This window comes from Carex rostrata, chromosome 32, assembly GCF_964058835.1.
Source record: "Carex rostrata chromosome 32, lpCarRost1.2, whole genome shotgun sequence".
Taxonomy (NCBI): Eukaryota; Viridiplantae; Streptophyta; class Magnoliopsida; order Poales; family Cyperaceae; genus Carex; species Carex rostrata.
This window is the reverse complement of record NC_135949.1, coordinates 2,839,761-2,911,849: the sequence shown is the minus strand read 5'-3', so window position 1 is coordinate 2,911,849 and position 72,089 is coordinate 2,839,761. Positions and strand designations below refer to the sequence as shown.

Below are 72,089 nucleotides of genomic sequence, written 5' to 3'. Positions count from 1 at the left end.
AGAATCGCCAGTCAGTCATCTGTCGCTCCATACGCTGAATACTCAGGGCCTGCTGAGCGACATCGGCCCGAATATCGAAAATAGCGTCCCCCTGAGCGGCCTGCGTCTCCTGGATGGCGAGCTGAGACTCGAGCAAGCCGGACTGAGTCTCCTGGATGGCCCGCTGCGAGGCCTGAATAGAGATCTGGGTGGCCTGCATGGAGGAGATGAGGGCGTACATCTCGCGCATGGTAGGCTCATGAGAGGGACCAGCTGAGGAAATGGATGGGCCAGCCTGATATGTGGAAGTGGATGGGCCAAGCTGGAAAGTGGAAGGTCCAGCACCGAATGAGGAAAGGCCTGCAGCAGGAGAAGGGAAAGGTCCCTGCGGAGAGAAGAGAGGGACCTGACTAGGAGAGGAAGGCATCAGGAGTGGAGAGTGAGGAGTCAGATGCTCATCCTGATCCTGAACGGGAATGTCGAGCATCTCCACATCGTCCGTGGGTGGTGGTGGTGGTGGTGGTGGTGGAGGTGGTGCGGGGCCCTGCTGGATACGAGGGGGACGGGTGAACAGCCAGGTGCTCCGGTCGTCAAAGGAGAGAGTGACCGGGAAAGGCATGACATAGCTGGCCTGGTCGCCGATGCGCCATGCCCAAACACCTCGTCCATCACGTGCTGCTGCTGGCTGGATAAACTTGTAGTTGTGCAGGGCTGTCAGAGTGAAATGGCGGGGGCCCTTGCACTCCTCATCTCCGATGATCTGGACACCCAGTCGCTCAGCAATGAGCGTGACGTAGGCGGAGATAGAGACAATGCCACCAACCTTGGTGGCGCGCTGGAGGCCGAGCCAGTGGTGGATCATCGCGAGCATCAGATCGGGCCGCTCGAGTGCGTCGTCAGGGCGCAGCATATGATCCAGCAACTGCAGATCCTCGACATTAGCATGGGTCATCGTCTCACCACGTGCAAAGAAGGTGCCGCCGAGGATCCGCAGTATACAGCGGAGGACGGGATGTGGGACATTCAGCTGTTTGAACTCCGGATTGAATGCAGAGCCCGCTCTCCTGCCAGAGATCAACTCCCAGAAGTGGTTGCGATCCAGATCGTCAGCGAATGAGAGGGAGTCCGTCGTCGGGTTTGGTGCAAAACCAAACCACTCGCGCAACTGGGAGAGCCAAACACGGTGAACCTCCTGACGAAGGCGGAACTTGATGTATGGAATATCCTTCTTGTTATATCGAAGCTCCAGAGAGGAGAGGAACTCAAGGGTGAGACCCGAGTATCCTCTCTGGGCGATGCTCCAGAAGGAAGAGGATATCCCAATCCGACCAGTGAGACGTAGGAACTCCTGGTCAAGTCCCAGAGTCTGGAGGGCCGAGAAGTCTACGATCCTCGTATTGGCGAACTTTCTCTGACGGAGGGTCTGGTGGAACTGCGCTGCGCGCTGGGTGGAGTCAGAGACACCCTCATCAGTGCCGTAGGAGTCGGAGGCGTGGTCACTGGAGGGTGTACCAGAAGGCTGGTAGGATGGGCTCTCGTGCCCACCTCCAGAACCGGCCTGAGAGGCACTCCTAGACGAGGACTCTCCTCCATCCCGAGACTGCGATGCGCTCCTGGAGCTACTCCGGCCGGAGAGACGAGATGACGTGGGGCCAGAAGCGGAGGGGACGGAGGACTCAGAATCAGACCCGGAAGGAGTGGGGGTGTGCGAGAGGTGCCGATGAATCTCGCGAAGACGCTCTTGGCGTTGCTGTTGAGCGTACTTGCGTTGGCGTTCTGTGTTCGGGTCGGACATGTACGTCTCACACAAGACCTAAGCAGATGAAGGCCGGTCTGGACTGGTACGGGTGGGGTGTACAAGTCTGGTACGGGTAGGTCGCACAAAGTGGTACGGGTAGGCCGTACAGGACGTTGTACAGGCCGTACCGGACTTGGAACTTGTGCTGGTAAGGTTAGAACCTGGTACAGGCCGTACAGGACTTGGTACAGGCCGTACAAACTGGTACCAACACCAAATTGGTAATATCAGTGCTCAGAAAGCTCAAACCAGGTACAGAACACAAAAATTTGGTCAATTCAAATGAAGCAAGTAAGCACTGGTACAAGGTCTGGTACCTGTGCTGGTGCTGGTACGGGCCGTACAGCCTGGTACGGGTAGGCCGTACCAGGGTTAGGGTTTGCAGGAAAATGGCAGAATCGCTAATGGAAGGGAAGAAGAAGACGAAAATGAAAAAGGGAAGGAAGAAAAGGGAAAAGACAAGTGAAAACCACTTACCCGAAGAAAGAGGAGGTGCGGCCTACGCCGGTACGGGGCTGTACTTGGTGCGGGGCCGTACGTGAGAAACGGAGGCGGCAGGGAGGGCGGTGGTGCGCGGTAGAAAGGAGAAGGAGGTGGAGGTACGGTAGGGAGGAAGAAAGAGAGAGAGAGAGAGAGAGATTGAGAGAGAGAGAGAGAGAGAGAGGGAGAGGTACGGCAAGGGAAGGGGTGCGGGGAGGGGAGGGGTTTAAGAAGAGAAGTGTGGCATTGAATGCCCTTCTGCGTCGCCCAGCCCTAGGTACGGCCTGGCCGTACCAACATGGTACGGGCCGTACCGGCCTTTAGTGAGCCGTGCCAACCCTAGATACGGCCTGGCCGTACCAACCTGGTGCGGTCTAGCCGTACCAAGTCAGTGCGGCCTAGCTGTATCAGGGAAGGTTGCTGTTCTTTTGGCTCTTGAAGACTTCTCAATCTCGCTCAGGATGCAGAAAAAGAAAACATGAATGCATGTCTAATTGTTCCTAAGATACACAAATAGGCTTGGGCTGCCTCCCAAGGAGCGCTTGTTTTAGGTCTTAAGCTCGACCATCTCTCTGTTATGCTTCAACTCGGGCGGGATCAGAGAGATCCAAGTTGACGCGCATTTCATGGGGATGATCAGCAATGTAGTGCTTGAGACGCTGACCATTGACTGTGAAAGTCTGCCCTTCCTTGCTCTCAAGTTCCACGGTGCCATATGGGAACACTGTTCTTACCCGAAATGGACCAGACCACCTGGACTTCAGCTTCCCTGGAAAGAGCCTCAGTCGAGAATTAAACAGAAGGACCAGATTTCCAGCACTGAATTCACGAGGTGTGATGCGCTTGTCATGAATCTGTTTGGTCCTTTCCTTGTAAATTCTCGCATTTTCATAAGAATTCAGGCGCATCTCCTCCAACTCGTGCAAGTCAAGGATGCGTTTCTCTCCAGCTGGAAGCAAGTCCATGTTGATGGCCCGCGTGGCCCAGTATGCTTTGTGCTCTATTTCCACGGGCAAGTGGCAGGACTTTCCGTACACCAGTTTGAAAGGGCTCATCCCAATTGGCGTTTTAAAGGCTGTACGGTAGGCCCACAGTGCGTCACTCAGCTTAAGCGACCAATCCTTCCTCGTTTTTGCAACTGTCTTTTCCAAGATAGACTTGATCTCCCTGTTGGAAATCTCAGCCTGACCGTTGGCTTGAGGATGGTAGGAAGTGGTCACCTTGTGAGTTACTCCGTGACGACTGAGAAGATTGTCGAACTGGCGGTTGATGAAGTGTTTGCCACCATCACTGATGACGGCTCTCGGGACTCCAAAGCGAGGGAAGATGATGTCAGTGAACAGTCTTTTCACTGCATTGGAGTCCGCATTCTTGCATGCCACTGCCTCCACCCACTTGGAGACGTAGTCAACTGCCACCAGGATGTATTCGTTCCCACAAGAGGGTGGAAACGGTCCCATGAAGTCAATGCCCCAGACATCGAAGATGTCTACCTCAAGAATAGAGTGGAGAGGCATCTCATTCCTCTTGGTGATGTTTCCGGTGCGCTGACATTTGTCACAAGCTGCAACGAAGGACCTAGCGTCTCTGAAAAGGGTAGGCCAGAAGAAGCCGGATTGTAGGACCTTTGAAGCAGTCTTGGAGAATGAAGCGTGTCCCCCGTATGATGAGGAATGGCAGTGCTCGAGAATGGAGCGCGTCTCGTCGTATGGCACACAACGTCTGTAGATGCCATCAACGCCAGTTTTGAATAGGAAGGGGTCATCCCAGAAGTAAAACTTGGCATCCGATCGAAGCTTCTTCTTTTGCTGGTAGGACATGGTAGGAGGGAGTACTCCTGAAGCTAGATAGTTCGCAATGTCCGCATACCAGGGCACAGATTTGGTGTTTACTTGGTCCGCGGCGTGGAATGTCCGATCTTGCACAGCATGGGTCGTGTGCATCGATGTACCGACCGAGTTTATCTCCTCCATGGCAGAGATCGAATGGAATTGATCATCAGGGAATGAGTCATTGATTGGCAGGTTAGCAGAGTCCTCATCTTTCCAGCGAAGCCGGGATAGATGGTCAGCCACAGTGTTGTCGACTCCCTTTTTGTCCCTGATTTCAATATCAAACTCTTGCAGGAGGAGGATCCACCTGATCAGGCGAGGTTTAGCATCCTGCTTGCTCACCAGATACCTGAGCGCGGCATGGTCTGTGTAGATCACTATCTTGGAACCAACCAAGTAGGATCTGAACTTGTCGAGAGCGAACACAACAGCCAGAAGTTCTTTCTCGGTCGTCGTGTAGTTCATCTGGGCAGGATCTAGCACCTTGCTAGCATAGTAGATAGCACATGGCTTGTTCTCCTTTCTCTGCCCGAGAACTGCTCCCACAGCATAATCGCTCGCGTCACACATCAGCTCGAATGGCAAGGACCAGTCTGGTGGCTGCAAGATGGGTGCTGAGACAAGGGCTCCTTTCAATCGATGAAACGAGTCGACACAATCCTCTGAGAAGACAAAATCAGAGTCCTTGATGAGCAAATTGGTCAACGGTTTTGCGATCTTTGAGAAGTCCTTGATGAATCGGCGGTAGAAGCCAGCGTGTCCCAGAAAGCTTCGGACTGCTTTGACATTTGTTGGGATCTCCAGCTTCTCGATCACCTCCACCTTGGCTTTATCAACCTCAATTCCTTTGGATGTCACCACATGTCCAAGGACAACTCCTTCTTGGACCATGAAGTGACATTTCTCCCAGTTTAGGATCAGGTTGACCTCTTCACACTTCTCCAGGATTTTGCAGAGGTTGGTTAGACATGAGTCAAAGCTGGCTCCATAGACAGAGAAGTCGTCCATGAAGACCTCAACCTCATTCTCGATGAAATCCGAGAAGATAGCCATCATGGCTCTCTGGAAGGTGGCAGGTGCATTGCACAGACCGAATGGCATCCTACGGTACGCGAACGTACCGTAGGGGCATGTGAAAGTGGTCTTGTCTTGGTCGTTCGGGTGAATGGGGATCTGGAAGAATCCTGAGTACCCGTCGAGATAGCAAAAATGAGAATGATTGGCCAGCCTCTCAAGAAGTTGGTCGACAAATGGCAGTGGGAAATGATCTTTGCGCGTGGCAGCATTGAGCTTCCTGTAGTCGATACACATGCGGTACCCAGATACCACACGAGTCTGGACCAGCTCGTTCTTCTCATTTCTCACCACTGTTGTGCCACCCTTCTTGGGCACCACATGGATGGGACTCACCCACTTGCTATCAGAGATGGGGTAGATGATGCCTGCATCTAGGAGCTTGAGGATCTCCTTTTTCACCACCTCCTTTAGATTGGGGTTGAGTCGCCGCTGGTGCTCCACAGACGGCTTGTGATCATCCTCGAGCAGGATCCGGTGTGAGCAGGTTGCTGGGTTGATCCCTTTCAAGTCCTTGATTGAGTACCCGATGGCGCCCTTGTGAAGCTTCAGCTTCTCCAGAAGTCTGGCAGTTTGATCGGGGTTTAAACTCGCGTTGACAATCACAGGACAAGCTTTATCTGGGTCGAGGAACTCGTATCTGAGATTAGCTGGGAGAGGTTTGAGTTCGGGTGTTGGGCGCTTAGGCTGATCGTTGACACAAGCCGTGTCGGGGTGATCTGACTCGTGCAACGTCAAGACGTCAGCCTTGTCAAGCTCTGCTCCGCCACTCGTCTCAGGGTGTGTCGTACGGTCCTCGTGTGATCCATCCAACTTGCATCGGAGATCCTCCAGATCTTCAGGAATCACATCTGCTGCACAGATTGACTCGCTTGCTTCGCTTGGCAGCTGGGATAAGAATTCAGAGTGATGGCGCAGCGAGTTGTTGACTTGGTCAAGAAAGTAGTCCTCAGCTAGATCAGCTAAGAGCTCTTCTATCCCATCAACCCGGAAACATGTCTCAGATTGTGACGGATACTTCATGGCACGTTCAATTTGAAATTTCACCTTCTCCCCGCCAAAGTTCAGAGTCAGGGTTCCTTGTCTCACGTCGATTATCGCGCCAGCTGTTCTTAGGAAAGGTCGTCCCAGAATGATGGGGACTTCCTTGTCTTCTTCCATCTCCATGACTACGAAATCGACGGGTACAAAATACTTCCCGACTTGGACTGGCAGATCCTCCACTATGCCAAGTGGGAGTCGCACTGAAGAGTCCGCCAATTGCAACGTCATCCTTGTGGGCTTGAGCTCCCCCACTCCAATGCGCTCATAGATGGTGCGTGGCATGAGACTCACGCTCGCTCCAAGATCACATAGAGCTTTCTTGATTTTGGCCTTCCCAATGGTGCATGGAATGGAGAACTTTCCAGGGTCGTCCAGTTTGGGGGGTAGCTCGCTCTTCAGAATTGCGCTGCACTGCTCCGTCAGCTTGACCGTCTCGTGCCCCTCTAAGCTTCGCTTGTTGGATAAAATGTCTTTCAAAAACTTGGCGTAGGTGGGCATTTGAGTCAGAGCGTCGGTGAAAGGAATGGTGATGTGCAGCTGCTTGATGACGTTTGCAAAGTTGGCGAATTGTTCGTTCAATCTGGTCTCGGCTAATCTCTGGGGGAAAGGAACGGGTGGCCGGTACGGGGGTGGTTTCTCGTTTCCTTTCTTCTTCTGACTTCCTGACGCTTCAGATGAAGGTTGCACAGGCTCCGCTGAGCTGGTACAATCCGTACTCGCTTGAGGTGGAATGGGATCAGTTCGTCTTGAATTTACCTCGCTTGCCGGAGTATGCACGGGGGTCAGGGTCGCGTCAGGTGCCGGATCAGCCGCGATGTCACTTGGCAGTGGTGGTTCATCGTAGTGGGTTCCACTTCTCAGAGTAATCGCCTTAGCCTCTCCTCTCGGGTTGGGTTCTGGTTGAGCTGGAAGCTTCCCAGGTTGAGGTTGGCTTGAGGTGACCATCTGGCTCAGCTGCTCCAACAACTTGCTTTGGGCAGCCATCTGAGTCGTCATGCTTTGCATCTGCTCCCACATCATTTGATTCATCTTGCCCTGCTCATGGGTGAAATCATTCACTCCGGTAGGCGCATGTGATTTTGGGGGATCAGATGGAGCTGCTCGGTTGCCTTGATTGGAAAAGGAAGCGTTCTGGTAGAAGTTCCTGTTGCCGTTGTTGTTGCTGTTGCTCGAAGATGGGTTGCCCCAGTTATTGTTGTTGGGAGGGGGGTTGTTCCAGTTGTTGTTCGCTCGATTGTTCCATGTGTTGTTGTTGAAGGATGGTCTCTGAAAGTTGTTGAAGGGCGGTCTGGAAGAAGAGTTGTTGAACGGTGCAGGGTTGTTCTGGTTCGACCTCCAATGCTGCTGCTCAACCGGATCTTTGGAATAAGACCGGCTGAAAGGAGGTCTCGGGAAGAAAGAAGGTTCGCTGTTGAGAGAGTTGACCTGCTCGCTTTCCTCGTCTTGTTGCGCCAGCGGGCATTGCTCGTAAGCGTGCCTCTCATCTCCGCACATGACGCAGGCTTGAGGTTGCTGTTCGACTGCCTTGACGCTGAGCTTGTCCATCGCTCTCTGCATGGCGTCCATCTTGGCGGTGAGAGCAGTGATGTGATCCACCTCGTACTTGCCACCTCCTTGGTTACCTCCTTGGCCTCCTCTTCGTCGTGAGTTTTCGCGGCCGGACCACTGCTGGTTCTGCGCCATGCTGTCTATCAAGTTCATAGCCTCTAAAGGCTCCCTTGACATCAGCGCGCCTCCCGCAACAGCGTCGACGTAAGCACGAGTGCTCTCGTTCAAGCCGTCGTAAAACGTTTGGATCAAGAGCCAGTCTGGTATACCGTGGTGTGGACAAGAGTATTGCAATTCTCTAAACCTTTCCCATGCCTCATTCAGGGGTTCATCAAAAATTTGGTTAAAGCTGGTCAGGTCATGTCTTACCTTGGCAGTTCGTTTATGAGGGAAAAATCTGGTCAAAAACAATTTGGACAGTTCCCTCCAAGTCAAAACCGAGTCCCTGGGTAAAGATCCCAACCATTTCTTTGCTTTGTCCCTAAGAGTGAAAGGAAATAGAGCAAGCTTGGTGTAATCAGAATTCTCACCGTTGGTCTTGATGGTCGTGATGCACTCGAGGAAAGTCTGGAGATGGGAGTGCGGGTCCTCGTGATCGAGTCCATGGAAGGTGTTCTGCTGCACCATGTTGACAACCCCTGGATTGAAGTTAGGTTGTTGTCCTGGAATGCGCGGCAGCCGGATTGCACCTCTCACATCTTCAGCCCTTGGCACATTGAACTCTCTCAAGGTTCGGGGCATGAAATCATCCATCTCGTGGTCAGACTGATCGGTCAGCTCTGCTTCTCTGTCTTTGTCCTCCTCTCGCTCACGCCTGTCCTCTCTGCTCGGATGTTCGGACATCTTTTCTTCAATGCGGGTTGCGTCTGATGTGACTCGAGTCGCGTCGAGAGAGGTCTGGGCAGGGACAGTGTCGTCTGGAGGAGTGTCGTCAAAGAGTGGCCCTCTGCTCCTCAGTTGGTATTTCAATCTGAACTTTCCTGCAGGAGGTTGTTCGAGAGCCAGTTTTTTTTTTTTTTAGTAATAAGAAAGAGTAGCGTAAAGGAAAAGATACAAGTTAAAATCTAGATTAGCTAAGATAAGCAAAAAAAATCCAGAGAATGATAGCCGTCCCCGGCAACGGCGCCAAAAACTTGATCGGCGTAAAAGCGCAACGCAAGTTTCGGTACGCTTGGGGGCGTACCTTTTAAAACCGCGGTTACACCTTCCGATTAGGGTTGCAAGTGTACAACCCTATCGAGGAGTATAATCGGGTATCGATCCACAGGGACGGTTCCCTTATCTAGATATTTACTTATCTCGACTAAAGACTAGAAGTGAGAAAAAGGGGTTTTGGTGTTTAATTTTTCCTAAGGAATCAACTCAAGCAATCACACAATGATATAGAATAGTAAATGTGCAAGAAAAGGTATAAACTGTGTTTTGATTTGGGATAAAAGGTGTTTCAAGGGTTTCAGACTTCATCTCTGATTTGCCTCTAGTGGTACGGCCCTTACCAAGTTGGTACGGCCAGGCCGCACCAACCTGGTATGACCAAGCCGTATGGGGCTTGGTACGGGTAGGCCGCACCACTCTTGTAAGGGCCGTACTGGTTTACCAGAACAGAGCTTACAAGTTCGAGTTGATGCATTTCTTGCTGGTACCTCGTATTAAACTCTTGATAAAGGTTCAATTGACCATACCTAAGGTTCCTAAACCTCAACTCTCGTTTGTTGGTTCAAGATCTAAGTTTTTGGATTCAATTCTTCACCTTCTAGGGTTTCTAAACCTCAACTCTCGTGTTTTGGTCCAGATCCTCTAGTTGATTGATTGGAGATCTAAGGTAACCTCTAATCTGTCGATTAGAGGAGAATTCAACCTTTCGGCTTCAATTCGATCAAGTCTACCTAAAGGGATTGGTTTGGTTGAGAGAAGGCAATGGTCACATGACCTTGTTAGGGTTGATCTACCACTATAGGCACACCACATGCAATCACAGAAACACAAAGCAATCAAGACAAGCAAATTCACAATCAATTCAATCACAAGAGTTCATACAAGATCCAAATCAAGAAAAGCAACACAAATCAAGAAAATCCATCTACAAACCCTAGAAACAAAAGTCTACTACTCACAAGTCATAGATCTGTCCAGATATACAAGAAAAGAGATAGAGAAAGTCATGAAAGAACTAGATTGAAGATCGGGAATGGAGAAGGTGTAGATCCGTCGATTCTCGCCTCTTCCTCTTCCTTGATCTTCTCTTCTTGCTCCTTTGCTCTCTTTCTCTCTTTCACTGAGCTCTCAATCTGGAATGAAGTGGAATCCCCGAAAATGGAGAGATCCCCCGCTATATATAGCCTCTGCCAAGATTTGAATTCTGTCAGGCGGCACCTATGTACGGCCCGTACCAATTTGGTACGGCCAGGCCGTACAAGGTGGGAAGAAGGCTGAAACGGCTAAGTTTGGTACAGGCCGTACCAAGTTTGGTAAGGGCCGTACCAAGGTGTCAAAAAACGCCGTTTCTTCGTGTATTTTGCTCCAATCCTGCAGAAAACAAACAAACTCTCAGCAGTACCAAATTCTAAGAATATATCAATGAAATGCACATGGTTTTGACAATTTGGAACATGGATTTGGTATGAAATCAAGTCAAATATAGGCTAAATATGCGAGGTATCAATGGTATTAAAAAAAATTCGGGTATTAAAGTACATATAAAAGGACACGTGGCATTAGATAGTGTAGAATAAAAAATCCAAATAAAAAAAAAAAGTAAAACCCAAGGACCGTTTCCAAGTTCATAACATAACAGAAATTTTGACCTTCGATCCGGACCGTCCAATCTGCTCCGGTATGAATACAAAGGCCCTGGGTATTCCATTTCGGACCGGATTAACCGGATTCTGATCGAACGGTCGTCATCTAAACTCAAATATTGTGTTACCTCAGAGGAATTGATCTCTTTCATAAAACAAAAAACTTTTTTTTTTTTCTGATTCAATTTCCAACTTTCAATTCTTCCTATGATCTTATCATGCAAACCACACCGTTACCCACGTTCTCTTTCTTCGATCGTTTACGAGATACAATCTATCTCACGGTGCGCTAATGGCGAATCATGAAATGCGTAGCTAGGTCAGAAAGCTCGGCTATCCATCAATGGAAGTAAACACAATCTCTCATCTCTCTACTCTCTACTCTCTTTTGGAGCTTTCGCGTTATCACCGCGATCAAGTCTAGCTCGCACCATTGATGTTTGACATAATGCCTGACTGGGGAAATAGGAATCGATCAGGAGGGATAACCTCATAACCACATGTCCTGATACATTTGCACTTACTGGTGCTAAATTTAGCATATCAAAACTACCTCTTTGATTATATTCTGTTGTGCATTATCCATTCTTCAATCTATATTTTTCTGTTGTATTATGATATTATCTCATAGGTTCAATGAACAAACACCTGATTTGTTCATCATCGGTAATTTGATAAAAGAAGATATATATATATTTACCTTACTCATTCAAGCAAACAACATATTAAGGACACAAATTCAAGCTGTCTATAGTAATGGAAGTGTGTTTGATGAAATGCCAGAAACAGGAAAAAGAAGGGAACCGGTGTGTGAGCTTTGACCTGGGAAAGGAATTGGAGTCGCCGCGGTTCAGAGCTATAATTCGTGCAACAAGTGGCCGAAAGAAGGGAGGTGATGTAAAGAGCTTCTCTCATGAGTTAAATTACAAGGGCCACCACCAATTGCCCGTTAGCCGGCTTCGAGGCATCCCCAACCTTGACGTAACCTCTCTCTCTCTCTCTGTTCTTGTTTCCATACAAAATTCATTCATTGCCACTGATAACACTGGTTGCATAACAGCGTAAGTTATGTTTAATTCTTTTCAGGAACTAACAGATGTCATAAGAGTGAAGTTCAGCCGGTTAAAGGAAGAGGTAAACTCAGAGCTGTGCAAATATGGGGGAGATTTAATAAGCACCATCGAGTGTATACCCGGGGAGCACCCTGATCGGATACAGCTCGAAGACCTCCTAGTTACTGCACAAAAATGCGAAGCAATGTCTGCCGATGAGTTATGGGTGAAATGCGAGGGAATTGTGCAGAGCCTGGATGACCGGCGACATGAGCTTCCAATAGGTCCACTCAAGCAAGCCCATACCCGTATCCTCTTCATCCTGACCCGTTGCACCCGTTTGCTCCAGACCCTAAAGGAGGGTGCATTCGGGGAAGACGAGCATGTACTTGCGTTGCACCAAACACATAAAGGAGATGGCATAAAGGAGAGGCTCATAAGGCGAAGAATGATAGAGAACAGGCACCAAAGTGTAGATTCTTTGGGGAGGCCACTGGGCCCGTGCCCGCCAGAGAAAGACGGTCTCTCTCCAGGAAGCAGAGATAGGATCTCTTCATTGAAGAAACCGGCGTCAGCTGCTGAGAGAAAAGACGAGTCGAGCCCCACCAAAAAGGTTTTAGATTTCACAGAAAATCAGATTGCAGAGAGAATTGCAGGAGGAGATGCTTTCGTGGGATACGGAGACGACCAACAAGGGGCGGTCGTTGGAGAGAGGCAAAGGATGGTTTCTAGGAGAATTTCACCTTTTTATCTATTTCTCATTTCTCTTTACGTGTCTTCTTTGGTTCTTTTTGTTTTGAGAAGTATAGCAAATTTCATGCATAGCATTAGCATGTAAACACATTTTTGTCTCCCTCTCCTATTGTTACTGTAAATTGTGTAGGGAGAAATTTATGCAGCTGTGCAGAGATATGGATGATAAGGTGTGCCGACTTTACCCCGAGATATTAATAGGTGAGAAGACATTGATTGATTATTTCTTGTGAGACCTGTGACTTACCTATCTACTTGATTTGTGTTATTGGATTGTTGTTGGTGTTAGCTTGATAAATTTAGCGAAGCTATGAGCTTTGTTCCTCTTTCGGAGGCATCCTTAGTGCTACGGTGCTACCCCCCTTTTTTTTTCTGTTGAGAATGTGTTGTGTGATGAATTGATAGTTGGTTTGCGTACCACATTTGCTGTGAGCTGTAACTGTTATCCGTATAGGTACGGGCATATACGCTTGTATTGGCTCATTTTGCTGTTATTATAAAAGGGAAATATTGCACATCCTTGCTAAGTGATGATGTTATTTTGTACCAGCATTATAGTGATTCTTTGGTTATGTTTTTCTGATCTGATAAATAGGATGTGTATTACCTTGTTTAATGCTGGTATTACTTGTACCAGTCTCTAAATTAGCTTGTATTGTCTCATTCTGTCATTATAAAAGGGAAATGTTGCACATCCTTGCTAAGTGATGATGTTATTTTGTACCAGCATTATAGTGATTCTTTGGTTATGTTTTTCTGATCTGATAAATAGGATGTGTATTACTATTACCTTGTTTGATGCTGGTATTACTTGTACCAGTCTCTAAATTGGTTTTGATGCAATGATCTTGAGTATTCCTCACTGGTACCAGTTGGTATTGCTGCAGTAATAACATCAACTGCTGTGATTCTAGTGACTGATCTGTAGAATTTAATATTAAGATTGAACAAAGACGCAAATAAAAGTAATAATAAAAGAAGCAACAACAAATGACTGCTTTAAATTCAACAACATTTTTTGAATGCCAGTGCATACAATTTTTTAGACTCAGACTGGAATCAATGAAAATGGAAAAAATGGCCTCCCCAATCTTTGCGTTAAAATTAAATTAAATTAAATGTGAAATCTTGCTAGAGAGTAAATAAATAATATGCCTTTTTGTTCTCTTCCAAAAATGAATAAGAGGTAGGTAATTCGGAAATGAGATATGATATCTGTCAAAATCGGAAATTAATTTCTTTATGTGCCAATCAAAGCTGGAGAGAGATATGGTAACTAAAATTTAATGCTAATCAAGGGATGGATGTGGAATCGCAGTCGTTGTTTTTTCTGCACGAATCTCAAAGCAAATGAAGGGATGGATGTGGAATCGCAGCACATTTATTTCTACAAAGACGGGTGCACAAGCGTGAGAACTGCGTGACTTTATGGAAAATCCCAACTGTTTAAATACGTTCTGCACGAATCTCAAAGCACACATAATATCTCAGAGGATACGCACTCAGCTGTCCATAACGATGATTTCGCGGATTATATTTTTTTTTTATTGTTATGACTTATGACTTTTGTTTATTTTAACGATTAATGATATGTTTGTGTGGTGTACTAGACTCGTTCAAACTATGTATTTTATTTCCTTAGCCGTTGTATTATTTTCGTTATATTATTTTATGTTTGAGATATGAATTTATATAGACACTTGTATTATTGATATAAATGTTTGACTTGTATTGTTTATGATATTATAATATAAATATAGCATAATTAATTACAACCTAAATTATAATTCTGGTTCGAGATCTAACGGCTCTAATTACACGTAATTTACGTAACCACGTACCATGCTGTGATAAGATTTTTCGCGTGCCGTGTCAAATTTTCAAAAGATAGTTGCGACAAGAGACACATGAGTCACGGACTCACAGTACATAACTGATAGGTGTATCGTACCATTCCGCGACAGAGTCGATCCCGTCGTGCCATTTTTCCACTCTAAATAAACTTAGGGGTGCAAAAAAAATATATATCCTTCTGTATCCGAATCCATATTTAAAAATTAAATACGGATATCCTTATTCAAATAGTAAATATATATCATATAATTTTAATATATATATTATGAAAATATTTATGCATATACTCTGATATCTGATCGGTATTTATACATATCTATATATCTATCTAATATCTAATATTTAATGTGTATCCGTATTTCAAAAATAAAACGGATATAAATATGATTTTACACACTATCCGATCCGTTTGCACCCATTGTTAAACCGGATAAGGAACTAGTACTCTAGAACTGTCATAAATTTGGTTTGCTGGATTTTATTTTTTTGTCCGAGATGCCATGGTAACAAAATCCATCTACACGGTAAAAAAAAAAAGAAAAGGGGTAAAAGATAAAGTTTGACCGCTAAAAATAGGCTTTTACCACTGTCAAAGAAATCCGCAACTTTGGACCAAACATGCAAAACAACCCTCGCTACAAAATCATCGAGATCCACATTCAACTTTTTCTCTTTCGCCCTTCTATTTAGGTAAAACATAGATAGTGCCAGAATTGTGTAGTGTATAATAAATAACCAAAAATCCGAGGACTGTTTCCAAACTTTCTATTCTTCCTTTGATCTATCATACAAACAAACCACCATTACCCACGTTCTCTCTATCAGAGGTAAAACCCCGATATCTCTTTCTCTTTCTCTTTCTCTTTCTTCGATCGTTTACGAGCTAATGGCGATTGATGCAATGCCTCGCTAGGTTCAGAATTCTCGGGCATCCTTCAATGGAGGTATACACAATCTCTCGTTCTTTCGAGTTTTCGCGCCATCGCTATGATCTTGTTTCGCACCATTGATGTTTGGCAGAATGCCCCACTGGGCGAAATGGGAAACGGGAGGGATAACAATATGGCCTGATCCATTTGCACTTATCGATGCTAAATTTAGCATATAGAAATGATCTTTGAGATTGTATTCTGCTGTGCATAATCCATTCTTCAATCAAGGAATTTTTTTTTTTTGTATTATCTCATAGGTGCAATGAACAAACGCCTGATTAGTGGATCATCGGTAATTTGATAAAAAAAAAAAAAGAGATTTTAAATTAACCGTTATCAGCGTCAATGAACTCTTAAAGTTCCTCATTCAAGCAAACAACATATTAAGGGCACAAATTCAAGCTGTTTATAGTAATGGAAGTGTGTTTGATGAAATGCCAGAAACAGGAAAAAGGAGGGAACCGGCGTGTGAGCTTTAAGGCAGGAAAGGAGTTGGAGTCGCCGCGGTTCAGAGCCATAATTCGTGCAACAAGTGGCCGAAAGAAGAGAGGTGATGTAAAGAGCTTCTCTCATGAGTTAAATCAGAAAGGCCACCACCAATTGCCCATTCGCAGGCTTCGAGGCGTCACCAGCCTTGACGTAACATCATATCTATCTCTCTCTGTTCTTGTTTCCATACAAAATTAATTCATTTCAACTCACAACACTGGTGCATAAGTTATGTTTAATTATTTTCAGGAACTAATAAATGTCGTAAGAATGAAGTTCACTCGCTTAAAGATAGATGTTGACTCAGAGCTGTGTATATACGGAAGTGATTTGATAAGCACCATTGAGCGTATCCCTGAGGAGCACCCTGATAGGATACAGCTTGAAGACCTCCTAGTGATTGCACAAAAATGCGAAGCAATGTCTGCCGATGAGTTCTGGGTGAAATGTGAGGGGATTGTGCAGGGCCTAGATGACCGGCGCCAGGAGCTTCCAATGGGCCCACTCAAACAAGCCCACACCCGTATCCTCTTCATCCTGACCCGTTGCACCCGTTTGCTTCAATTCCGAAAGGAGGGTGCATTTGGGGAGGGTGAGCATATACTTGCATTGCACCAGCTGAGCGATCTAGGGGTATATACATCCACTCAAGGAAATTCAGGCGATCTAGGGAAAAAAATGGTCCTCACAGTCAATGATATAAAGGAGAGGCTCATAAGACAAAGGATAATGGAGAACAGGCATCAGAGTGTCGATTTTGTGGGGAGGCCACTGGGCCCATACCTGCCAGAGAAAGATAATCTCTCTCCAGAAAGCAGAGACCGGATCTCTTCATGGAAGAAACTGCCGTCAGCTGCTGAGAAAAAGCAAAGAATAGACGAGCCGGGCCCCACCAATAAGGTTTTAGATTCCTTTGCAAATCTGAACAGGATTAAAGTGAGCCGGGAAGAGATTGCAGAGAGAATTGCAGTGGGAGAATTCAGAGGTGGAGACGACCAACAAGGGGGTGTCATTGGAAAGAGGCAAAGGATGATTTGTAGGATATGTGAGTATGATATACCGACTGAGCATGCGGCAAATCACAACAAGGTGTGCACCATAGCATACAGGTGTGATGCACAAGGCTTGAGCCTTGACAATCGGTTACACAAGGTGGCTGATATTCTCGAGAAAATACTTGCTGCATTTAGGACCCACAAAAGTTTGGATGCTATTTCTGAAGAAAATGAAGAGGTCTCTTCCCCTGAAACTGTTAGTTACTTCTCTGTTTTTCCAATTTTTCTTTTCTTATCATTGTTTCTTGAGTGTGGCTATGGTACTATGCATAGCGCAGATTGGTCCGTAGTATGGATCAATATCTTTCTTTCTAAAGTTCAAATAGTCAATTTGTAACTGTTCAATATGATCTCCATATGAAAATGTACTTCCGGATTAAATTTTACTTTGTTTTGAATTTTTTTGCTATTTTTTAGATAGGTAGAAAATCACTACTTTTGAATGGTTGACAATTTTTAGTGACAATTTTTAGAGCAAGTGATTTTCTACCCATCTAAAGAAATTGTATAAAATTTATAAAATATGTAAAAATTTGATCTCTAAGTACATTCTCATATTGAGATCATGTTGAACGGTTCAGATTGACCGTTTGGATTTTGAAAACGAAGATATTGTTTTATAGTACGGACCAATCCGTGGTATACATAGTACCATAGCCTCACTCTTGTTTCTTCTGGTAAGTGAGATATCAACGGATGGCATGGATAATTCACAGGGAACTCCAAAGCGTGTATCAGGGAGTGCAACACCTCAGTCTCCAACAATTTCACCAACTACTGCGCAAGCAAACCAGCTACTAGATATGGATAGGGCCTTCACCGAGCTTGAAAATTTCCAACAGGTTCATAAATTTTCATTGTCCATTGGGTTGTTACATTTACTTGGTGCATATCACTCAATTTGGATGACATGGTGTATTGTCAACTCTCTAGATTGATAGTCTATTAAACATAACTCGAGACATAGAGAGAATACAGTCATATGACTTGGACTCCCTAGAGAAGTTGAGCTCCTATCTTGAGGATCTAAATGCAGTGATTGACACAAGAAAGGTTGATGCACTTGTTGTGGATACATTTGGCAAACGGATAGGGAAACTCCTCCAGTAAGCTCCTTTATCTCCTCTTGAGTTTTTGTCTCTTTCTCTTTTCTCTTTATCTGTCTTTTTTGGTTCTTTTTTGTTTGAGAAGCATAGTAGATTTCATGCATAGCACGTAAACCATTTATATCTCCCCCTCCTTTTTTTACTGTAAACTGCAGGGAGAAATTTATACAGCTGTGCGGAGATGCGGATGAGTCACAGAATGATCAGTCCTATTCAAATGGAGATGATGACAGTCTTTCAGACAATAGTGTGGGCAATAGTGCTAGAGCAACAAATATTAATGCAAAATTCAAGGACAGAACTACAATAGAAGATTTTGAGATATTAAAGCCCATTAGTCGAGGTGCTTTTGGTCGTGTTTTTCTGGCAAAGAAAAGAGTTACAGGGGACCTCTTTGCTATCAAGGTGATTCTTTATCATTTTTGTTGTTTGTTTCAAATAACATTTATAAGCAGGAACAAACTAAGATTTTATGTACATTTCATAACTGAAATAGGTTCTGAAGAAGGCAGATATGATTAGGAAGAATGCAGTTGAGAGTATCCTTGCCGAGCGCAATATTTTAATATCAGCACGTAATCCTTTTATGGTCCGTGTTGTTTCTTTTTTCTTAAAAGTTCAATTTATAGCCCAAATATCCATTAACTAAAATATTAGCAACCATTTGTTTGCTCTCTCTTATGTTAATCAAAAGGTTAGGTTCTTCTATTCCTTCACGTGTAGAGAAAATCTGTATTTGGTCATGGAGTACTTGAATGGAGGTGATCTCTACTCCCTTTTGAGAAACTTAGGTTGCTTGGATGAAGATATGGCACGGACCTATATAGCTGAAGTGGTATACAACTGCTACTTTATAGAAATCTGAATTTTATACCTAATTTAGGTAATGATTTAAGACTTATCAGTTCAAGACTTCAAGTAGACAAATGGATAGATGATTTGTTTTTCTTTGTTTTGTGTTCCCTTAAGGTTCTTGCATTGGAATATCTCCATTCATTGAATGTTATCCACCGAGATCTAAAGCCTGATAACCTGTTAATTTCTCGAGACGGCCATATCAAGGTTTTGTTAATAATGGTTTCTTTATTCATTTGATTGTTATAATCTATTACATCATTGCACTTCTCTGCTATATTTTCCAGCCTACATCTGGAGTGGAAAAAGAATCTAACAGTGATCTCTTATTTATGTAGTTGACTGATTTTGGGCTATCAAAAGTTGGTTTGATAAACAGCACAGATGACCTGTCGGGCCCTGATGTCAGCAGTGGATTGATGGGGGAGCATCAGGACGATGCTGGGCCTGAGGTGGCAGCCCAACGGGCTGAGAAGAGAGAACAAAGGAGAAAACAAACTGCTGTTGGTACCCCTGATTATCTTGCTCCTGAAATCCTTTTGGGGATGCCTCATGGTTTGTTCTTTAAATCTTCTTTGTTCCATTCAGTGTTTAGTTCTCTACACATTATTGGTAACTGTGGTAATAATTCTCAATAATTTTTAAATATAGGTCCAACAGCAGATTGGTGGTCAGTGGGGATTATCCTATTTGAATTACTTGTTGGTATCCCCCCTTTTAATGCAGAGCATCCACAGGTTTGTTTTGCACCTACTTTTTATAACTATTATTTATCTTTATAAGTTTGCTTTAACTTTGTTCAAAGCAGGTCTTATAATATTTATTATTTACCTACCTTTCACTATTTGCTTCTGGATAGAACAGTTTTTTTTATTTTAATAATTGGCCTTTCAAAGTGGGAATATGTCCCTTTACTAGAGTCACTGTCAGTGCTATTTTCTGGGTTTGGAAATCTAGGGTTTGGTGTTGTATATGATTGACTTCGGAGATATCTTTTTCGATCTAAAAAACAAAAAATAGTTTTTCACTGCTTTTCGTGCCAACTTGCTAATAATTGGGCTTGGTTATGTCAGGTCATGTTGACCAAAACCCACCTCTGGTCGTCTCTACTTAAAAGCTATTGTTAATTAAATTCCTGGTTTCGTGCAAGTCCTTTTTTTTAAAGGTTAGTGGCTTTAAATACCTACTAACGATTTCATTAATAAAAAAATTAATTACAACACGTCAAATGATGCTCATTCCTAGATCTACTCCTTTATTCTCTTCAATTCCTCTAAACCACCATATTCTTCCTTTCCTACATATCTACACTCCTATTCTCACTATTCTCCTAATCGACCTATTCCCATATACCCCATCTCTCTCCATGACCAGATCTCCACTGCGCTTCGATCGAGATGGGGGTAGAGACTCTGCGCTCACAGCTGCTCTGCTCCATCCTCTCTCCCTCACCCTCCTCTCCGCTAAAGGAGGTAGAGACAGGGGGGGGGGGGGTTGAGATCTAACCCTGAAGTATCTTACCCCCTGTTAAAATTTCTTTATCCGTAATAGGAGAGAGTGGTTTCGTGCAAGTCTTAATTAGTGATAAATAGGACATCATGGAATTTAAGTCAAATCATATTTAACTACTATGTCCTTTTCTATGCCCTCATTTTTTTTCTCTAGTAATTGTGTACCAGCAAGAACAAGAGTTCTAACAAGCTATTCTACTTTTGAAATGCAGAGAATATTTGACAATATTATGAATAGAGATATACCATGGCCACATGTGCCGGAAGAAATGAATTTCGATGCTTATGACTTGATTGACAAGTAAGAAAACAAAAGTTTATCTCTTCCTTAAATTACTAGTCTGGTTTTATGACACAAAGGAATGGTACCAGTCAACACCTATCTTATCCGTGGACTTCTTGAACTTTTCTATGCCCCATGTTTAAATTGAGTTCTTTGATAAAAAAAAAAAAATTCAGTTATCCTCTGAGGGTATATATTCCAAATAGCTCTATGCGAACTTATTGCTATTGAAAAATTATACAACCAAATTCAGATTTGTAAGTATCTTTTAATTGTTCCTTAACATGAAAGCAGATTGCTAATTGAAAACCCTCTTCAACGGCTGGGAGCTACTGGCGCCACAGAGGTAAGCCTAACCTTTGTTTGATCATCATAATTATACTTTAGTGCACCAATATGATTTTGGGAGTAACGCAATAAATTTAACACATAACTATTCATGAATAGAGCAGGTGAAAGCGCATCCCTTTTTCAAAGACATCAACTGGGACATGCTTGCTAGACAAAAGGTTCACCTCTACTTTCAACAAACATCATTTAAACTAATTATCTGATTAATTAATTACTAAATCAGTTTCCTCTTGGTGTTAGGCTACATTTATACCAACAACAGAGGATGAGTACGACACTAGTTATTTTGAGTGTCGGCACCCATGGGGAAACAGTGGTGGGGGCTCCACTGAGCAGGCCAGTGTAACAAGTAATGACTATGATGAAATCAGCGATTCTAGCAGCTGCTGCAGTACCCCCATCAGTGAAAATGATGAAGAGGTTAATTCTTCTTTGTACTTACATTTTTCATTTTATTATCATTTTTCTTTGTTTTTGCAAGTGCGACCTAGTATTTTGTTGTATAATAATTGATGTTAGTATTTTCTAGTGTTTCCCCCATTAACAACTAGCACTTACCGACATGTTTGCCATCGACATTTGCCAGGTTTGTACAACGGAAAGTATAAACCTTAGAAGCTCTGACAAATTTGACCCTAACCCTGATAAACTTCTGTTTTGGAGTTCATAACATCAAGTTTGGTGTCGGGTACCATCTTTAAATTAACATGTTTGGTTCATATCAGTGGATTTACCCCTTGTTCCTCATTTAAATGGAAAATCAACTAGTCTGAGTGATATGAAAAGATTTGAAGGCAATTTGGGGAGTTTTGCATGAAGTTGCTATTGTATACATCAAACATTGAGCATTATATCTATATGCAAATGCCAATGATCCCAGTGTAATTTAATAATACACCGAAATTTTGTGTCCATCATTTACAATGCTTCACGTATGTGCTTATATAATACTTTTATTTTCACCTAACTTGCACTGTTTACAACAGGTGGATGAATGTGGAAGTATGGAGGATTTCACCTCTCGAACCATATCCGTCAAATATTCCTTCAGTAATTTCTCTTTCAAGGTACAACTTTTTTATCTTCATAATTCTGACAAGTTATTTGGTTTGCTCTGTTTTGGGGGGATCCGTATCCTCCCAGGTACCTGACTCAACAAAATTGAAACGGACGGCCCATATTTAATATCAGCCGATGCCTGTTCAGGATGACAGAGGGGGCCGTATTATTTGTGCTTTGAGATTCATGTCAAGTTAAAAATTCCAGTCTTGGGCCGTCCAATTTAATTGTACTCACTCAGGTAACCTGAGGGGATGTGAATTCGTTTTGGGGCGTGTTTGGTACTTTTTTTATCTTTCAAGGTACTGGTTGGCATCACTCAAAGTGAAGAAAATGATAATGACATATTTGTTCTCTTTTGTATGTTTTATTTTGCGAGTAGAATATCTCTCAGCTAGCTTCGATGAACTACGATCTCATGAAGCAAAGTGTAAGCAAGGAAAGTGCTTCCAATTCTTGATTCCTGCAAAAATGTACAATAGCAATCAAGAACCAGGAAACATTTCTGTCACATATAGCTCTCTGAGTCTCGGTGTAAATCTAAGAGACCAGTCATAAATGTACTAAAATAACAAAAAAGAAAGAAAAAAAGAAAGAAAAAAAAAAGAACATCTTATATCATAGATATATACAAAGATATATAGACACAACATGCACAGTACTTTCTTGAGGTTTTCATTTTCGTTGTTTTTGTGTTGTACATATTCAGCGTTCTTTCTTTTTTGGTGGTATTAATTTCTGGTAAATTTTGTGCATAGTTTTTGGGCTTAGTTTATTCCATGGCCCATAGAAACGCCTGAACAAAAGTTTTGTTTTGTTTTTTTTATTCTGGACTGTTTAAAAAACTTTTGCCCCACATTCTTTTTTCTTAAGTTGGCCATTCGAGTTCTAATTACAAGTTTAACAATATATACACATGACCTTGGAATGAAAAAATTGAAACAAACTTTGGTCAATTAATGAGTTCAGCTAGTATGACATCGGTTTCATATGACACTAACTCCAAAATTAATTGGATAAATTTTAAATGACTAACTCAAATCGTTCAAACCGATTTACTTTATGAGTGATGTGTTTACCTGCAATATTTTTATATTTTCTAGTTATTTTAGTATCAAATCAAGCGGTCAAAAATGTTGAAAAATGAATGCATTAAAATTAACTTGAAAACTCATACATTTGACTGTTTGACTTGATACTAAATAAATTCGAAAAATTATAAATTTTGCATGTAAATACACAACTAATGAAATAGATGAATTTGAACGGTTTGGATTTACCGTTTGAAGTCGATTCGATATGTTTTAGAGTTTGTGTTATATATACTGAAATGAGACTGATGTCATACAAACTAGAATCTAACTTTATGTCAATTTGAATAATTTACTGTTAAATTAAGGATTCTATTGTCGTAAAAGAGGAGGATAAGGCTTTGTATGTGGCAATAAAGTAGAACAACAACAAATCCATAGTTGCACGTGGATTCGTGGAAGCGCGTATGAGAAAGGTGAATGGTAAAAAGGATTAGAAAAATGAAAAGAAATAGAGAAAAGAGTCGTGCTTAGACCTCTTTCAAATAACGAATTCATTTGACTCTGATATTTGATTTGCCACTTGTTTGGTCTCTCTCTCTCTCTCTCTCTCTCTCTCCTGTCATACTTTTTTCTATTTTTAATAAATGAGACGTCCTTATCTCTTAACCATAAGTTAATAACATAGAAGTCAAAATTTTAACTTATAACATAAGTCAAATTTTAAATGGCATTTTTGTACTACAAAAATAAACAACATGGTTTAAATTAATTAAGAAACTCGAGTCCATATGAGAAAAAAATATTTGTCAGGGCTGAATGATTGCCAAAAAAAAAAAAAAATCTAAAGAGCTTAAATTTTTTATTTTTACTTTTTTTTGTGGGGTTTGGGAATTCGTATCCTCTGCATTAACTCAAAAAAGAATCTTTTGGGTTAATGAATCTGGACCGTCCGATCCGCTTTAAGATTCGTACTGACTAGATCCACACTAATATTAAAGAGTTCCTGAATTATAAGCTGTGGCCGGATTGACTCCGTTTAAAATCAGACAGCCGAGATAGGTTAACTCAAAAGATGCTCTTTTGAGTTAATGCAGACGATGCGGACTCGGGTTTGGGAGGGAGGACCAGTGTTATTTGTTCTTTGAGATCCGTGCAGAACGTATTTAACGGTTGCAATTTTCCCAAAAAAAAAAAAAAAAACTCAAAGTTTGAGATACCTCAGAGGATGGGAATTCGGAGCAGGTTGGGTATGTCATAATTTCTTTTTTTTTTCCAAGGAATAGAATTTGGTTGATAGCAATATTTTACTAGACTAACAATCTATGATTAGTAGTTGACTGAGACATGTAGAAATTTGAGTTGCAAGTCGCATTAATGCATAGCCTTTAGCCCTTTAGCCCCTACTAAACGGTCAAATGCGGCAGGCAGTCTCCTTTAGCGAATTAGCTGCGTTCACACATGTGGCTAAAAGCTACACCACATGAGTTCACTTCTACTCGTTTTACCTTTTGATTTTTGTGAATCACCAAAATTCGAGAATTCCTGTGCCTAAAAGCTACACCGTGGGTTCACTTCTACTCGGTTTACCTTTTGATTTTTGTGAAGCATCGAAATTATAGAATTCATAAGCATGGACAGGGACGGATTCAAGATTTTAGTAGGAGGGAGATTAGAAAAATATCGAATCGGGTTTAAATAACTTATTGGATTTAAATTCGTTAACTAATTGGGTACTTGATAAAAAAATAATACTTTGACTTATATTTTTCAATGCTCTAACTTGTAATGTTTAATGTTTTAACTTATAATTCTAATTACCAATCATAATTCAAGAAATTTATTTTGATTTTAACACTAAATTTAACCCGAATTACAAATCAAACATTCAGTAAGGGACAACAAAATTCCAGGGGGGCAAAGTCGATCGATATTGATGGATCACCACTAAGATTCGAAATCCAGAGGGGGTGGCTGCCCCCCCCCCCCCCCCGGTCTATGCTGGGTCTGCTCCTGAGCATGGGAATAAATAGTATTATATTCGGATTTTTTTCGTGTATATATATTATAAGAGGAGGGCTCAAATGCTTCCTTTTTTGTGTCTCCATCATGCTTCTATTTTTTAAAATGTTAACAAATCAAAATTTAAATCATAAATGTCAAAATAAACCCGTTAGATGTGATCTATATTTTTTCTCTATGTGTACACAAACAAAATATCACATTTCGATTTTGTTTTGGTTATCATCAAGAGCTTGCAAAAAATATACTAATATGGATGATTTGTAGACGTTGATTTTTCAACTTATTGATTCACATAAAAACAAAGATTGAAAAATGGTATTTTTTTTTTATGAACCTATAGAGAAAATAACATAGATCACACCTGACGGTTTTATTTTGACATTTATGATTTAAATTTTGAGTTATTAAAGTTCTTAAAAATGGAGGTATAATGGAGGCACAAAAAATGGAGGCATTTGAACCCTCTTCATATTATATATATAGAGATAGGTTGGCTAAGATCAAAGTGGTAATTCCTAAGCTTTGGTGCTACTAATTCGTTTTTCAATTTTCAAAGTTCAAAACATCAATCTGAACCATTCAAGTCAATTTTTATATTAAAATATGCTTGGAGACCAAATTTTATATTTTTCTGAATTTTTTTACTATTTATTAAGCCACTTTGAAAATCGCTGATCCAACGATGGTTTCTATTTTACTATTTTGTTAAGCCACCGTTGGATCAGCGATTTTTAAAGTTGCTTAATAAATAGTAAAAAAATTCAGAAAAATATAAAATTTGGTCTCCAAGCATATTTTAATATAGAGATTGACTTGAACGATTCGGATCGACATTTTGAACTTTGAAAATTGAAAAACGAATTGGTAGCACCAAAGCTCAGGAACTATCACTTTGATCTTAGCCAACCTCTCTCTCTCTATATATATATATAGATAGAGAGAGAGAGAGAGAGTTGGGCTAAAATGAGTCATGGCTCATTTTAGCCATTTTGAAAATTCAAACAACCGATTCGAACCGTTCATCTTGTTCTCCATATTGAAATGTGCTTGGAGACCAAATTTTACATTTTTTGGATTTTTTTTTTTTACTTCATGAGTGATGCATGTACATGTAAAATTTTGAAAGTTTCAAGTTTATTTGCTATAAGGTCAGGCGGTTAAAGAAATAAATCTTTCATTAGTTAATTTATAAGTTGTTTAAATATTCAATTTTTATCGTTTATTTGATCACTTGACCTTGTAGCAAATAAACTAGAAACTTTCAAAATTTTATATGTACATGCATCACTCATAAAGTATATGAATTTCAATGATTTGGATTCAGCGTTTGAAGTCGATCCGGTGTACTTTTCGAGTTGTGCCCACTAAATTCTCTTAGGGCCTGTTCGGCAGCCCAGTAGGGAATAGGAATGGGTGTGGGAATCAAAAATTTTGAACTGGATTTTACTGTTTACCGTGGGAATAAAAACTTCAGTCTGAGCAAAAAAAAATTTCCCACGGTGAACAGTAATCTACCGAACGGGCTCTTAGTGAGCACATCACACCCTAGCTTTGCTCATATATACATATATTATAAATTTCAGTAACCAGGGGACATTTTTTTTAAGAGACTGGAAGAAATTTTTCTTTTTTGTTGTATTATTAGTCATCTACTTGATATGAATTATATAGCATAAAAAAACTCAGAAGTTCAATCTTTTCAAAAAAAAAAAAAAAAAAAAAACCGTATATTAGTAATATTCATGAGTTTAAGCTCATTCATTGACTAAATTTCAAGCTAGATGTCGTCATTAAGAGAAATTCTGACTGGAAATTTTATGTTTGAAATTAGGCCATGATAACTTGCACTTCTGACTTTATAGACTGGAAAATTTTATGTACCTTTGTAGTAGGTCAGTGTCAGCAGGGAAAAATTCCATAACATTCATGAATAACAAATCAATTATGTGGTATCAAATCAGAAATATTTCCATTCATAATTCAAACACTAGCAAATAATTCAGTTTCAAAATGAGCCAAAACAAGCATTTTGAATTATGAATGGAAAAAAATGGCGAAACATCGATGAAACTCTATTTAAAAAAAATTATGCTGTCATTGTTAGCGTCTCGTCAGGTCCGAAACGCTAACAATGTTAACAATTCAGCCGTAAATAAATAAAAAATATTTTTAATTTGATGCCATAATTTTTTTTTTAGAAAAAAAATGCTACATATAAAAAACTCGATTGTTTATGTGCAACTTAAGATAGTGTTGTTGGATATAAGTAAATTATTTTTGCTATTTCAAGGGGTAAATTGATAATTGTACCTGCTAGTTGGGTTATGCTGGGGTTGCCAGGTTGATACTCCACATCATTATTTTTAATAAATATTCGATTTAATCTGTATTCATACCGGTCTAATATCTGATTCATATTTGTATTTGAAAAAAAAAGGACACATATATGCTTTTACCACTATACGCTCTAACGGATTTTTTTTTTTAAATAGAACTAATTTGAATTGTTTTAACATAACAAATACTATTGAGTTGATTTTTTTTAAAAAAACAACTCCACCAATTTTTAAGATTGATGGAGTGAGGAATACGTATAAATGACCAGCACAGATTCTTTAGAACAAAATTTAAATTCTTTCTCCACCGATCGATAGAGCTGTTTTTTTTTATAAAAATCAAATAAATGGGTGCTTGTTTTACTAAAATAATTAAAATTGTACAAATATGTTTGTTGGATAAAAGTAATTAAATTTTTACTATTTAAAGGGTTAAATAGATAATTGTACATGCCACTTGGGCACTTGGGTGATGCTGTGGGTGCCAGGTTGATGCTCCCAATCATTATTTTAATTCAAACACATGGATTTTAATTCAAACCCCACTTGGATAATTGTACATGCTGTGGGTGCCCGGTATAAATAACAAGAGTAAAGCTAATATACACTTAAGTGTACTGTACACTTAACTTTATGACTGTCAGATTTCTTTAAAAGTCGTGTAAATTATTTAAAAGTTGTGGTAGCACGACTTTTAAAGAAATATAATGGCCCTAAGGTTAAGTGTACAGTACACTTGATACACTTAAGTGTATATTAGCTTTACTCAAATAACAAATATGTAAATTATTTTTACTAGTTCAAGAGCTAAATTGATAATCATACATGCCAGTTGGGTTATGCTGGGGATGCCAGGTTGATACTCCATATCATTATTTTTAATAAATATTCGATCCAATCTGTATTCATATCGGTCTAATATTTGATTCATATTCGTATTTGAAAAAAAAAACAGACACATATATGGTTTTATCCAGTGTTTTAATATTCGATTTATATGCGGTATGAGGAAAGTCACTAGCCCACCGCATATGCGGATTTTTATGCGGACTTATATATACGGATTTTAAATGAGACTTTATATATATATAAACAAGTATACGATGATACGTGGTATAAATCACTGTTAACATACTCTAAACTGGTAATATGTGGTATAAACCACTGTTAATATACTCTAAACCGGTAATATGTGGTACAAACCAATGTTAATATAATCTAAACCGGTATTTTTATCATTATTAATATACTCTAAATCGGTAATATGCTCTAAATTGTATATTCAGACCGAATATATATTTTCTATTCAAATTACAACCAAATAGACTGAATATTACTACACTAGTTTTACCACTATAATATCTGACGGATACAAATATGTTTGTTGGATAAAAGTAAATAATTTTTACTAGTTCAAGGGCTAAATTGATAATTGTACATGGCAGTTGGGTGATGCTGGGGGTGCCAGGTTGATGCTCCAAATCATTACTTTAATTTAATTCAAACACGTGGATTTCAAGCACAAACCAAACCACATGGTCCTGTTATAGATAGAACAGAAGTGAAGTTTGGTAGGTTCCTTTTCTTTTTCTTTTTGATATCTAATACATAATCTAGGAGGCATTTAATTTATGAAAGATTATAAAGTAGACCAAGGGAGATGGATGTTAGCAGTTAGCTGAGGAGACATCATCACATGCAAGCATTTTTGTTCTTTAGCCCAAATATTATTTTTAATTCTGTATTTTGCACATGCTCTCTTGATTGTCGAAATATTCTGCTAGACCTTTATTTTTTTTTATTTTTTTGTTGAGGATAATGAGCTAACGGCCTGTAGAAGACCATTCAACTTTTGAGATTTTTTTTTATAAATCATAATTACAGAAAAGATTTTTATAAACCAACATGATTATTTTTTTTCATAAAAATTATAAGAACTGAAATGTCATTTCAGTCTTTTTTTTTGAGACCGAGCCATTTTCACAGATTTCGAGAAAAAAATACGTTGAAAAATTGTAAAATATTTGAGACTGAATTGTTATTTCGGACTCCAAAAAAAAAATTTTGGGACCAAAAGAACATTTAGGGTCTTATCATTTTTGTAAAAAAAAAGTAATCATGTTGGTTTCATAAAGATCTCTTTTCTAATTATGGTTTATAAAAAAAAATTCAACTTTTGATGCTTATGTATTTGTAGATAATTTTTTTTAGTATGAGATGAAAATTAAAGTTTTAAAATTATTTTTATTGATATGTACTGAATTTTAACCTATAATTTTTTATGAGTATAATTAAAATGTCTTATTATTTTCGTTTTCTAATTATATCTCAAATCACAATTTTCATGCCTCATTTTTAAAATAGATACAAAATCATTATTTATGGATGGTTCAAAATGTTCCGAAAAATAATGATTTTGTATCTATCTGAAAGTTTAGTAAAAAAATTAAAAGTTTGGTCTCCAAGGCTACAAGCACATTTTAATATGATAACCATGTTAAGCTACTTAGATTGATTGTTTAGACTTTAAAAAAAAATGAGATATAATTAAAGTATGAAAACAATGTTCTATCAACTATGCCAAATTCATACTCATAAATGCATAAATTTATATTTTTGCAGCTCTTACATCATCAATTTATCTTATCTACATTCAGTTAACCGTTATAAATAAATAAATAAATTGATTCCCTAATTGACACGCATCATAGGCTGTTAATTAAGCTATTTAAAAAAAAAATCAAAATTGCCACGTAATCATACCATGTGATCTTGTTCTTTGCTACAGGGAAATACGGACAAACAAAAATTATTTTTTTAGAAACAATAAATAAAATATAAATTTTACCAAACTTGCTTTGTTCTTTACAAAAATTAATCATAGAAACCGAATGCCATTTTGGTCTCCACCGTTTTCATAGATTTCAAGAAGAAAAATATGTTGAAAAATTGTGAAAATACCAATTCGGTACTAAAAAAAAAAATTCTAGATTGAAATGACATTTCAGTTCTTATGATTTTTATAAAGAAAAAAGTAATCATGCTGGTTTCATAAAAATATTTTTTCTAATTATGGTTTATAAAAAAATTCAACAAAAATGCCAAGACAATTAGTTAACCCTTCTCCAATTTAATTTTGTAACTATATGTGTTTTCTATCTGAAATCCAAAAATTATATTTTATAATTTAGTCCTTCAAACTCATTCCAATGCCCCCCCCCCCCCCCCCCCCCCCCCCCCCCCCCCCCCCCCCCAATTTTTTTAATAAAAAAGAAGTCGTCCATTTTTTTAGTAATTTAAAGTTTTAAACTGTTGCCGCCTGCCGAGTCTCAAATATATAATTTTTTTTACGAAAAAATATTGTTCAATTAAATTATATGCAAATTTCAAAATTTCAAATTATTTTTCATAAACAAATTTAATTGATGAATTCATTACATGTCACAAAATGTTACCTATGTTGTATTTAGAATATTGATGGATGCTAAAATGATATTTTGATTTAGTGACAAAAGACGTGAGAGATCACATGTTCGAATTTCGAACAAATAAATTTTAAATAGGTTGATTCAACCTCTTCTGAGAGATAAGAAATAGTAATTTCAAACAAATACACATGATTTCTATGCGGGAAGTCATGAATTTGAAATTTAAATGAAGAAAATATTTTTATAATAACAAAATGACATAAAAGAATAACAAAAAAAATCTTGAATTCATGTCTACTTTTTTTTTATAGAAAAAAGGAATATATAGAACTATTAACTATTTTAAAACGTATAAGCCGACCCAGTTTTTGAATTTACTCGAAATATCAACGAATTTCTAAGATTCTAGATGGAATAGGAATTGTAATTCTATCTACTTCTCGAGGTATAATAACAGATCGAGAAGATTGACTTCAAAGAATTGGAGGAGAAATTTTATATTATATATAACAATTCTTAATAACCTTCCCTTTAGTCAATTTATTTTCTTCCAAAAGATAAGGTAAAAATTTAACAAAATAGTTTCGACTTCATACAACACACATATTATATGCAACACTGTTTTAATTCTATAATATGTGCGCTGTATGTAGTTAAAACTAATGTGTTAAAAGCTTTACCTACAAGATAGTCATGCTAATTGCAACAAGACAAATAAGCATATATTCGTAATTGTTCCTTCTGGGGATGCTTTGATAAAACATAAGAAGAAAAAATTGAGAGAAGAATGAATTCCACACTGACATTTCTCCTTTTTGTTACCCTCTGGATTTCAGAGCTATCTTCCTATCTTTCTATTCATCCCATAATTGAAATCCTCTGTTACAGATTCTGTGCAATAAATCCTGTAAAGAGTCACTCCCATAGCGTTCTGTTCTATAATTGCAAAGAGCTAGTGGGACCCGCTGGTTGATAACTCGTTACATACAATATTACAGAAGATTGGTAAGGAAATCATGGTCTCTCTATTTTTCCATTAAAAGAGAATCTTTCGCTTTATAATTATTTTGGAGGCATCTGTCTGCGTGTTGTCCCCACTATTCTCTCTTTCTCCGGTTTCTCTCTCTAGATAGTGATAGCACCATGAGTTCATATCATCTAAGGTAACATAATACTTCTCTTTAAATCCAGACTGTCCGATTTAGAATCCATTAGCCCGGATGCTGATCGGACGGTTTGGATATAAACAGAAATATTATGTTACTTCAGAGAATATGAACTGAATTCATAACACAACGGCGACTGGGGCGAATTCACATCCTCTCACTTACCGGACTAAGTACAATTGAATCGGACGGCTCAAAATTGATTTTTTTAACTTGGCACGAATCTCAAAGCACAAATAATACTGCCCCCTAGAGTGGGAAAAAAATGTGCTGTGTCGTGACTAACACGCTGTGACTTTGGTCTCGTGCTGTGCCGTGACAAAAAATATTGAGGGGCGGTCATGGCACGCGAATTCGTGTGCCGTGTTCAAACATAACTGGTTACATTTCTCACGTTTAACTTTTTTTTTAATAATTTAAGTTAGTTTATTCAAGATTCATCATTTGATTAAGACCTAACGGTCATAATTACACGTGACTTGCGTGATTACGTGACATGCTGTGACCGGATCTTTCGCGTGACATGTCGTGCTAAATTTTTCAAAAGCTGATCGCAACATGCGAATGGTCACGGCACATGACACATAAATTACGATATATAATAGTCACACGTGCCATGCTGTTCCGTGATGGAGCCGGCTCTGCCGTGCCATTTTTCCCACTCTACTGTTCCCTCTGTCATCCCGATCAAGGACCGGTTGGGAGTAAATCTGAACCGTCTGTTTCAATTGTGTTAACTCAGGTACCTGAGAGGATTGAACTGAATTCATAAAACAATGGGATTGGAGGCCGCCTTCATCTCTATCCTACAAGCCAAAGAAAAGGTACACAGTACTCCACTTGCACTAGACAATTATTTCTCTAGAGAGAGAGAGAGAGAGGGGAGATCAATAAAATAACCAATTATAAGTAGTGGGGTTAGTGGTAGTGCAACTGTTTCTCTTAATTGTGCTCTGATCAATAGGTAAAGGTTGATGTGAGAGGGGTGACAGGGCAGAAATTGAACAAAATATCACAAATTTGAAGGGAATTGTAATAAATATCGAGCTTGTGTTAGTGTCAGATTCGTCTTCGCAGCTTCGCAGGTATCTTTCATACGTCAATTTTTCTTTGATTTTTGTTGGATTTTTCAATCTGAACATGGAGAAACTTTCCAATCTTGTTTTTAGTAAATATAAAGATCTAGTTTCAATCAAGTTGCATTCTTTTTCTCTCTGGGTATGCTTTCTGTATCGATTTAGTTAGTCTCTGTTGATTAAAGTAAGAACCTGATTCCTCTAGCAAGCTTCCTTTTTTTATTTTTTTATTGGTTAGAAATCATTTCTTTTGAGAAAACTAGATCTCTTATCAGTGCTAGTGAAGAAGATCTTTCATTTGCTTTCTAGCTAATAAGGAAAGCTTAATTCTTATTTCTCCTCCAATTTTTTTTGTGCAGTGTGGAATTATTGATTCGAATTCGTCTTAAATCATCTCTGAGATTTTTGGGAATATTTGAAGAGGAACTGCCACAAAAAGAGAAAAAGTACAGTAAATGAAGATGCTCTCTCCAATGGTATTTGTCTAAATCAATAAAATCTAAAGGTGAAGAGAATAGAATATCCCCCATCAATTCAGAAAAGAAGGGAATAGGAATAAATTGTAGGGATGGAGAAGCAACCAAGCAGCCGTCTCGGTCCCTTGGAGAAATTGCGCAGTTTCAAAATGGAGAAGCAAAAGAGCTTCAGATTGCCCGGCTCGACAAGTTTCAAGGAGAAAAAGTACAAGGAGAGCCCTGGTAAGAGAGGTGATATGATGTTACACCTAGCTGCCCGGGCTGGAAATCTCCCACACGTGCAAATGCTCCTGGCCGAAGCCGGTGAGGAGGGTGCCAAGGATTTGGTCTCGAAACAAAATTTGGATGGTGAGACAGCTCTCTATATTGCGGCTGAGAAAGGTCATGTTGAGGTCGTCAGAGAGATACTGATGGTGTCAGATTTGCAATCAGCCAGCACAAAGGCGAATAGTACTTTTGATGCATTTCATATCGCCGCTAAACAAGGCCACTTGAGTGAGTTCTTTGTCTGTTCCTTGTATTTTTTTTAGAAGTAAAAAACACTATCATTGAATTCATGATTCATGATTAGACCTTTTAATCCTTCTCTTTTCGTATTATATAACAGATGTATTGAAGGAACTGTTGAATTTGTTCCCTGCCCTGGCCATAACCACAAATTCCGTAAATGCCACTGCACTTGATACAGCAGCCACTCAAGGACATGTTGACATAGTAAACCTGCTTCTAGAAACTGACGCCAGTCTGGCACGAATTGCCAGAAACAATGGCAAAACCACGTTACACTCAGCTGCCAGAATGGGGCACGTGGAGGTAGTGAAGGCACTTTTGAACAAGGATCCAAGTATCGGGTTGAGAACTGATAAGAAGGGTCAGACTGCACTTCACATGGCCGTAAAGGGTCAAAACACCGGCATGGTGCTGGAATTACTGAGGCCTGATGTATCGGTTATTAATATAGGAGATAACAAGGGGAATAGGCCTCTTCATGTTGCCACTAGAAAGGCGAATATCAATGTGAGTCCCAGCAATTTTTCCCAATTTATTTTATCACCTTTCTACTATTTTTGACTTAATTTTTTTTTATGTTTAATAAGAGCAAAGAGAGCAAATTGCTAAAAGAAAAAAGAAAAAAGAAAAAAGAAAAAAAAAACAGTGTTCATTGACAAGGGTGGTTTTGTCATTTTTTTTATTACTACATGCAAATTAAGCCTTTGCTTATGCTTTGTATTCTAATCCTCTTATTCAATTCACAAACAGATGGTACGAACTCTGTTGTCAGTTGAGGGAATTGAAGTGAATGCGGTGAACAAGGCAGGAGAAACAGCTCTAGCCATCTCGGAGAAATCAGGAAGTGAAGAAATCTCAGCTGTGCTACGTGTTGCCGGTGCAGTTATAGAACAACAGCAACCGTCCCCACACCCGCCCAACCCTGCAAAGCATCTTAAACAAACTGTTAGTGATATAAAACACGACGTGCAATCCCAACTCAAGCATACACGTCAGACCGAGATGCGGGTCCAGAAAATAAAGAAACGGCTCGAGAAGCTTCACATCGGGGGCCTCAACAATGCCATAAATTCAAACACAGTTGTGGCAGTTCTCATTGCCACAGTTGCATTTGCTGCGATCTTCACCGTACCGGGTCAGTTTGTAGAACAGCCTACACCGGGGTACACGTTAGGTCAGGCTTTCGTCGCTCAGAACGCTGCGTTCATTGTTTTTCTCTTGTTTGATTCCCTGGCGCTTTTTATCTCTCTAGCAGTTGTGGTGGTACAGACATCTCTGATAGTGGTTGAGCAGAGAGCAAAGAAGCGCATGGTTTTTGTAATGAACAAGATGATGTGGCTTGCGTGTTTGTTTATTTCCGTGTCATTTATTTCTCTGACATATGTAGTCGTGGGAAAAGATGACTGGTGGTTGGCATGGTGCACAATGGCAATTGGTGCAGTTATTATGCTGACGACACTTGGGTCGATGTGTTATTGCATTATCATGCATCGGATTGAGGAGAAGAGCTTGAGGAACGTGAGGCGTTCATCTACGAGCCAGTCCCGATCGACGATGTCTATTTCTATGCCATCAGATTCGGAGCTGTTGAATAGTGAATACAAGAAAATATACGCGCTTTGAGATTCATGAGGGAGAACTAACTCTACGTTGGCCTGTATTTATACCGGGGTGCCACGTGGAGGAATTGTATTTTGTTTCAGGGGTGGGGTGGGGTGGGGGGTGGGGGGTGGGGGGTGGGGGGCGGTATATAGGAATAAGCTAGGTTTTATAGCTTTTGCATGGGATGCAAACGGGGTTGGCGTCAGGGATGCCCGAAATTTTTAAAAAGAATTTCTGTAGAATTATGGTCACTGTAACAACTGAGTGAGATTGAAGCTAAAATCATTTCTCAGTACGTCTTTTTTTGTGACCCAATAGAAAATTATGGAGATCCCCTTTGTGGTTTTATTTGACTGAATCAGTCTGTCTGATTTTGTTGCCAGATAAGAAGATAAGAGCATTGTAGTGTATATATATATCTTTATTTCCTTTTAATTGTTTACATCATTACATGGCTTGGAGTGAATTTGCTTTTTCATATAATTGTAAAACCCAATTTTACAATTACAAGTGAAATGGTACAGAGTGTCTGAAAACTTTGCAACACTGATACCAGTCGGTACAACCGCTATCATTGCGTACTGGTACGGTTTGTTGCATTCAGAGCATAGTGAAATCTGATAATACGGGTAGAACTGGGTATTCTTTAAGCTCTCAGCAAGCTTAATTTCAAAATCTATTGGATTAATTTTAAATGATGATTTCAAACAGTTGAAACCAATCTACTTTACATATTTACATATCAAATTTATAAATTTATAAACCAATCTATTTCACCACTTGACTTTAAACTAAATTAATTTTTTTTTTTTATAAATTTGACTTGAAATGATATTTTAATAGATTTTGAAATTAAGCTTGTTAAAGAGCTTAGTGAACTTAAAAAATACCCAAATTCTACCCTGATAATATCCTTTGTCAAGGGGTTTAAATATGCAAATGAACAAATCCTTGTACAAAAAGGGAGGGTCTGTTGAATCCGATTTGGAACCTTTTACTTGTTGGGCTCGGAAGTCGGAAGTTTGAATGTAAATAAAGAAATGTAACGGGCCTCTAATTTCTGTTGGGCTTTGGGCTCTATGTTAATAAAGGAAATTAAAATTAAAAGTTATGGGCCGAAATTTAAAAGCTTGTACGAAATTTTTATTGGGCTTGACATGTTTCTACATTTATCATCCATTAATATAAATTTTATTCTATCAAACACAAAATTAAATATGAATTTTATTTATATTTTATTTTAAATTTCGGTTATATATAAATTTAAATTTTAAAAATATGGACGTGATACAACCCTGTTATTGATAACAACACTCAATTATAATGGAAATTGGCAGCCCAAAATGGCAAATGAACCACACTTTTATTATATTTATAATTTCAAGTGTCATGCATTCAAAAAATGGAACAATAATTAGCAAGGTCGATTTGAAGTTCGTCTAAAGTTTAATAAGGCCTGAATAAATTATACACAAATATGAAAAAAAAAAACAAGAACAAGAAAAATCAAATAGTAAAAGAGCATATAATAGATTTACTTTTTTTGTTATGTATAATTTAAAACATTTGTAAGCTACCAATTCATTAGTCTTAAGAGAGAGAAAAAAATAAAACCATATTATTAAAGATATCTAAAAAATGGCCCTTCTATTGAGATGCAATAATACAAAAATGCCTAGGAATTACGAATATTACAATATTATTGATAATTAAATGCTTTTGAATAACTTCAAGCCTCCGTTTTATATATACTGCCATTTTTTTTTTTTTTTTTGCTTTTGTTTTTGCAATTATGTTGCAAGTTTGTTCCGAGTTCCGACTAGGGGCAGTAATGGGTCCGGATCCTCTAAAGTAATCTAATCTTTGGATTTTAAATCGGGACTGTCCAATTCGTATCTGTCGATCGAGATTGCTTCGCAATTCAAATTCATGTCTCGGGATATCTGCGCTTCACTTCGGATAAATTATCTCGAATTCGAATCGGACGGTCCTGATTTAAAATCCAAAAATTAAGTCACTTCATTGGATCTGAACTCTAGTAACGGGACCCAAAATAATTCTTGAATACCATGAGGAAAAAATATTGAAAACAATTAATATCAATGGAAAAGATTCCAAGTATATTTATGACAATAAATTACTGTTTCTTAAAAGGAAAAATTGATTATTTGCCACTCCAAAATTTTAAAATTAAAATAATGTCATTCCGAAATTAGAAATCATCCTAATGCCAATCTAAACTTAGTTAATTTTTAATTTTACCACTCCAAATAATTAATGACTAAAATACCCTTCTCCCCCCACCCCTTTCTTCTTTTCCTCTCTCTCGTCTCTACTCATCCACTGCCATAGATGAACTTGAACAGGCGATAATACTTGGCTGTTCCCTCCAATACAGCTTCCAGCTAGAATCTTCCCTCCTGTACAGCAAAGTTTTATTTGCACCTGAATTGGGTTGAGTTCTAATAGAAAACTTGAAAAATAATTACATTGAAATTGCTAAGAAGAAATAAATTGCTGCTTCCTAAAATCAATGAAATGAGTACAGCGGAAATTAATTAGCGATCGATTAAAAATGTAAATACTAATAGAACCACGCACCCATAATCAAAGAGAAAGCAGGGACCTTCTCTGGTAAACCAACCATTATCATCTTTCCATTTGGTTTGAGCAGTGCTAGAAGAGGGACAACAGAATGTGAAGCAGAGACAGTGTTAATTATTCCATCCATACTGAAGATTGCGCCTACAACAGACGAAGGGAAGCGTATCCTCTGCAGAGTCATAAGCTGCGGAGTTGTGCAGATCTTTTAATCTGGTTCGTTCGTTTTAAATCGAGTGGACAGGAAGCGTATCCTCTGAGGGCAGGGCAAATTTTGAGAATTTTTTTTCCAATTAGGGCAAGATTTGATTTGGTCCGCTCGATTCAAAACGAACGGACCAGATTAAAAGCTCCGCAGAGGACACGATTCCTAGACCAAGAGGGGTGAAGAAAATGAAATCAACCTCAGGTTAATGACATATTTCTTTTTTAAGCAAGAATTGACATCACTGGATTATATATTGATGTATGGAATTTTAAAATTGAAAAAAAAAATTACATACCTTCATTTTTTCGACATTGCTACTAACCAAGAATGAATCAGCACCCAACCTCTCCATCGCCTCCTTCTCTTTGCTCGGGCTGGAACTGATAACCGTCACCTTCATTCCAAATGCCTTCCCAAATTTGACAGCCACATGGCCCAAACCACCTAGACAGAGAGAGAAAAAGAAAAAAAAAAGATATTTTAGTCATTAATTATTTGGAATGGCAAACTTAAAAATTAACTAAGTTTAGAGTAGCATTATGATGATTTCTAATTTCAGGATGACATTTTTCAAATTTTAACTTGATACCCTAGTTTTTATATGTACGCTTCATTTCGGATAAATTATCTCGAATTAGAATCGGACGGTCCCGATTTAAAACCCAAAGGTTGGATTACTTCACTGGATCTGAACTCCAGTAACGGGACCCAAAATAATTCTTGAATACCTAGAGGAAAAAAATATTGAAAGCAATTAATATCAATGGAAAAGATTTAAAGTATATTTATGACAATAAATAAATGTTTCTTAAAAATACAGATCGTGCATGTACTCACCGTGTATATTCAGAAGTAGGATCACATTGCCAGAAGCCACAAGCCCAGAAAATTGGAATAGCAGCGATAATAGAATTTAATCAGGACCGACCAAGTTGACATTGTTTGTCAAATTAAACAGCATACTCCACAAAGGTTGAAGCCCATTTTTTTCTTTTCTCTGTTTCTTTGGTTTGAAATCAGGTTACGAGAACTTGAACAAATCATGGAACCACAAGTGCCTCTTTTATAGGTGAGGCAGCTGCAAAGAGCAGAGAATAGATTTACTATTTTTTTATTATGTATATTAATGATATATTAATTGTGTTGCCTTCCATCTATCAGATTCACAATCTCATAGGTCCTAATTCAAATCATATATACTAGCTAGGATTCAGATTTTACGATTTAAGCTGGAGGGTCTACAATCTACAGTCTAAGAGTCTACAAATTTTTACTCTATAAAAGATTTGCAAGTAGGGGTGTTCAAACAGTCGGTTTGGTTTAAACCGAACTAAATTTGTGAAACCGAACTAAAACCGAACCGATCAAAATCTAACTGAACTGACCGAATTAAAACCGAACTGATTAAACCGAACTAAATTTCGATTTGTTTGGTTGAACCGAATAGAGGAATTCAATCTCAAAAAATCAAAACTCAATACATAAGCCAATACATTCATAATTTCATAGAAATAAAAATTAAGATACCATTGCGCACTTGGTTCAATTTTATACAAATATATTGATATTCTAAAATATCCAAAATTCTAGATCAATATCTATTCTTGCTTTTTAAGTCCAAAATAAATAAAAGAACCAAAATAATACTTGAATTATTATATAACCGGTCTGTTCAGTTTATTCGGTTTTGAGAAATTAAAACCGAACCAAACCATTTAAACCGAATTACTTCATAAAATCTACCGAACCGAACCATTTAAACCGAAATTCTCCGGTTCAATTCAAAACCAAATAAACCGAACCATTTGAACACCCCCATTTGCAAGATATTTCAAAGGGATGGGGGAGGGGGACCAGAATTGTTAAAGATTTTAAATTTGTAGGTGGTGCATTAATTTATGAATGACAGACGAAAACATTTCAAAATGCAAGCTACACAACAAACAGGCTTAATTAACCAATTAATGGATGACAAATGCATATATAGATGAGGAGGCTTTAAATGTCTTCATTTTTTGTGTCTCTATTTTTAAAAACTTTAATAATTAAAAAATTAAAACTTAAAAGTCAAAATAAAACAGTTGAATATGATCTACATCATTTTATTTATGCATGTGTAAAAAATTATGACATTTTAATTTTATTTTGATTGTCATCAGGAGCTTTAAAAAACACACTAATGTGAATGATTTATAGATGTTAATTTTTGAACTTATTAATTCACATAAAAACAAAATTGAAATGTAATAATTTTTTATGAGCACATAGAGAAAATAACAAAGGTCACAATTAACGGTTTTATTTTGACTTTTAAGTTTCAAATTTTGAGTTATTAAAATTTTAAAAAATGGAGGCATTTGAACCCTCTCTATATAGATATAGACATGTCAGAATATAAATGACGCCTTAAGCTTGTTTTTGTTTAGGTATATGTATATATATATTACGCATGCCAATGAGAACTCTAATTTATGTCATGCACTGTCAATATCGTTTAGAACACATGTATAAATATTGTTATATCAAACACAAATTAAATATGAACTTCATATCTGTTTTATTCTAAGTGTAAATTATACATATACAGAGAGTATCCAGCTGGAAACATATCCTCTGTAGTACCACATCATTCTACGTAATTTCAGTCGAGCGATAATTTTTCCGGACAAATCGTAAATACACATGAGTCTTTAAAATTCATGCCAGAGTATTTAAAATTTGTGTAAGTTAAAACAGACGGTGCAGATTTCTCATTCTAATCTGATCCAGCTACTCTACTAATATTAGAATTTCAGTAAAGTTATACCAACTCTTAGACCGTCCGATGCGCTATTAGATTCACGCATGATGGAGCCGTTGATTTGAACAGACGGAACGGAAAAATCAAATTCCGCTCGAATTCTCATCCTCTGAGATATCTCATATTTTGCGTGACTTTTTGAAAAATCTGAACTATTCAAATACGTTCTGCACGAATCTCAAAGCTCAAGTAATACTGGCCCCTGCGCTATCCCCGAATAAGGGCCTGCCACGTTGGTCACGCAAAATGTGAGATATCTCAGAGGATTAGAACTCATTGCGCTCCGGGTTTCCGATTTTCTTTTTCTCCCATCCCGTCCTCTCGGAATAGTATTCTCTAGGTACAGCACGCAATCCGGACTAGCGGTCGATGCACGGAAGTCTTTGCGATTCGTGCTAGATTAAAACGGGCATATGAGATTTCTCATTCTATACGGTAGGGTACCTTACTGGATCTGAAGTTAATGAACTCCCTCTCATATTTTGCATGACCTACGTGTCCGGTGCCTATTCGGGGACAGCGAAGGGGCCCAGTATTGTTTGAGCTTTGAGATTCGTGTAGAACGTCTTTGAACGGTCAAGATTTTCCAAAAAGTCGCGCAAAATATGAGATTTCTCGGAGGATGCGAATTTCTCCCTCCCTCTCCCTCTCCTCCCGTACTCTCTCCGACTCTCCTCCTCCAGTCCTCCTTCCGCCTCAGACTCATAGGCGCTCTTTCTCAATCTCGTACCCAATGTTCGAGTAGATGTGGATTATAATTTTTTGGTTGTGTATGATCTCTATTGAGAGCATATAGACAATAGATTCTAATTATATTACTAATGTATCACAACGATACATATAATCTTATTTTGAGAAATTACAAACACCGCCCCTCTGATCAAAAGGCAAGCTTTCTTCCAAATTAATGGGTCTGGATAACCGTATTTTTTACATATCTGTTGAGTTAATGCTTCTCGGTCGTCTAATCAGAATCAGAGTCAATCCGGTCCATATGTACGGGGTCCTTCAATATTAGTGGAGATCTCAATCGGACGGTTCAGATCTATTGACGCGCATTTCATTCATGCAGAGGATAGGAAATCTAAATTGTGGACATTCACACAATCAAACTGACTCATCCACTGTACAATAAAATAGATTCGAGACAACAGAAAAAAAATAAATTAAATTGATATAATGTAACATTACCCAACATACTGTACCATACATATTATGTCCTCGGGACTTAATTAATTTCCCATTGGCCAAAATCTATCCGCCGCCGCCGCCGCCACCACAACCTCCCTCGTTTCCACCAACACCACAACCTCCGCCACTACCACAACCGCCACCACCACAATCTCTACTGTTGCCACTTCCGTTGCCACCACCAATGCTGCCACAACCGCCACCACGTTTATAAACGATCGTTCCTGATTTGCCATGAACTATCAGGACTGTTCTTGATACCCATTTTTAAGGTATCAGTATCGCGTTCCTGATAGATATCAGTATTGCGTTCTTGGTTTGCTCGACCCTGATGTGCCGATACTAAAAGTGCATTCTCCACCAGTGTCCGTTGCATCTGCCACCATCATTTCCTCCAGTCATATCAGCTATTTTTGCTTCAGCAACAACTTCAGTGACATCACCGCTACGGTTGGTCGTACTGGCTTCGCCGTGATACTGAATTTTACTTTCCTTCACCGGCAGCGGCGGCAGTGGTGTCTTCTTCTTTCGTTTTTTCACAATATGAGGTAAGATGGAGACCATAATGATTGATGCAATAACAAGGAGTATGATACTGATACATATCCATGCAATTAGAGACGTCGACATACTGTTATAAGTTTGTGGGGCTATATACGAGAGATTTCATGTTGTGTATATAATTATTATATATAGATCATCTGTATAATATATATATAACTAGTGTAGTGCACCACCGATATAGTATGCCTAATCCCCTCTATTAGATTTACCATCTCATGTAGTCAGTCAGGACCTAATTCAGATCATATGAAGATATTTCAGAGGGGGGCATGTGACAACTTCTGCTACCATAATTCTTCTATTGACGGTGATTAGTAGTGTAGCAGAGTTAATAGAACTAATGACGGTTTTTGTAATAGTCTACATAATTTGAGAAAAACTAATTCAAAATTGTATAAGAAAAAGTTTTTGTAATAGTCTACATAATTTGAGTTTTTGTAGCAGAGTTAATAGAGACAATTTGTTTTTATGCTGTTATTTAATGGAGAAGGATACGATATTTCTGTATTTCTTTCCGAGGAATTGAAAGATTCATTTCACAACAATAAAAAAAATCTTTAATCGAACGAAGCCAGAACCCTGTTTTGGATAGATTTGGTTCGAAGGCCATCGGACAAATTCCACACCCGTTTTATTAATCCATGCTATTTGCGGTCGTTATCATGACTTGTACATTTTTATTAGTTCAGAAAAATATAATTATTGGTGTGGACAAAAACAAAAGACATGACAATGTGGATTTACATTATAAAACATAACAAAAACATGATAACCAGGCCTCTCTTCACCAATTAAGTGTCCCAAATAAATAACATTGGCATGAAAAAAAGCTCGTCTTTTCATTAGTAATAATCATTGGTGTGGTTATAAAGAGAGATCAATGCACATATTAATGTTTACAATTTTTTTTTAATGGCTATTAATTGAACAATTTAGTTCATCTGGCACTTATATCTGAGACCTCGAAAATATTTTGACTCCCTAACTTTTCTTCTATTGACACAAGCAAACAGACTAATTATTAATAGGGAATATGATTTTCTTCATTATTATAACGATACATAACATCAATAGTACATCCAAACATTTGGAATATTATTGAAGCAATATGTGCTATCATAATTTTTCAATCCAATGATTTGAGACATTAGAGGAGACCAAATCGATACATAACACCAAAAATATTTAATATTGTAGACATAATCTCTCCAAGTTCTACACCACTCAGATATTGTGAAAATTTAGACATGCACCATTTGTATTCTTTTTCACCTTCAGACGGAGGAGGGACACTTACAAAAATGATTGTATGATCATGATTAGGGGTGTTCAAACGGTCGGTTCAGTTGAAACCGAATTAAAATTGTCAAACTGAACTTTTGTTCGGTTTCTAAAAACCCAACCGAACCGACCTATTTAAAATGATCAACCAAAATTAAACCAAACCGGTTAAACCGAATTAAAATTCGGTTTATTGTGTTGAACATAACAAATGATTTAACCCAGAAGCCAGAGAGAAAAGAGGGATTCAGCAACATTTTTTTTTAAAACCCGAACAAAAGACAAAAGACTTCAGTTCAATCCTAATTCGAAAAATTGAAATAAAGCAAATCACGAAAAAAAACACAAACAAAGCAAATCACGCAAACACAGTTACAAAAATACAATCAAATTTCACAAGCTCTAACCCTAGATATAATTAACCACCAAAGCCATAGGAGGGTCCTCCCATGACGCTTGAGAGCATACATGACATCTATGGCTGTCACAATCTTTCTCCTCGCGACATCGTGCAAAGGCGATCGTGTGGTGGTCTGTAGGTGAAGAGAGGTGGTTTTGAGGAAAGAGGGAAAGAGAAAAATCAAGGTAGAGAGAGACAATTAAGGAGAGAGAGAGTCTTTGTAATTGTAATCAAATTTGGGTTGGGTTTGGAGGAAAGAGAGAAACAGGGAAAAAGGGGGAGAGAGGAATAGCGACATTAGGTTAAAAGAAAAGGAACGAAGGGTGTGTGACTGAGGGGAAAAGAAAAATAACGAAGGGTTTAGTCGGTTTTGAGGGATAAATGTCTGAGCCGCTGAATCATTTTTAAAATTGAACCATCATAAACTGGTCGGTTCGGTTTAGTCGGTTTTGAAAAATCAGAACCGAACCAATCCATTTAAACCGAAAAATCGATTCATTTAAACCGAAATTTTCCGGTTCAGTTAAAAACCAAATAAACCGAACCATTTGAACACCCCTAATCATGATTAATATTGTTAGAACCGGGCTGGAATTCATCAAGTAAACTTTTGGATAACCAATTTGTTTCCAATCACATAATATTTTTATATAATACTTATGAATGTTCTCAAATACATATTTAATAATGTTATATAAGACATAATTTATATTTTAGATTTTAATATTCAAATAAAATATATTCAATTTATTAATATTTATGTTTAGGGAAAAAGGATAGAATAAATTAATATTTTTATTATTGATTATTTTGTAATAATAATAAACTAAGTACTTAACAAAAAAAAAGATGAACATAAACTAAATATAATTGGAAAAAAACTTTAAAAGCTACGGAATAGACAAAAAGGAAACAAGATAAAATAATTAAAATGAATTTTTTTTTTAGACCGAAATGTCATTTCGGTCAGAGGTGTTTAAAACATTTTTTTAATCGTGAAAATGATCTAGGACCGAAATGCCATTTTGGTTCAAAATAAAAAAAATTTCGGATCAAAATGATATTTCGGTTCTTATGATTTTTGTAACAACCAAAGCAATCAAGTTGGCTTGATAAAATATTATTTTTTATTCATGGTTTCTAAAACAAATTCATCGAATGGGTATAATATTACGAATCGGGTTAACTTTATTTTCATATCTGTTAAGCTAACAAAAAAAATATTTACTTATGTTCATATTTAATAGACTAATGAAAAGAAAACTTAATTTATCTATATTCATCTAATCGAATACTACACTGATAAAGGTCCGGGACTTATCAAAAGTAAATTATTTTGCTAATATTTTTAAAATTAAACCAACAGGTTTTTAAAAATAAAACAAAAATATATTGCCCGTTTTATTTATTAGTAATTGTGTATTATATTTTATGAAATTTAAAAATGTAAAGTTTAATTCGGTATCACTAAAAATGTTTTAGGGTGTAAGTGGATCTCTCCTCATTTTTTTTTTAAAACTATAACATAAGAAGTCGCATGACATACTATCAAAATCGTTTCTATGGGAAGCCATGTTGGGTCACCAATGCAAAATAATTCAAAATAATGTAGTTGAGAAGCGCATGCATGACCAGCTAGCTTCTTCATTAATTCTAATTGTTTTAGTTTGAAGGCTATATACGTCAAAACATCCAAATAGACACAAAGCAAAAATGAAAGCAAAATTCGTTATCAACTACCAAACAAGGGCAAAGAATATGAATTTCCTACCTAGAAGTTACAAGGGACAAGAGAATATGAACTTCCAGCTGTTACCTATCCTCATACACTATCCAAAGTATCAAAATTAAAGTTGGTTTTCCTTTATTCTTAAACTTAGACAGTAACCAAAGTATCTCATCACTTTGCTTAAAAACTGTGTCAATCTACCCCTATATATATATATATATACTTCCTCCCCCTTCCCTTAGTTACCCTTGCCTTTCTCTCTCTTCGATCCCTTGCCTAGTGCATCACTACAAACCTCACGTCCAGAAAGAGAAGAACTACCAGGTAAGCGGCTCTTGTCACCTCTCTCTAGGTTTGACAAACTACAGTATGAAATCTCATTTACATGCTCAATTTATCGTGATCTGGGCTCGTTAAGATAGGAAATATCACCTTAATTTCTTGCACATGCCATGTATAAGAGAGCTATATTTAGGACACGACATTACACTCATACCCTTTAAGCTCATGACCCTGGAAAATCCAATGCCTTTTCATTACCTTTTTTTTTTTTTTTTGATAAACTGATAGAAGCTATCAGTGAAAACTTTCATTACCTTTCTTACATATATATACCATGTATAGTTACGTTAGGCAATGATCCTATAGAAATTAATAAATCAATGACATCGACAAAATCCAATGTCTTCTCAACTTTACTTTTCTTACACGGCAAATCTAAAAATGTGTTGTACGTCATGATATTAGGCTCAATCCTAATTTTATGCTTTATGGTTTTTCCGAGTTTAATTTGCTACAAAAATTGGAATCTAATGCCAAATTTCATTTCCTTTGCCAGTTTAGTACTAAAGTCACCACTAGTAAACCTCTGATTTTCAGCTGTGTACTTGAGCCTCCTTGCCTATCTTTATCTGCACAGAGGTATAATACTTTTTTTTTTACAACTACTCGACTGATAATGTATATGTTATCCAGTTGTTGTTTATTAATTCAATTACTCTTAACAATAGGAATTCAGGATAAGATACCTGCTCACATATCTGCATTGTGTGTCATACTCTTTCTACACGTGTAGAGGTACTCCTCTCATCTTTTTATATTTTATTTTTTTATTTTACAAAACTATATGATAAAATCCGAGGTGTCTACCCAATTTATTATATGTATATGGATAAACATATATTTATACAATTACAATTATTTTGTTAATGCTGATATATAGTATTAATTTTTCAATAGCTTTGTAGTTAGACAGCAGGCCCTCAAATTTTATAGTGAATTTTAATTGACGGCTGATATATTACAAAAAAAAAAAAATATCATATTCACTATTTTTTTTTTTTACACTTATTTCAATTTTCACTATCGAAGCAAAGCAATGCATTCTGCTAGTAGATATATACTTTGATTTGTACATGTTTTAGATATTATTTGGAGCACCAATGTCAGTTCCAATGATTTAATTATTTTAAATGTGTTCAGAATTAAACAAAAAGTTTAATAGCCATGTAATTTGTTTTAAATGGATTCCTATATCTTTGTTTGCATAAACATTGATAAATTATTCCGAATTTTTTTTATAATAATTGCTTGTTTAACTACTAGATAAAATTTGATGTATAGCAACCATTTCTTTTTCAATTTCTCAGTTGATCTCAGTATCTAATTAGAAACATTTAATGAGAAAGTAACATGCATTTTACGAGAAACACATGCAAATTTGTCTATATGGTGTATCAGTGTGTGGAAAATCAATTTTTGAGATCTTACTTCAATAATCTTATTTCAATAAGAAAATAGAAAACAAGCAAATAGTATTTTGTAAATGTTATTTCAAATAGTATTTTGTAAATGTTATCCAGTTTATTTATTGATTATTATATTCAATTGCTCTCAATAACAGCAATCTACGATTAGATTTCTGCATTCTTTTGTGCTTTAATTAATTATTCTTTTAACACGTGTCAAGGAATTTCACCTCACGTATATATATTTTTTTAATATTTCCGAACTGAACATCAAATAAAATGCAAAAAATATATTATCCATTATATTTGCGAATAAAACATGAAACAAACGATCATGTCCCTGGAAAATCCAATGCCTTTTCGTTACCTTTCTTACATAAATCATGTATAGTCACGTTAGGCAATGACCCTCTAGTAATCAATAAATCAATGACATCGACAAAATCCAATGTCTTCTCAACTTTACTTTTCTTACACAGCAAATCTAAAAATGTGTTGTACGTCATCTTTATGGTTTTTCCGAGTTTAATTTGCTACAAAAAATGGAATCTAATGCCAAATTTCATTTTCTTTGCCAGTTTAGTACAAAAGTCACCACTAGTAAACCGCTGATTTTTAGTTAACTACTTGAACCTCTCTGCCTATCTTTATCTGCACAGAGGTATAATACTATTTTTTTTTATAACTACTCGACTGATAATGTATATGTTATCCAGTTGTTGTTTATTAATTCAATTACTCTTAACAATAGAAATTCAGGATAAGATACCTGCTCACATATCTGCATTGTGTGTCATACTCTTTCTACACGTGTCGAGGTACTACTCTCATCTTTTTTATTTTTTTTATTTCACAAAATTATATGATAAAATCTGATGTGTCTACCTAATTTATTATATGTATATGTATAAACATATATTTGTACAATTACAATTATTTCGTTAATGCTGATATATAGTATTAATTTTTCAATAGCTTTATAGTTAGACATCATGCCCTCAAATTTTCTAGTGATTTTTAATTGACAACTGATATATTACAAAAAAAAAAAATCATATTCACTATTATTTTTTTTACACTTATTTCAATTTTCACCGTGGAAGTAAAGCAATGCATTATGCTAGTAAATATATACTTTGAAATTTTTTCTAATTATAATTTGTACATGTTTTAGATATTATTTGGAGCACCAATGTCAGTTCCAATGATTGAATTATTTTAAATATGTTAAGAATTAAACAAAAAATTTAATAGCCATGTAATTTGTTTTAAATGGATTCCTATAGCTTTGTTTCCGAAATTTTTTATAATAATTGCTTGTTTAACTACTAGATAAAATTTGATGCATAGCAACCATTTCTTTTTTAATTTCTCAGTTGATCTCAGTATCTAATTAGAAACATTTAATGAGAAAGTAACATGCATTTTACGAGAAACACATGCAAATTTGTCTAGGTGTATCGGTGTGTGGAAAATTAATTTTTGAGATCTTACTTCAATAATCTTATTTTATTAAGAAAATATAAAACAAGAAAATAGTATTTTGTAAATGTTATTTCAAATAGTATTTTGTAAATGTTATCCAGTTTATTTATTGATTATTATATTCAATTGCTCTCAATAACAGCAATGTACGATAAGCTTTCTGCATTCTTTTGTGCCTTAATTACCCTTTTAACACGTGTCAAGGAAAAGGGATTGGATTCACAATAGAAAACAAGAAATTAGTATTTTGTAAAATAATATATTTATGTTCACATACTTTAAAAAGAACATACTGGATTCGTAAGACCAGCTTCTTCATTGATTTTAATTGTTTTAGTATGAAATAGACACAAGAAAATATGAAAGCAACGAATATGCATTAATTTCCTACCTTGGAGTTACAATGACAAGAAAAAAATCCTAATGTGGGGAAAATTAAAAAAACCTAGAACCGGTCTTTTGTTCATTAGAGTAACTGCTAGCTGTAAGATCTAGAGTTTTGAAGTTTTACTCATTATATATAGTATTTTTCATATTTATAAATGTTTCTTTTCCAATGCAGTTACTTGGTGGAGCTTGGAATTGAATTGGATTTGAGGGTTTATTCTACTTAATCAAACTGGTTTTATTAATCAAACATGGGTAGCAAGAGAGAGGGAGAGAAGGATTTTCGGTGTGATTTTGAGAAAGTTGAAACAGAGATGGATGCTGCCTTACATATCATAATTGAAATGCTAACCCTACCCGCATTCAAAGATTTTTATTTGAAAAACTTATCTGGTGACTCAGATGGTTTTGTTTTGATAGTGCAATTTCTGAAGGGGACAAGATTCAGGGTGGTCCCTCAGGACAAAAAGCAGGCTCAAATTGAGTGTGTGCGACAAACATCCCATAAAGTTGTAAATTTGGTGGGTGAGATTGTTGAACGAACAGCAGGCTCTAGTACGCAGTCCTCCACCTCTGGGAGCCATGATTTGGTGAAAGATTGGAGTGAAATCGAAGGTTTAATTTATAAAATGATGGTACTCAGCGATTGGCCCTTCTCCTCGTTAATTAAATTTGGTGATGATGGCAGATTCCTCGAAAGCGAGATAATTGAAAAGATGCTCCTTGAGACAGCAGATTGTTCACACTGTAGAAGACTGAATATGCGGGAGGGCATGCAACTCCTCATGTGGAAAGCAATTCCAGCTCTTCAGCACACATCCTCTTACATTATATATCGCGAACTGACGGCTCTCGCTTGGCTGATTACCAGGGCATGTGAAGAAAAACCTCTAGCTATTCTCCTTATAGGGGGTCTCCTTTCGCTCAAACCAATAGGTTACGACACCTGGAACCAGGTGAAAGATGATCTGTCCAAGATCAAAGAATCTAAAATGTGGCACATTATTAACTACTGCTATGATGATTTACCTTACTTTCTCAAGCAGTGTTTTCTATATTTTGCATGTTACCCGATTGGTTGTGAGGTCCCTGCCACCTCTCTAACTAACATATGGATTGCTGAAGGATTTGCTACACCAGGGGAAAGAAAATTTTTTGAATTTGTTCCACCGGAGAAAGAAGAGACTAGAGAGGAGATTGCGAATAAGTACTTGGAGGAACTTGTCCAAAGGTATTCTCAATTTTTTTTTGGAAAATTTACATTTGGTCTTATAATTTATAGATGATTATTAGGTCAATGGTTTTTCCCGTTGTGACATAAATGACATCGGAATTAATAATACGATGGTTGCTAGCTATTTCAAACATTAGGTTGTGGTTTCCTAAAAAGTGGTGATCAATAAAATTGAATTTTGTCTTTTTTAAAAAAAACAATAGTAAAAGAAAATTCTTTTGTCTACTTGATGAGAATCAAAAGAAATTTATTTCTTATTTTTAAGTAAACTGAGAAAGTTTGTTCTTTTATAAACATTTACTTGATGTTTTTTTATTTTCTTTGTCGTGTGCAGGTCGTTAATTTTTGTTTCAAAGAGATCATTCTTAGGCACAATAAAAAGTTTCCGAGTACCTCATCTTATTCATGAATTTGCCATCCAACAAGCGTACATGAATGAGTTTCTAGTTGCCAATCCAGATAAGGAGAAAATTACATCCCAGTATCGTGTAGCAATCTATCATGACGACGAGAAACAAGACAGTATAGAGGTGAAAAATAAACATCTTCTATCCCTTTTAGCATTTAATTTACAAACAAATTTTCGGGAAATTAGTTCTGTGCTCCTCAGAGTGTTGGAATTGAGGAAATCTACAACACATGGAATATCTTTATCAAACAAAATCCACCTAAAATATCTGGGCTTGAGAGGTAGTAACATATCTGAGCTTCCTAAAAATTTAGGAGACATGAAATATCTTCAGACATTGGATGTCAGGGATACAAACATAAAAACCCTACCAGAATCTCTATGGAACATCGAAACACTTCGTAATGTTTATGTGGAACCAAACCCTCAAATTAAAGGTCCACCCTCTACAGCAAATATATCAGACCTACAGATCCTAAAAACAATTGAAGCTCATGACTCGTGGCAAGAAAACATTCCACACTTCCTTATCCACCTTAGAAAATTAGCACTTTCAAATTTGGGCAATCTAGACTGGAAATCTATTTCCAACCTATTGAGTCACATGGATAAACTCATCTCGATGGCAATTATGGGTAATATTATACCGTCAGAGTTTGCCGATATAAGGGCCTTTCAAAACCTCAAGACAATAAAATCAATAAAATTACTGGGGAAATGGAGTTTTAGGAAACTTCCCATAGATAATGTTGAATTTCCACCAAATCTTACAAAGCTCAACCTAACGAAGTCCGGTTTGAAGAAAGACCCCATGCGGGCGTTAGAAAGACTACAAGCCCTGAAATTTTTGAGTTTAAAAGATGGGGCATACAAAGGGAGCCGAATGGTTTGCTCCGCACATGGGTTTCCTAAGTTGCAGTTCTTAGAACTTGAGAAATTGGAGAACTTAGAGAATTTGGAGGTGGAATGGGTGATGGTTGAATTAGTGAAAAAGATGGGTTTTCCACAGCTTACTACACTGCGCGTTGTTCAATGCCGGAAACTCAACCACCTTCCTAATCTAGACCACAATATTGATATAGTTACAGATTGAAATGTTGCTTTCACTGTCTTCATTTAATTCAATGTGACTTGCTTTTTTTTTGGAAATATTTGTCCTTTTTTTTTTTTATGTTCCTGTTTCAGCGTATGTTATGTTTTATGTGTATGTGTGTTAATTATAATGTATGTTCGAATTATATTGAATAAACCAATTGATTTGGTGTTTTCATTTAAATTAAATTGTATATTTACTCTTTTTTATTTATCATTATTATTATTATTAGAGTAGAACTAGGGTGCTCTTCAGCTCACTAAAGTTTTGGTAAGCTTAACTCTAAAACTCATCAAATCGATTTCAAATGACGAATTCGAACCGTTGAAACCCGCCTACCTTACGTGTGATGCATTTACATGTGAAATTTTTAAACATTCGAATTAATTTAGTATAAAGTCAAGCGGTCAAAATTAGAAGGTTAATAAATTAATTTTAGTGCATTCATTTTTTGAACGTTTTTTGACCGCTTGACTTTATACTAAATTAATTTGAATGTTTAAAAATTTCACATGTAGATGCATCACACGTAAGGTAGGCGGGTTCCAACGGTTCGGATTCGTCATTTGAAATTGATTTTATGAGTTTTAGAGTTAAGCTCACCAAAATTTTGATGAGCTTAAGAGCACCCTAGTTCTACTCTTGCATGTTTGCCTTTGATTTTAGAACATCTAATGCTTGTTTTTCTTTGGAGCGTTCTGATGGGAATCAGAACAAATTGGAGAGAGTTTTGATTTGCATCAAGATTTGTGCACACTTGATCTACACAAATCTTGTCACAAATTGAACATTTGCAACCCAATCTGAGAATTAGTCGAGGAAAACAAACATGAGAACATATTGGTTTATTTATAGCCAAACATGAGTTTTGATATAACAAAGTAGGGCTTGATATTAAAAATGTAAATTTTGGTCTCCAAGTACATTTTAATATGGAGAACATATTGAGCAGTTTAAATAGACTTTTTGAACTTTGAAATCGTCAAAAATAAACTGGTACTATATATGAAGGCCCTACTTAGTTCGACCAACACAAACAGCTTTGAATTCATGTTTTTTTTTTTTCTTAAATCTGAACATTTATTCATAGCCAAATTATAATGTCTCCACTCATTGTAAAAAACAAGCATTGCTAGTGCATTATGAATTATCAATTGGTTTAATTATCACCGAGCTCAAAATAAAAAAAAATCAGTAATATCACAACATATTCACCATAAGCAGTTATTTTAAAAATCACGCCATTAATATCAGCAATTTCGCATATATACTTTTAAACCATCCTTTAATTTCTAATTAATAATTTCAGTACATTGTTAACAGATATAAAAGGAAAAAAAAATGAAGGACAAACACTGCTTTTAATAATACATGTTTCTTTAATTTAGAAGTGGCTAATTGTACCCAAGCTTTTGTACCTAGTTTTTACTCAAACCAACTGTCATTTGACTAGCATCAATACTGTAAAACTTAATACTTCATACTGTAGACCGCAATAGCAAATCATATATAATAAGTAATTCAAAATTCTAACAACCAATGACTCTTGAAAGTGGTCCCGAGTTAGTAGAATTTTTTTAACAACCAATGACTACCCTGATAATAGAATTTTTTTTTTTATAAGCCATAATTAGAAAAAAGTTTTTTATGAAATCAATATGATTACTTTTTTTTTTTACAAAATAATAAGAACCGAAATGCCATTTCGGTCTTTTTTTTGGACCGAATTATCATTTCGGCCCTAGCCGTTTTCAAATATTTCATGAGAAAATACGTTGAAAAATTGTAGAAACACCTGGGACCAAATTGCCATTTCGGTCCCAAAAAAAAAAAAAAACTTTTGAGACCGAATAACATTTCTGTTATTATGATTTTTGCAAAAAAAAAAAAATAATCATGTTGGTTTCAAATTTTTTTTTTTTTTCTAATTATGGCTTATAAAAAAAATTCTATTATCAGGATAGTCATTGGTTGTTAAAAAAATTCTACTAACTTGGGACCACTTTCAAGAGTCATTGGTTGTTAGATTATTATAAAAAAAAATTCCTGATAATATCCTTTGTCAGGGGGTTTAAATATGCAAATGAACAAATCCTTGTTCAAAAAGGGAGGGTTCTGTTGAATCCGATTTGGAACCTTTTACTTGTTGGGCTCGGAAGTCGGAAATTTGAATGTAAATAAAGAAATGTAACGGGCCTCTTTTACTATGTTAATAAAGAAAATTAAAATTAAAAGTTATGGGCCGAAACTTAAAAGCTTGTAGGAAATTTTTATTGGGCTTGACATGTTTATACATTTATCATCCATTAATATAAAGGAACTTATAAATTTTATTCTATCAAACAAGTCACGTCACGTGTAATTAGAATTGTTAGGTCTTAATTAAATAGTGAATCATGAATAAATTAACTTAAATTGTAAAAAAAAAAGTTAAAACATGAGAAACGTAACCAGTTACGTTTGGACATAGCACGCGAGCACGTGACTCATTCGCGTGTCATGACCACTCCTCAATATTTTGCTCACGGCATAATACATGTCACTATTCACTTAATCACGACACGGCACGAGATCAAAATCACGACGTATTAGTCATGACACGTTTTTTCCACTCTACTTGGAAGTTGGGACTACAAGGTGGCAAAACTAAGACCGAAAATTAGACAGGGAATTTTGAGAGCATTTTTTACCTTTACTTTTTCACAGATTTAACCAAACTTATCAGAACCATCACATGCTTTGATAACCCTATTTTGGTAAGTCAATTAATACAATATGGTTGGAGAAAAATAGACCATTCTGGAAATCATGTCCAATATGTTATGTAATTATTTTGGCATGACAAGTTAATTTTGAAAATAAATTGCTATATATGTTTCACCACTTGTACTTGGATATAGCAGAGAGACTAGTTTAACCGTCTAAGTAGTTATGTATTTGTAGAGTTAATAGAGACACTATTTGCTTTTATGCGGTTATCTAATGGAGAAGGATACACACAATATTTATGTATTTCTTTTCCGATCGACGCATTGAAAGATTCATTTCACAATTATTTGTTTATTTAAAAAAAAAAAAAGCATAGGCCCGTTTCGATCATTTCACAATTATGAAAATCATTTTTAAAGCCGGAATCCATTTTTGGATAAGATCTGGTTCAGAGTCTATCAGACAAATTCCGCACCGTTTTAAAGTTTAAACGCGTTATTTTATGCTGAATTTGTCGGACAAATGCCGGGTCTCAAAACTAATACAGTGCCTATATAGATCAGTGTTGTAAAAATTGACCGTTTGAGTCGGTTTGAGCTGATTAGTCATTGACAGCGATGAAATCATTATGAATTTTTTCGATTAATTAACCGATCATTTTCAATTATAGCCGATTATTCTCGATTATTTACAATTAATCACTTGACAATACCCTATCCGTCTGACAACGCATACCTTTATTTACAACACTGACTTGGATATAGGCGAGGGGGGGGTCGTTTTGAGATTCATGATTCATGTCAGATTAAAACTGGTATGAGTCAGGTTCTCAGTGTATCAGTTAGGCATTGCACTGGTGAATTCCAACATGACAAAGTCTCTAACACAGCATCGATGGAGCACAACTAGTGCCAAAGCCAACAAGGGACCTCAGTGACAGTGTCAGTTGTGTGTTGAACAAATATACGCACCAAATGAAACTATAAATATTGGATTGCACAGAGGTCAACTTAAGTTCGTTTTTTCTTCAAGTAAACGAACGCATAAAAAAAAAAATGTTTGTTTTTCAGAAAAGTGTTATCCATGTGCATATAAATTAATAAAAAATCATGGATAGATACTGAAAGCTAAGAAAACCTGACATTGCGATTGACCGATTCCCATCCGAATGCGTATCCTCTGCATTAACTCAAAAATGAATCTCAACCATCTGATTTTAAACGGAGTCAATCCGCCCCCTGCTTATGATATGGGGGGCCTTTAATATTAGTGCATATTTAGTCTGCACGAATCTTAAATAGATCGGATGATCAAGATTCATTAACTCAAAAGATTCCCTTTTGAGTTAATGCAGAGGATACAAATTCTTCCCTTCCCTCTAAACACAACAGTTCAAATGAAATGGGTTGTATGGAATTAGCATTCACAATAATAATTCAAACTTTAGCCTGTTAGCTAGGATTAAAGTTTGTTAACACCTCATGTGTAAATGTGTATTCAGTTTATTATTCTTCATCAATATTTCCTAATATAAAATTAACAGTTTGTTTGTGACAGGCAGAGATGACATGTAGAGATGTGTAACTGTTTGTCATAATCTTATTCTGAACAACATATACATATATTAATTTCAAGCATAACATGTACAGATGCTTAAAGGGAAAAGTAAACAAACAACTAATGGTTCTGTGGCCTGTATGCTCAACCAATCCTTGTCAGTTCCTTCCTGTTCGTCAAGATCACTGTTCACCTTCGCATTCTTGAAGAAAAAGTTGCACTGAGAAAATAAGCAGTTGTTAATATAAACTCCTTAATGAATAATTAATACAATGCACTATACATATCATGTCGACAATAATGAACTAACAAAGTTTCACATCTTGATATATCGGGTCAAATTACATAAACAATCTCATCTTTCAACAATTCATGAAGAGTTTAAATTGGAATTGTCTGACTTTAATACACTCATCCATGCTTTGATGTATAGAAGCTCATAACTCGTTCGTTAGTGAACCGAGTTGTTAATGAGCCAGCTCATCATTAGGTCAATCCAAAATTAACAAGTTTGAGCTGGAGCTTAGCTCGCTCGTGAGTTGTCGAGCCAGTTTGGTCCAAGTATGAATTTGTGTGAATTTAGTATCAATGAATTTATTTTGTGAACTATGTTTATATGAATTTGGAGAAAAATTAGAGCATTATGGGGATCATGCATTCATGCCATATTTGATATGTAATTTTTTTTTATCTAACAAGTTAATTTTGGAAGGAAATTGCTATTTTTCACCGCTTATACTTGGATATAGTATTTTTAATCTAAAGTTAATAAACAATTGAATTGAAATTTGTTTCTATTTTCAGCATATAATGTCTTATGAGTAGAGAGATTGGTCTAAGTGTTTTGTATTGCACTAATATTGATACATCAAGTGCATTTGTGAAGAAAGGTGATTCTGAATCTCTCATTCTTGTCTAGAAAACTACCATTAATTTCACGGGTGCGTTCTTTAATAATTTTTTATTGTTTTACTTATAGGCATAATCCTTTACCATTGGCTTCCAAATCCTTTCTCAATTGATTATATATTTATATGTTTGTTTGTTTGTATGCTATATTTATATTATCGAAACATACGTGTCAACTGATGCTTCTAATATTTTTTTTTATCATTACTTTAGGAAAAATAAAGCTCACCTCATGAACTTGATTATAATAATTTTTTGATCATTATTTTAGGAAATAAAGCTCACCTGGAGTCCACATCGGTCGTCCGATTATAAACGAAGCCCATCCAGTTCCCGCCTAAAACATAGGGTATCTTTAATATAAGTGCGGATTTAATTCGCACGAATTTTAAAGCTGATCAGACGGTCTAGATACATTAACTCAAAAGATTTCTTTTTAAGGATACGAATTCCACCTCATGAACTTGATTATATGATTCTGTGAACTGTCGATATCTCAGCACTGTGTTACTTTAGAACTGAAATGTCTCACACAATGAGGTCGTATCGATTATGATATTTTTTTATTGTGTGTATTTATTTATAAACTTTTTATATATATTTACAAGAGTTTGCAAATACGGTGTGAAATTTTTCATGTCCTAAACCGTAGTTATAATTCGAATGTCACATGCGTATTATATATTATGGGTATTTAATTGTAGAGCGTAGACTAATTATTAACCCTTAGAATCACTCGAAATTTAATTTCTAACTCAAAACTTGTCTTTATTTAAGGTATGAAAATGCTTCTCAACAGAAGTGCTTGAAAATTTTAGCTTATTTAAAGCTGATTGTTTATTAAGAAATTAAATGCAGACAAAATAAGGCTCAAGGCTTTTAAGAAACAAAAAAAAAAGTAAAATAATAAGGAATGGCCTAAAAAAATTAGGTGAATTAAAATGAATAACAAAATATAACAATTATTATTTTAGAAAAAATAAATAAATATACACAAATAGATAAAGTTTCATAATACACATAATTGATTATTTTATAATATCTATAATTATTATTTCGATGTTTGATGTACAAATTTTTTTCAGGGTTCTGATGCGAAATTTTTATAGGTCTGATGAACAAATTTTCTGAGTAAATTGATAAGATAGTTAAATAAATTTATGGATTCACGATAAAACAGATCATATCATTCTGAACATTTTAAACCATTGAAAATTTCCCAAATCATCAAAATAAGGAATGCATATATTTTTAAATACACTAATGTACAAAAATAAATTAATCGGAAATTAATTTTGCATGATAAATTCGATCGAATTTTATGTTCGATGTGGTAGATATACACATATATTGATCATATTTCATACGACTTCAGATTTCTTCTTATGTTTTTATCAATATCATCAAATTAATCCCTCAATAGATCACATTAATTTAGAAATTTTAAATGCCAACATCATCTTAATTGTTTTTTTTTTTTTTTTATTGTTGGTGATTACTGGCCATCAATTTTCATTGGACAAAATTAAAGCTTTAGACGTAAAGACAAAGTAATAATGTTAAAGTAGTTCAGTGCATTATAATTATTCTCTAATTTGTAACAATATTAAAGAAAATCATCTTCTAATTTCTAAGCGAGCTTCACTAACTAAGACCGAAACATATTTCTCTTTTTACGAAAAGGTTCTCTAATCATTTTCCTTTCATAAAGTCCATCAATCTGCAATCCAAATCTAATTCCATTGTTGTGCTTGGTCAACGTGAAGCAATTTGAGGTAAATAAATTAACATTACTGTTTTTATTTCGTAGAGCGCACGAACAATAGAAAAACATGAAAAATCACATTATTGGTACATTTTATTCCCGAAATTTTTATTTCTACTGTAACAAAAAAAACTAATAAACTAAAACACTTTGGTTTTGGGGAAATTCGAAGAATACCCAGACCGCTCAGGCATTCTACGACCTCCAAAACTAGAGTCCACACAATCAAGTTGCAAAAAAAAAAGTCTTTACATCACAAACTTACACACAAAAAATAAAGATAAGAATACTATTCTACAGTATCATAGTACCCCTCATCCCAATATTTCATGTTGCTCCAGAGTTCTTGTAGAACCGGACCCAAATAACCATCTCCTCAATGATCTTGGTAACTAGGTAACTAGTAATGTCGGTCGCATAACTGGGCCTTGAAAGATTGCATCATTTCACTGCTTCCACACATTCCACAACACACATAAATTTTGTTGCTCATTCTCTTTTCCCATTTGCCATTTCCAATACAATGAATGAGGAGAGTCTCCCCTTCTCAACAATACCACATCCAACCCGGCTTGTACACGAGCCCAAACACAAGTAGCATACTCACAATAGAAAGAAGAGACGTAGATGGAAATAAATGAAGATTTTTATTACCTCTTAAATTCTCCTTTCTTATTACAAAATACAAACGTTATTCAATGACAAATTTATTTCAGAAATAACTGAATGAAGATGGAGATAATAAGTCAAAATCTCACTTGTGGTTTTGACAATTTTCTTATTATTTTTGTAATTAACCTCTCTGTTCAATATTATGTGTTATTGTAAACTTCAATTAACCAATATGAAAGCATGTATTAATTCATTAATTAAGAAATTCTTACTTGCTAGCTAAAATTGACTCAATTTGTCAGAAAAGATATCTACAATTAATCAAGGGTAATTAAAGTGACTTCTAATTATCAATTGATGTTGTTTTATTTTTTATTTTTTTTTATCCGAATATATGAAAGAAATATCAGATAATCTTTTTTTTTGAGTGAATAAAGATTAGGAGATTATTTTGAAGGTCTTTGAATGAAAATATATATAGTTTTTTAGAAAGGAAAAAAAAAGACAAATTCCAATAATTATGAGCAAAATTTTTTTGTTGTAATTTTTGGTTTTCATCATAGTTTATCCATATAATGGAACTAATGACAGTGATTAGTAGTGTAACAGAGTTAATAGAGACAATATTTGTAGAGGTGCTACTTTTACCCGATTACCCGGATCCGATCCGGAACCGAACCGGATCCGACCCGGAACCGACCCGGATCCGATTAATTTGGATAGGGTATGGTTTAAAAAATATAACCGATTAAATTATGGGTATGGGTACAAAATTAATAATTTAATATCCGACCCGGATCCGAACCGGAACCGATACTGTAATGGGTAGGATATGGGTATCATATAATTATCCGACCCATAACCGGACCCGACCTGATACCCGTATAAATACCCGATAAAATATATATTAATAACTCTGCATCAAGTTTTTGTGTTAGATAATATATTTCAGCTGAGCTATAATTTGATAAAACTTAACCAAATTTATGTTACTGTTTTACACTACCCTTTAATTACATCCTTAACTAGCTCTTTAATTTTTGTTCTATATTATACACATGTGACACATGACACATGACACATGATTGTCAAATTTATTCTTCCATATATAACCAGCTTATTTTATACCTTTTTTCTTCTATTACATTCAATTCATATATTTTTTTGAATTATAGAAAAGAAAATCATTATCTCTAATATTTTACTTTCTAAAAATTATATCTCCTCCATCCTCCTGAATTCAAAAGCTATTAACAAAAAACTGAATTCAATATTTTTTGTTACACCATGAGTACTCCAAACAACCAACAACCAACTAATAATTTAGAGTTATTATTTTTATTTTGCTATGTAGCATGATATATTTTATTATTTATAAACATGATTAATAGTATAATTTTTATTTTGCAGTAGTTTTTAATTTATCTTGTAATGATTTATTATATGAGATGTTTAAGAAATTATAATTATATTTAAATGTAAATAATTTCTCGAATACTTTGGAGTTGTGACCTATACCCGCTCTGGATCCGGAACCGGACCCGATAATCCACAAACAAGTTACGGGTATCTATCTACCCGAAACCGAAAGACTGGACCCGAAATATCTACGGGTAGATAGGTATCCGGATCCGGACCCGACCCGATTTGAAACAAATAAGTATATGGATCGAAATTTGGACCCGAATACTTTTAGGGTCCGGGTCCAAATATAATAGTACCCGGACCCGACCCGACCCGATAGCACCTCTAAATATTTGTTTTCATGCGCTTATCTAATAGAGAAGGTTCTATAATTAGAATTCATATCCTCTCTAGTACCGTAATAGGAAATCTTTTACAATTAGTGGATCTGGACCATTCTTTTTAACTTGGCACAAATCTCAAAGTCCAATAAAACTGTCCCTATTGTAGTCCGAATCTCAAAGCGACTAGGATTATATCTCAAACCGTAAAGTGAGAAGAATATTTTACCGCACCTGGGAGAGAATATTTTTCGCCATTATTATGTATTTCTTGCCTATGCATTTAAAAATTCATTTTTTGATAAGATATGGTTCAAAGGCCATCGGACAAATTTCACACCCGTTTTATTAATTCATGCTATTTGCGGTCGTTATCATGACTTATACATGTTTATTAGTTCAGAAAAATATAATTATTGGTGTGGACAAAATCAAAAGACATGACACCAACGATTTACATTATAAAAAAATAACAAAAGCATGATAATCAGGCACCCTTTCACCAATTAAATAACATTGGCATGAAAAGAAGCTCGTTTTTTCATAAGTAATGATCATTGGTGTGGTTATAAAAAGAGATTATTGCACATATTAAAGTTTACATTTTTTTTTTAATGGCAAATAATTGAACATATTAGTTTAGTTGTCAGTTTTATGTGGAATCTCAAAAATATTTTGACTTCATGACCTTTACACAAGAAAACAAACTAATTAATAGGGAATCTGATTTTCTTCATTATTATAACGATACATAACATCAATACTACATCAAATTATTTGAAATATTAGTTAAGTTATATACGCTATCTTAATTTTTCAATCCAATCATTTGAGATATTAGAGAAGACTAAATCGATACATAACATCAAAAATATTAAATTTGATAGACATAATCTCTCAAAGATTTACACCACTCACACATAATCTCTCAAAGATTTACACCACTCACACATTGTAGAAACTTAGACACCGCATTTGAATTCTTTCTCACCTTCAAAAGAAAGAAAAGAACTTACAAAATTGACTGTATGATCATGATCAATATTTCGAATCGAGATTTGATCGGTAAATTTTCGGATCAAAAATTAAGATTTTTTTCCCTTTCAAAACTTAGTCCTTTTCCAAGAGTGGGATGAAAATGAGGATATCAGTCCTAAGATTTAAGACAATTCTAAGGTCTTTAGTAAGCCTTTCCTTAGATTTAATGGGGAGAGAACATAGGGAAGATCGTTTGTTTTTATCATATATTGTTTTTATATCACATCTATGAATGTTCTCACAAACATATTTAATAATGTTATATAAGACGGAATTTATATTTTAGAATTTAATATTCAAAAAAAATATTTAATTTATTAATATTTATGTTTAGGGAAAATGATATAATAAAGTAATATTTTTATTGTTGATTATTTTGTAATAATAATAAACTAAGCACTTAACAAATTATAAACATAAACTAAATATAATTGTAAAAAAAACTTTAAAAGCTACGGAATAAAATGATAAAAAGGAAACAAGATAAAATAATTAAAATGAATAAAATGATAGAAGAATGGCTTCAAGAAAAATTACGTGAATTAAAATGAATAATAAAGTATAACAATTATTATTTTGAGAAAAAATAAATATACACAAATAGATGAAGTTTCATAATACACATAATTTATTATTTTATAATATCAGTAATATTTATAATTATTATTTTGAGATCTGATGTACAAATTTTTTTAGGGTTCGGATGTAAAAATTTTATAGGTCTGATGAACAAATTTTCTGAGTAAATTGATAAGATAGTTAAATTAATTTATGAATATATACTCACGATAAAACTGATTATATCAATCTGAACATTTTAAAACATTTAGAAATTCGCAAATGATCAAAATAAGGAATGCATATACTTTTAAATACACTAATGTACAAAAAAAAATTAATTAGAAATTAATTTTCCATGATAAATTCGCATCTAATTTTATTTTCGCTAGATATACACACATATTGATCATATTTCATACGACTTCGGATTTCTTCTTTTGTTTTTATCAATATCATCAAATTAATCTCTTAATATATCACATTAAATTACAAATTTAAAATGCTAGCATCATCTTAATTTTTTTTCTTTTGTATTGCTGATGATCACTGACCATCATTGTCATCTCACATGCTTTAATAATTCTATTTAGGTAAGTCAATTAATACAATATGGTCCGATTTTTTTATTAATAGAAAACTACATAAATAAATATCAAAATAGGGGTAAAATGTCAAAAAATCTCGAAATATAGGAAGAACATGATAGTTTATCACATCCAGTTTATCTAAACCATAAACACTGCACTTGCTAATTAATTAAAAAAGCAAAAAAAATATCTGAACGTGATAGAGTATCACGTCCAGCCAAAATCATGCAATTGAATTGGGAACATGTGTGAGCTATTTGCTAGACGTGATTGATTATCATGTCCGGTAATTGTTTTTTCTTTTTGATTTTTAGTTAATTAGCAACTGTGGAGAGTTACACTTTAACTTAGTTGAACGTGATAGTTTATAATGTCCAGCAGACGTGATAAATCATCACATTCTTTCTATATCTGAAAATTTCACGAATTCCTACCTCTATTTCAATATTTATTTATTTATTTTCCTATAAATAAAAAAAACCGGCAATATAGTTGGAGAAAAATAGAGCATTCTGGAAATCATGTCCAACTTGTTATGTAATTATTTTGATATGACAAGTTAATTTTGAAAAGAAATTACTATGTTTCACCACTTAGATATATTAGATTCATTTCACAATTATGAAAATCATCTTTAATCGGACGAAGCCGGAATGCATTTTTGAATAATTAACTACCGTTTTAAACGCGTTATTTTATGCTTAGAAAAATATTAAAGATGAATTCCTCTTAATTACCTAAAATAACACTTTTGATGTTGCCTCCTCTCCTATTTTTCTTTCCCCTAAAAATCCCCTAAACTAACTACCTTGGATCGAAACCACCACCTAAAATAATCAACGGCGAATTTCCACAAATTTTAAATTGATAAAGGGGAGCAATATATAGATGTGATAAGGAGCAATTTGTTTTATCAAATTTCAGTGATGAGCAACTTTTAACTCGAGCAGAAACACTAATTATGGACATATCTAGGTTTTGCTAGTGTAATAGCATATTTATTTAAGTCCGCATTGTTACGTTACGAAATTTTTACAATTAAATTGAATTGAATTAAAAGAAAGAATCAAGTTAATTGTGTTAATAAAATGGAAGTTTAAACCTTAATTAAGGTTTCCCTAAATAAGTAAGTTAATTGTGAATTGAAACCGCGTCGAAATTTCGAGATTTCGGAACTTTATAGGCTCAGTGCGGATTAGGTTGACCGCAGTGCGGGTGGAAGTCATCCGCAGTGGCTCAGACTTTTTCTGGAATTTTGACAAAAAAATGACTAAGTAGTGAGTGCGGGTGAGGGATCCGCAGTGCGGATGGGGTTAGCCGCACTCATGAATTTCTGTATTGCATTGAATTTTTCTGAAATCGGCTAAGTAGTGAGTGCGGATGAGGTTGAACCGCAGTGCGGATCAGGTTCATCCGCAGTAGGCTCGGACTTTTCCTGGATTCGGCTGGCAACCGACTAAGTCTCGAGTGCGGATTAGGCCACCCGCAGTGCGGATTGGCTAATCCGCATTCAGGGAAATTTTAACCCTAAAACCCAAATTAAACCTTCTCTCTCTCTCTCTCTTCCACCATTCCCCATTTCTAAGTGAAATTCGTCCAAGAGAGAAGGAAAAGATCTCGTGAGTTTCCGTTTCGTTCAGACTCCCGATTGTTGCGAGAAACCGAGTTTGGAACCGAGAAAGCAGCCGAGGATCTCTCAGAACCCTTCTATTTGGTATTTCTTTCTCTCCTTATTTCTTTCGAAACCTCGAATTTTCTCGATTTCTCGGATTCTCGTTTTAAACCCGAGATTTGTGTTCGAATTGCTCGAGGACTAGTTCCTCTACACTTCTTACTAGTTTGTTTGTCAATCTTTTTCCCGATTTCTTCCGATTTATGAAATCTGATTTCTAGGGTTTCGTGCCAAAATTGAAAGTTGGCATAATCGTGATTTGATTTGCTTAACCCGACCAATTAGACTTGTAATCGGTAGGGTTGCCTCCCGATCGTGAATTTTTAGAACACTTAACGGCTGATTTGAGGTTTTGACCAAATTAGGGTTTACCAAAACGGTGGATTGAATTGAACCGAGAACCAAAGTAGTGAAACGGTGATTGATGGTCACCAAATGGAGTTTGTATGGTCCCGAGGACCTAGATGAATTTTGTGTGGTTTTAGATGATGTTGGTAAGAAATAATGAACCGAACGAATTGATACCAAAAACATAGAAATTGAATAGGGAAGGTATAAACCCTAGCACCACTCGATTAAACTCCTCGATCCTGAACCAATGTTAAACCTAGTATACGTATAATATAGGTGTAGGCTCGGTCGAGCAAGAACTTGCGAGACCATACGAGACGTCCAATCCTTAGCTTAAGCGGTACGCTCGTCAAACAGGTGCGGGATTCTTGGACTTGTTTGATACTTTATTTTCAGGAATTAAACTGTTTATTCGTTTGTCATGTTGAATGATTAATTGTTGCATATTTTGGAATTCATACTGCATATTGATTCTTGCATAAATGAGAATGATTTGAATTGTTCGGTTAAGGTTGATTGGCATGTTGGTATGGTTATTAATTGTTTAGTTCTATGAATTGTGCTTGTTGTGAATGAATCTGCCAGGCCGACCTGTTTAGGTGGCTGGATAAGGTGACGGTGACCTATCCGTTGACCTGTGTTTACGAATTTTCCAGGCCGACCTGTTTAGGTGGCTGGATTCAGGTGACGCTGCTGACTTATGCGTCGATCTGTAGAATTTGCCAGACCGACCTGTTTAGGTGGCTGGATTCAGGTGACGCTGCTGACTTATGCGTCGATCTGTAGAATTTGCCAGACCGACCTGTTTAGGTGGCTGGATAGGGTGACGCTGCTGACTTATGCGTTTGACCTGTTATGATTTTGCGAGACTGACCTGTATGTGTGGCTTTGATATATATTTGCTTGTGATTTAGCAAAGTTGACCTGTATAGGTAACTTTGATTCCATGTGATTGCATTTGTCAAGTTGACCTGTATTGGTGACTTGTAACCGGACCATTAGGAAATGGTTAAGCCAAACAGGAATTTCAGATGGGTGTCTGATAAAGGGTCCAGCGGTTGGCCATCTGTAGGCGTCTGTAACCCTACAGATGTGGGTTTGATAAAGGTTCAGCTCGAAAGAACATCTGTAATTGCTACCAGTCCTAATGAACTGAGTTAGGAATCGAGTTAAGCCAAAATATATGTTGTGTTTTGAAATCCATATTGAAAACTCCGTAAGCTGTGTTTCAGGTTGATTAACTGTTGTCGAGTAGTGGCATTCTGTTATTTATGATTATGTATATCTGTTGAACTGTTATTGTTTGGGTTTCATTTTTTGAATATAGAGTTTGATTGCAAGTCCAATAATTCATATGTGGCAAATTCGCACTGAGAATTTATTCTCACCCCCACCTTCCCCGTTATTTACAGGTATTGGTGCGACGGATTCCGGAGAGGCACGAGAGTAGTAGGCCTTAGTAGCTTACCAGTATACGACCCTAGATATGTTTTGTTGTATAGATTTAGGGTAGGCCTCGTGGTTGGTATCCGGATGAGATACTTATATTGTATTATTTACTGTCCAGACTGTGTACTCTGATTTTATATTAGAAACTTGTTTTGAATTGCGTGTTGATTGGTTTAAATTGTGATTAGCCTTGTAAGCATACACGGCGTTGTATGCTTACGGCGGGGGACTGTACTACCCGTGGCCGCGGGGTGTGACACGCATGCTGTGAACTTTTAGATCGAGACTGTCCGATTCGAATCCATCGTTTGAGATTGCTTCGTAATTCGAATTCATCTCTCAGAATGTATACGCTCCACTTTCGGATAGATTATCACGGATTTGAATCGGACGATCCCAATCAAAAACCCAAAGATTGAGTTACTCGGGGGTGTTGATTCTATTTATCGTGCCAAAACATGTCTCAAAAAATTTAACTAAAAGTCTCAAGTTACAAGTTTCAAATTATTAAGCTTACAAAAAGAACCCTGAATAATAGCTTAATTGCTGTCATTCTTACACAACTAGTGATACAGCACGAATATGGTTGCCCAATATGACGAGTCCGTACCCTCGGAAAGTTCGTTTTTCAGAAAAGTGTCATCCATGTACATATAAATATTAATGAGAAATCATGGATAGATACTGAAAGCTAAGAAAACCTGCCATTGCAATTGACCGATTCCCTTCCCTCTAAACACAACAGTTCAAATGAAATGGGTTGTATGTAATTAGCATTCACAATAATAATTCAAACTTTAGCCTGTTAGCTAGGATTAAAGTTTGTTTACACCTAATGTGTAAATGTCTATTCAGTTTATTATTCTTCATCAATTATTCCTAATATAAAATTAACAGTAGATGTGTAACTGTTTGTCATAATTTATTCTGAACAACATATACATATATTAATTTCAAGCATAACATGTACAGATGCTTAAAGGGAAAAGTAAACAAACAAGTAATGGTTCTGTGGAGAAAGATTCACTGTGGCCTGTATGCTCACACCAATCCTTGTCAGATCCTTCTCGTTCATCAAGATCACTGTTCACCTTCGCATTCTCGAAGAAAAAGTTGCACTGAGAAAATAAGCAGCTGTTAATATAAACTCCTTATTGAATAATTAATACAATGCACTATACATATCATGTCGACAATAATGAACTAACAAAGTTTCACATCTTGATATCTGGTCAAATTACATAAAACAATCTCATCTTTCAACAATTCATCCAGAGTTTAAATTGGTATTGTCTGACTTTAATGCACTCATGCATGCTTTGATATATAGAAGCTCATGACTAGACTAAAACTCTAGGGAAACCCACAAAATTGCGAATTTGTATCCTCTGCATTAACTCAAAAAGAATCTTTTGAGTTAATACATCTGGACCGTCTGATTAGCTTCAAGGTTCGTGCGAATTAGATCCGCACTAATATTAAAGACCCCCTAATGTTTTAGGTGGGGGGCAGATGGGCTCCGTTTACAATCGGACGGCCGATATGTATTAACTCAAAAGATGCTCTTTTGAGTTAATGCAGACGATGCGGACTCTAAAATTGCGTTCAGAATGCATATTTCAACCTGAATCCTCACATAATACAAAACAAAAAAGCAGCTTAAAAAATATACCTTCATTCAACAAAACCCAAACCACGCTTGGCTTCACACTACAACAAAACCATTCCTCAACTGAGAGATGGCAGAACCCAAGAGGGTAGTGAAATTGCACCACACGAAGCAGCACGGAACTTGCTCAAAGCACCCTCGAGGTGTTCCCAACTATCATTCGCCAGATCAAAAATAGAGATACTACATGTTGTTAACGAATTCCTCGAACCACCACTGGTCTTCGATTCTGCTGAATAGATGCAATTTCTCCTAAGCAAGCCGTGATCTCCAACTTCGACCGAGAAGCAATGAAGATTGTCAACAAACAATGCACGGTCCCCAATGTCATTGACCTCGATCCACTCCACATATTCATCATTGAGATCGGCGCGTTGAACATTGTAAACCGGCAAGCCATCATAATTCCACGTGGCCAAAACCAACAATTCCCCAGACGATACGAATAAGTGTGTCCATATAGGATAGTCATTATAAGGAGCGTCGATCACAGTGATCTGCTCAAGCGTCTCGCCATCTAAGACAACAGTCTGACATGCGCTAAAATTTAAAATGTAAAATCTACCTTCATAGAAAGTGATGCTATGGGGAGTGCTATACGGATACTCGATTGATGCCCAGGTTGACTCACCCAACCGACAGTAAAATATGCGCGGTCCTCTTGTGGACCCGGTTACAACCACCAAGTCAGACCGGTCCCAAACAAGAGTATAGACCATCCCATTCCACAATGGCGAACAGGGATCTAAACAAGGGAGTTCGATCAATGCACCGGTGAAGGGATTAACTAGAGAAGCAGTGATAGGACGGTTTCGGCCACTGACCGAGAGTAACCAACCTGAGGAAGATCCGAAGAGCTTAGAGTTGTCAGCGACCATTGGAGGAGGGTTGGAGTAGACGCGGTCTTCGGAGAGAGAATAAAAATGGGTGGAGGAGGTGGAAGGGAAGGCTAACCAGGGGAGTTGCTGAGGGAGGCGGAGGGTGTGGGAGTGGGAGAGGAATGACGACCGCCAGTGGGAGCAGACGGACTGGAATCGGAGATGGTCGGTGAACTCCGTTAGGTTTCCGGCGATCGCGATTACCAGTTCGGTTGGTAGATCTGACCACCTTGATTTTATTTTATTTGATTTCATTTGGAGGCACAGAGAAGGAAATGGCGTCGTGTGGACTAAAGAGAAGGTGAATAGGAATTTGTTGGAGAACCTACAGGATTCGACTAAAGCTAATTCGAATTTGATTAAATTGAATAGGGAATGATTTTAAATTATAATTAACTAGAGGACGGGTATGGATTTGGATCGGGCGTGACGGACACGTGACTTGCTGCCTTTTGTTTCCCACGTGTCAGCATGAGGGACATACTGACAGAGGATCCGGAATCCGTATCACCCCTGGTACCTGAGGTCAAATTTGTAAATTCAGACCGTTCTTTTTACGTGCCACGAATCTCAAAGCAGACCCCTCCAGTTTTAATAGGGTCTGGATTGTTTGATCTGATTGGAACTAATCTGAGCCGTCCGTTATTTTCAATTGTAGCTCAGGTACCTGGGGGGACACGGACTCGAGGATCCGGAAGTTGAATTCACTTGATATGGGCGGGTTCTTAATTGTAAGATTATCATCTTTTTAATAATAATAATCTGTGCTCCGGAGGCATCACATTTTAAAATTAAATTCCTAAATAAAACAAACTTTTAAGGAAAAAAAAAAAACAAAAAAACAAAAATCGGATCATTCACCATCAAAATTCGAAATTTGAATAATTATCTATTAATATATTAACACTTTAGATATTCGCCCACAGTAATTTTTTGCCAAATTATTATTTTAATGAATTTTTAATCTTAATTATTTAGGATAAAAAGTAACTATAAAAAAAAAGAAGTCACTATTTTGATTGATAAATATGCAAAGTTTAAGTTTTGATGGATCAATATTCGGACAGAATTTTTTTTTTTTTTGGGGGGGGTAAGTTGAAGGTCGAGACTTCATCTATAATAAATTAATAATAGAGATTCATGTATTATAATATCCAACTAATTATAATGTAAATACGATTATAAAATTAGTAATTTTATATCTGATTTAAATATGATTCCGAGATCCGAGCTGATATTATTTTTGATAGGTTATCATTTTAATTTTATCCATTCAATTCAATCCAAATATAACGATAACCATATAAATGTCTATAAATATCTAGGGTAATTCTAATATAATATAATTTTTAAATTAATTAATATTTATGTATAAATATTAAAATAGCATATTCATTAATGGATAATATAATATATAAAAAGGAACCATAAGTAGTAATATATTATATAACTTGATTAAATGACTACCATATTAAAATATTTAATTTAGACTTGTTATTTTAATTAATTAAGTTATTTATTTATGATCAATAACATAACTTTAATTCTAAAGCAATGCTTGCAAAATTGAGCAAGACGCTTTTTCGACTTATTTCCAGCTTTACATACAAAAAAACAAAGGAAAAATTGATTATTTGCCACTCCAAAACCTTCAAATTATCAAAATGCCTATCTAAACTTTGAAATTGTAAAAATGCCACTCTAAACTTCATTAATTCTTAATTTTGCCATTTATACTTAATTCTTATACTATTTTTATTAAAAATTAACTGAAAAAATACTGTTTTGAAATACGTATTTCAGAATTGCACAACCCAGTACATTGATATGTATTTCAAAACAATATTTTTCAGTTAATTTTTAATAAAAATAGTATAAGAATTGAATATAAATGACAAAATTACAAATTAATGAAGTTTGGAGTGACATTTTTATAATTTCAAAGTTTAGAGTG

At 36.4% G+C, this 72,089-nt stretch overlaps 4 protein-coding genes across 8 annotated transcripts; 3 read left to right on the top strand and 1 right to left on the bottom strand.

Moving 5' to 3' along the window:
* The first annotated feature begins 15,048 nt into the window (after nt 1-15,048).
* On the top strand, nt 15,049-22,503 carry LOC144548008 (putative serine/threonine protein kinase IRE). 2 transcript variants are annotated; one of them, XM_078296699.1, is made up of 17 exons: nt 15,050-15,156; nt 15,586-15,783; nt 15,883-16,884; nt 17,405-17,530; nt 17,622-17,794; nt 17,950-18,199; nt 18,291-18,383; nt 18,489-18,629; nt 18,764-18,856; nt 18,988-19,204; nt 19,301-19,386; nt 20,373-20,461; nt 20,738-20,789; nt 20,896-20,952; nt 21,035-21,214; nt 21,781-21,861; nt 22,236-22,503. In XM_078296699.1, exons 1-17 carry the CDS (start codon nt 15,109-15,111, stop codon nt 22,311-22,313), a joined length of 2,964 nt encoding a protein of 987 aa, XP_078152825.1. In that variant the 5' UTR covers nt 15,050-15,108; the 3' UTR covers nt 22,314-22,503. The 2 variants fall into 2 exon arrangements, 1 of the variants encoding a protein (XP_078152825.1); XR_013509200.1 differs by lacking the exons at nt 21,781-21,861; nt 22,236-22,503 and having other exon boundaries at nt 15,049-15,156; nt 20,891-20,952; nt 21,035-21,112.
* A 10,161-nt stretch (nt 22,504-32,664) lies between these two features.
* LOC144547889 (ankyrin repeat-containing protein ITN1-like) lies at nt 32,665-35,910 on the top strand. The gene is made up of 4 exons (XM_078296569.1): nt 32,665-32,924; nt 33,275-33,886; nt 33,999-34,408; nt 34,652-35,910. Exons 2-4 carry the CDS (start codon nt 33,484-33,486, stop codon nt 35,522-35,524), a joined length of 1,686 nt encoding a protein of 561 aa, XP_078152695.1. The 5' UTR covers nt 32,665-32,924; nt 33,275-33,483; the 3' UTR covers nt 35,525-35,910.
* Nucleotides 35,911-46,509: 10,599 nt separating this feature from the next.
* On the top strand, nt 46,510-52,787 carry LOC144548040 (putative disease resistance protein At1g59780). 2 transcript variants are annotated; one of them, XM_078296724.1, is made up of 5 exons: nt 46,510-46,601; nt 47,116-47,198; nt 47,288-47,354; nt 50,073-51,128; nt 51,466-52,787. In XM_078296724.1, exons 4-5 carry the CDS (start codon nt 50,149-50,151, stop codon nt 52,631-52,633), a joined length of 2,148 nt encoding a protein of 715 aa, XP_078152850.1. In that variant the 5' UTR covers nt 46,510-46,601; nt 47,116-47,198; nt 47,288-47,354; nt 50,073-50,148; the 3' UTR covers nt 52,634-52,787. The 2 variants fall into 2 exon arrangements, with proteins under 2 accessions (XP_078152850.1, XP_078152851.1); XM_078296725.1 differs by lacking the exons at nt 46,510-46,601; nt 47,116-47,198; nt 47,288-47,354 and adding exons at nt 48,639-48,686; nt 48,777-48,843.
* Nucleotides 52,788-57,033: 4,246 nt separating this feature from the next.
* On the bottom strand, nt 57,034-70,448 carry LOC144548200 (F-box/kelch-repeat protein At2g24250-like). 3 transcript variants are annotated; one of them, XM_078296905.1, is made up of 2 exons: nt 69,261-70,448; nt 57,034-57,119 (listed from the first exon to the last, which is right to left on the bottom strand). In XM_078296905.1, the coding sequence occupies exon 1, from the start codon at nt 70,388-70,390 to the stop codon at nt 69,317-69,319; it is 1,074 nt and encodes a 357-aa protein (XP_078153031.1). In that variant the 5' UTR covers nt 70,391-70,448; the 3' UTR covers nt 57,034-57,119; nt 69,261-69,316. The 3 variants fall into 3 exon arrangements, with proteins under 3 accessions (XP_078153031.1, XP_078153030.1, XP_078153032.1); XM_078296904.1 differs by lacking the exon at nt 57,034-57,119 and adding an exon at nt 68,498-68,706; XM_078296906.1 differs by lacking the exon at nt 57,034-57,119 and adding an exon at nt 68,498-68,671.
* Nucleotides 70,449-72,089: the final 1,641 nt, after the last annotated feature.

What these genes read in the sequence shown, in the direction of transcription:
- LOC144548040 (XM_078296724.1), top strand. Translation starts at nt 50,149, where the DNA reads ATGGGTAGCAAGAGAGAGGGAGAGAAGGATTTTCGGTGTGATTTTGAG. An exon ending in TTGGAGGAACTTGTCCAAAG is followed by an intron (nt 51,129 to 51,465) that starts GTATTCTCAATT and finishes TGTCGTGTGCAG; the next exon opens with GTCGTTAATTTTTGTTTCAA.
- LOC144548008 (XM_078296699.1), top strand. Translation starts at nt 15,109, where the DNA reads ATGCAATGCCTCGCTAGGTTCAGAATTCTCGGGCATCCTTCAATGGAG. An exon ending in GGGACCTCTTTGCTATCAAG is followed by an intron (nt 18,200 to 18,290) that starts GTGATTCTTTAT and finishes TAACTGAAATAG; the next exon opens with GTTCTGAAGAAGGCAGATAT. An exon ending in CCTTTTGGGGATGCCTCATG is followed by an intron (nt 19,205 to 19,300) that starts GTTTGTTCTTTA and finishes TTTTAAATATAG; the next exon opens with GTCCAACAGCAGATTGGTGG.
- LOC144548200 (XM_078296905.1), bottom strand. Translation starts at nt 70,390, where the DNA reads ATGAAATCAAATAAAATAAAATCAAGGTGGTCAGATCTACCAACCGAA.
- LOC144547889 (XM_078296569.1), top strand. Translation starts at nt 33,484, where the DNA reads ATGGAGAAGCAACCAAGCAGCCGTCTCGGTCCCTTGGAGAAATTGCGC. An exon ending in CGCTAAACAAGGCCACTTGA is followed by an intron (nt 33,887 to 33,998) that starts GTGAGTTCTTTG and finishes ATTATATAACAG; the next exon opens with ATGTATTGAAGGAACTGTTG. An exon ending in CTAGAAAGGCGAATATCAAT is followed by an intron (nt 34,409 to 34,651) that starts GTGAGTCCCAGC and finishes ATTCACAAACAG; the next exon opens with ATGGTACGAACTCTGTTGTC.